The sequence below is a fragment of the Sminthopsis crassicaudata genome, chromosome 5 (genome assembly GCF_048593235.1).
Source record: "Sminthopsis crassicaudata isolate SCR6 chromosome 5, ASM4859323v1, whole genome shotgun sequence".
Classification (NCBI taxonomy): Eukaryota; Metazoa; Chordata; class Mammalia; order Dasyuromorphia; family Dasyuridae; genus Sminthopsis; species Sminthopsis crassicaudata.
The window spans coordinates 23,306,302-23,378,390 of NC_133621.1; the positions used below are offsets into that span (position 1 = coordinate 23,306,302).

The following is a 72,089-nucleotide window of genomic DNA, read 5'->3' on the forward strand; positions in this document are numbered from 1 at the left end:
GGATTTTCTTTCAACCAAATTCTAACTCAATTAAAAATGTAACATATGAAAACCAATGACAAGGGGCAGCTGCTAGGTGGTGCAATGGATAGAACACAAGCCCTGAAGTCAGGAGGACCTGAGTTCAAATTTGATCTCAGACACTTATAACACTTCCTAGCTGTGTGACCGTGGGCAAGTCACTTAGCCGGGGGGGGGGGGAACAATGGCAAAGATCAATTTCAAGAAACTTAACATGGACAAATTGTTTTATGTGTTTTACATGGAAATGGATACCACGTGTTTACGATTGACTTCAACAATTGGATAACTCGAAAGATTAGGACAAAGTTGAGTATGATTTAACTCTAAAAAGCAAATTAGGTAATTAGATAATACACATTAATAATAGTTATATAAATATGTTACACAAATAATAATTATGTAATTGTGTTATACAAATGAGGTGCAGAAGAAGAATAGACACAAGGGGCATTAGAGGGGGGGAGGAGGGCTCATAATTCTGAAAACCAACTCACATTGGGAATAGGTTAAATAGGCAACACTACAAATATACCATGAAGGGTATAGCATCCTCCAAAATCTATAAAGAAGTAAGGGGGAAAAGATGGGCAGGAAGGGGAAGCAAAGGACGGGAGAAGAAGATAAGGGAGGGATTCATGGATGGTTGGAGGGTTAAGTAATAGCAAAACAAATTAAGGAGCAGAATTGAAGCAGAAGAGCTAGCAGGGATAGGAAAAATATATTCATAAACATTACTACAAGGATCAGGAGTCAAATTTATTATAAAAAAAAAGTACAACTAGTAATCATTGATTTTAGACAAAGTTTAGCTTAAAGATTCTTTTTTCCCCTTTTTTAATTATAGCTTTTTATTGACAAAACATTGGCCCTTGCAAAACCTTCTGTTCCAATTTTCCCCTCCTTCCCTCCACCCCCTCCCCCAAATGGCAGGGAGTTCCATACATGTTAAATATGTTAAAGTATATATTAAGTCATATATACATATATATGTATATACATATATATATATGTAGTTATCTTATTGCACAAGATTTAGAAAGAAGGTAAAAATAACCTGGGAAGAAAAACAAAAATGCAAGCAAACAACAACAGAAAGAGTGCAAATGCTGTGTTGTGGTCCACACTCATTTCCCAGTGTTCTTTCACTAGGTGTAGCTGGTTCTGTTCATTACTGATCAATTGGAACTGATTTGGGTCCTGTTATTGTTGAAGAGCATTTCATTCAGCATCAGGTCATATAGGTCTCTCAAGGCCTCTCTGAAATCATCCTGTTGGTCATTTCTTACAGAACAGTAATATTCCATAACATTCATATTTCACAACTTATTCAGCCATTCTCCAGTTGATGGGCATACACTCAGTTTCCAGTTTCTGGCCACTACAAGAGGGCTGCCACAAACATTCTTGCACATAGAGGTCCCTTTCCATTCTTTAAGATCTCTTTGGGATATAAGCCCAGTAGTAACACTTGTAGATTTCGTCCATTATATATAAGATGCGTAGGGATGGAAGTGCAATCAGAACTAGGATGACTGCTGGTATAATAGTTCAAATGGTTTCAACTTCTTGAGCATCTATAGTACTGGTGTGGGTTAATTTTGTTGTAAGTATTAGGATAAGGACATAGAGGCTGGATTAAAGGAAGCTTAAAGCTATAAAGATATTAGATGTCAGCCATACGAATATTATTTTAGGTACAAGTTTATAAATGGATAAATCTGTATAGGTTTACATGTGTGTGTGTGTTTGAGTGGGTAGATATATATGCATATTACTCTAGGTATATAGATTTATATGTGTGGGTGGATCTGTGGATGGGTGTGAATGTGTATATATACATATATATGTGTGTGTGTGTGTGTGTGTGTGTGTATGTGTGTGAGCATATTTGTGTGTATTATATCTATGTAATTATATATAAACATATCTGTGATTAACTGTAGCCTGCTTGGGGGAGGAGGAGATGAAAGAAGAAAAAAGAATAAAATAAAAAAGTACACAGTAGAGGACAAAAGAAGTAAAGAACAAGATGGGCATTCATGAATATAATTTTTTCTACTATTATATATCCTTTGTTCAGCTGGTAATTTATTGTTATTTATTTTGAATCCTCCCTGATGTTTTGCTGGCACATAAAAAGTTCTGTTTTGTTTTATTTTCCTTTGCTCTATTCTTTTTTTAAAATAAAAGATATTTTTTAAAAAATAAATAAAGATATTAAAGATGCTACATACAATAAGAACAGTGAGCACACAAACAATCCTGGGACCCGCCCCCTCCCAGTACATTCAGAGTCCAGAGGAAAATGAACTCCAGCTTAGAGAACACTAGTGGCGAATAAGCCACTGGCTGCAGGACAGCCTTTTCTCCCATCTGCAAAGTGTTCAAAAAGTTCCCCTTAGCCAATTTTTGATGGGCTTCTGTTAAAGCCTATGAGTCCAGGTTATCCCTGAAGTCTGATAATTTAGACACTGGCATCCACTGATCTGGAGACACGGCTTAGGTCCCTGAGAACCTAAGTTTCACATTCTCTGGACCCTTTAAAGCCGGAAGATTCTCCCCCAGTCAAAATGAGAGGAAAGGAGAAGGCCCACTTTCTGAAGTTAATCCAAGGTCTCTCCTTGCCCCTCAGTCAGTGTCTTCTCAAAGGGTTCATTCCGTCAGAGTTCCACAGTTACTCAAAGTTTCAGAATCCTATCTCTTCTCAATTTTATTGATAGAACATTCCCAGAGCACTGGCTAAGTCCCTTAACCTATCAGATTCCTGGCACAGCCAATCTGTCTTTTAATAGATTAATTGACCAACAAATATTCTCACCTAATTAAGGAGTTGGAGTCAAAATGGAATGGGGTGGTTTTGACTCTGCCTTTTCCCTTAGAAGGTGATTGTGGGTATTCAGGAGGGCACAAAAGGAGAAGCAGTTTGATCTCTGACCCATCTGAGTGTTTTGCTTTGAGAGTCAACTCTCTCTAACTGATGGATACCAAACTAGTTAAATCAATCTCCTTGTTTTATAAATAGGGAAATTAAGCTCCAGGGAAACTAAGTAAATCAACAAGTATTTAGGAAGCCTTTTGCCTGACACTGTATCAAGTAACTCGCCCAACTCCATCCCTGTAGCAATCTTGACCCTTCTGTAGGCTTCTTAGTCAGAGAGATGTCATGGTGTTACTGAGTCAAAGCTTGAAACTAAAGCAGGGAAAGGGAAAGCCCCCAAATCCCTCACCAATCACCCCAGCACTCATCACAGTAGTGGTTCCCTGCTAACCACTTAGGACCATGTGGAAGTTTCCCTACCAAAAACTCCTGGATCCAAGAAGTGTGAATCAAGTCAAAGAAGGCTTAAAAAACTAACTTTAGAAGGGGCAGACATTCCCCCCCAAAAGACATTCATTAGCCACTCCTAAAAGGCTCTCCTCAACAATGATTCAATTTTAGTATTCAAACCGAGTAAGACAAGGAATTGTTTTGTGACCAAAGGAAAACTTCTGATACAGTAAAAAATACTATAGTACAAGAATTTTTTAATATACCTACCATTCATCAGGAATTGTGCTAAGATAAATATTATCTCATTTGATCCTGCTAAGGAGTGCTATTTTTATCCCCATTCTCCCCATGAGGAATACAGTTTTCAAAACAGGATTTGAACTCAGGTCTTCCTGATTCTAGACTCAGCATTCTATTCACTGTGCCATCTTACTGCCTTTTGTGGCATAAATGAATTCTAACGAAAAAAACTCAACAATATTTAGGTTTTGCTGGTAGCTGGCTTGTATTTATCCAGCTAGATGGTTCAGTGGATAGAGCACGGGGACTTGAATCAGGAAAACTTATTTCTCTGAGGTCAAATATGGCCTCAGAAACTGCTGGGCTGGTGACTTATCCTGTTTGCTTATTTTCCTTATCTCTAAAATGAGCTGGAGAAGGAAATGGCAAACCACTTCAGTCTCTTTGCCAAGAAAACCCCAAATGAGGTCACAGAGCCAAACATGATTGAAACCACAGTATCTTATATGTTCTTTCTTTATATTCATCTTTTATGACATTACTTTGATATCTTATTGTGTCAAGTGAATTTCTAACCCTGTTTCATCTTTTGTTCAGAGTTTCCATGGGTGTGACCAAGTTTCTTCAGTTTCTGTTCTAGGTAATTTATTCCTTTAGTAATCTTTTCCCTTAATTCTTTTATTTAGTTTTTTAACCATTTTCAGTGCCCTTTGTACCCTTTCCATATACTTTTTCTGGACCTTTGCAGGAAACATTAAAACCATGTATATTTAAAATGAGGAGGTAAAGTATTATTATGTATCAGTAGAATCTGTAACAAGAGCAGGAGTAGCCAACTTTAACTCAAACATAGCAATGGTTAAAACAGATGGGATTGAGAGACAAGCAGCAAAAGTATAATAAATCTACAGGCGTCATAGATAATGAAACAATATTAGTATCAAACACATAGGTACCAAAAGGCACATAGAATCTAAGTATTTTAAAAACAATTTTAATTGTTTGCTGGAAAATCTAGATTAGCAAATCAGGAATTGTTAGAGTGCAACATGCCCCATATTTAGAAAAATTCAATCAAAAAAATGAAAGAAGTTAAGAATATGACTATAATGAACAACAACAACAACAAAACTAGATATGATAAGGTTTTGGTGACTACTGAATGGAAATTTTAAGAACTATACCTATTTCTCAGGAATATACTGTATTTGTTTTTATAAAAGTTGACCATATACTACAAGATTAAGAACTCAAATGCAGAAAAGTGAGAAATAACCATATTCTTTACAGAATATAAAATAATACAATTGTATTTTTAAAGGGTAATGTGAACAAATGACTTGTTTAAATAGAGATTAAAATAATTTATTCCAGGGGCAGCTAAGTGGCGCAGTGGATAGAGCACCAGCCTTGAATTCAGGAGGACCTGAGTTCAAATCTGGTCTCAGACACTTAACACTTCCTAGCTGTGTGACCCTGGGCAAGTCACTTAACCCCAGCCTCAGGGAAAATAATAATAATAATAATAATTTACTCCTGAATAATGATTAGATAAAAGAATAATGGATCATAAACAAAACATTATTAAAGGAAATTATACTAATGAGAAATTATAGTTTATAAGATGCAGTTAAAGCAATTCTTTAGGGAATTTTTATATCTCTAATAACAAACAAAAGATAGAAAAGCAATCAACAATTTATACATGCAACCAAATAAAGTCAGTAACAGATCCAAAGATAATAATCCAAAGGATCCTCTTTGGATCCTTTAAATAAAATAATTATAAAGATATATCAGATTTAAATATCACTTTAAAAGCAAAAGGCACTTTTTTTCATTGTGCTTTTCCTAGAAGAAAGTGATGCAAATAACTACCATCACTCTCTAATCAAAATTATTTTGTTTACTCTGATTTGCATATATATATAATATGCATATATTATATATATATGTATATATATTATATATATATGGATATATAATATGCATATCTGTATTCATTTTAGCTACAGTACAACATAAGTTCCTTGAGGACTGGGAGTGTTTTTTGGTTTGTTTTTGTTTTTTACTTTTTCCTGAGGCAATTTGGGTTAAGTGCCTTGCCCAGGGTCACACAGCTAGGAAGTATTATACGTTTGAGATATCTGAGAGCAAATTTGAACTCAAGCCCTTCTGACTTCTGGCTGGTGGTCTATCCACTTCGCCACTTAGCTGCCCCGAGTTGTTTTGTTTTTGCATTTGTAACTCCTGTATATAGCCTGACACATGGTATGCATTCAATGAATGTTTGTTAAATTTATTTATTATATCTATTTTATTTATGTGGAATTTTAGGTTTGCCAAGGTCATCTGATAACTTTGTACTTCCTGCGTATTTTGGGAAGATATTAGGAAGGACAAATCTCTGGGCTACACTAGGTAGAGAGTTATGAATGAGGGGAAAGGAAGGGAATTGAGAAGAGAGGACACGAAAGGGAAAGTAAGACCCAAGTGAAAAACTCTCAATTGATTAAATGACTTTGTATAGGGAACTCATTGTAGTCTGTAAATAGATGTTTCACACACTAATCTTTCAGGCTCATATATTCTCTTGCAGAGGGGGGAAAATAGGTGAGTTATAGACCTCAAATTTTTTTTAATTAAATGTGTTTTATTAAGTATGGAAATGTAATTTTCAAACATTAGCATTTTCCTTTAAAAGAAGGACCCTTTCAAATTCAAATTCAGCTTCTTGCAGATGCTTGAGACAAAAATAAATAAATAAATAAATATATAATTAGTTAAATCTCAAAAAAAAAAAAAAAAGCCTGAATTAAATATGATCAACTTGTTATTGATAGAAATGGGCTAGTGTTAAGGACTGGAAAGAACACCACTTGGATTGTAGAGGCAAAGTTCAAATCCTGGCTCTGACACTACATATTGGCCAGTCAGTACCTTTTTTTACCCTTAGTTTCCCCACAGATAACAAGGAGATAAAAATCCTTGGCCTAGCTAGAAATCATGAAACACTGTGAGAAATTTGGTATACTGTAAGGATAATACTTGCTATCTCACTATGCAGACAGAAAGATGGAATTAAATTCCTTCAAGAATTCCTTGAAATTGCTACTATTGAACTAGGAGGTTGATTTTCAGACATTTTCATTGCATTTTTCCTTTTTCTTTTTTTCTTTAAAATTCTTTAAAATAAAAATTTAAATTTAAAATTAAATGTTTTAAAATTAAAAAAAGAAAGAGGGGAAGATTACTGGAATAAATTGAGGTAATATAAAACAAAAGATATCAATACAATTTGTTTTAACAATTAAATTGCAAAACTACCCCAAAAAAGAAAATCATTTGTAAAATTTTTATCTTATTCTTTTCTTCAATTAAATATACAAAGTGAATATAGAATATCTTTTCCTTCTTATTTTAGTGTTGATTTTTACACTCTCTCTAGTCTATGGTAGGACTTATATACATTTGACTCGAAAATGATTCCTATATGATATCCTATCTATTAATATAGTCACTTTTGTTTTTTTGGAATATCATTCAATGACTTCTGACTCTTTTCATGAAGTATCCATGATTTACCTATAAGCCTTCATTCAGCTTTCTCCATTTCATGATCCCAAACCATATGTTTCAACGTTTTTGGCCATCTTCCCCTGTGCCCTTTCTCACAATGAAGGCTGAAAGATGTTTTGACTTTGGAAAATCTTTTCAAGGTTTTCCTTCATAGAATTCCTCTGCCTTTTTGATCTCCACAATACTCATGGCTATATAACCTGTAGTTGTCTTCTGCTGGCTTCTTAGTGCTCAGTGAAAGTCAAGGTGACCGAGTGTCCCATGCATGCAATGAGGCTTTTTGTTACTTTTGATTTTGTCACATATTTATTTCCCTCTCCTAGGGGAATCGTGGAGCCTTCCTTTCACTTAGCTACAACCTTTTTGTCCTCTAGTTTCATTTGTTGCAGGAATTTCAAAATGAATGTGATTGTTGGGATGGGCAGATGAAAAGTAAGTTCAAAGCTTTCAAAACCTCAGAGAATCTCCATGCTCATTACTTCTAACTTTCTTCCTAAACTGCTCTTGGAGGATTGCTTTTCAACAGCCTTGGAAACTTAATTTTTCCTGGTGATTTGATTTTTTTATTAAATGGATTATTTGTTTGGAGAAAAATAAATGGCCTTTGAGTTCTTCTTTAGATCTATCTCCATAATTCAGTTTCTACTGTAGTGTTTCCATGTGTAGTAATATAACCAGGCAGCTAGGTGGCTCAGTGGATAGCACACCAAGCCTATAGTAAGGATGACAAGTTCAAATCCTTCCTCAGACACTTAATAGATGTGTGACCCTGATCTCTTTCTGTATATTTTCCCTTAACTGTAAAATGAAAATAATAATTGCACAAAACTCTCAGAGCTGTTGGATATTTATAAAAAGAACTTAGCAAAATGGCTGACAGATAGTAGATGCTTAATAAATGCTTCTTTCCTTTCTCACGTCCTCCTTTCCCTCCCCCTTGCTATTTTCTCTCCTTCATTTCTCTATGGCTGGTGAATTGAATGTCAAGTATCAATAATCCTATATGAAGGGTACTAAAAGTTAAAGAAACATTTTCAATTGGTCTAAAATGACATCTGTATCCCCACTGGGGGTCATTTTTCATTTTATTTGTTACCATGGACAGATAATTCATTTCCTCATGGTTAACTTCCTGAAGATGGGCCAGTACACCCTGTACAAAGGAAAATAAATTCAAGTTCATTGGAGGAAAGAGAAGGCAGTGTCCACTAGCGTGGTAAGGAGGGAGAGCTGAACTTTAGCAATTAGGAATTCTGAAAGATGGAAGGAGAGCATACAGCCCAAATGTGAGGCTGTTAAACAGTAGACATGGAAAACAGAAGACTGAATTTGAGCCAATGAAGACACACATATAAGATGTGTCAATGGAGAATGATGAAAAATAAGTCTAAATAGAGAGGGCGGAGCCATATCATAAAAGGACTCAAGTAAAATTGATTATGTCAAATACCAAAAGTTAAATTATTCACAACAAAAATGCTATTATGGAGGCTATGCTATGTTCGTCATATTGGAGACCCGCCTTCAGAATAGGGCCATTGGCCCAAGGAGCATATTCTGAGAATAAAGACTAAGACAAATTCCACAAACAACCAGCTCACACCACCACGGTCCCAGCACCGCCATTGGCTAGCACCGAGAAAGGAAGCACTTCCTGGAGGATTGGGGCCCCATAGTGCTTTGGGTTTATCGATGGCCTTAGAATCCACTTTAATGATAACTTGAGTTGTCCTTTATACCCTACATGCTTGGTCTTTCCATGCAAGTAGAAGCACTGAGAGAAAGAGAGACAGAGATGGACAGAGAAACACATAGAGAGAAAGACAGAGACACACACAGATACAGAGACAAAAGGGACAGAGAGAAACAGAAGGATAGAGAGAAAGAAAAAGAGGGAAGGAGGGAGAAGAACAGGGAAGCTGGGAAAGCTGAAAATTGATGCAGTGATTGGCCACAAATCATTTCAGCTGTCCCTGAAGATACAAAGTTGGCTGCCTTATTTTTCCCAGACACCATTCAAGTAGTCAGTGTTAATATTTACTGAGAATTCAGCAAAGTCATGGTGGAGCACTAGGTCTGTAACCATTCCCCGTAAGGCCATTATTTAATTCCAGTTGCAGAAACCATCCAGAACATTGCCAAATCTCCCCAAGCTGGATCTCAGTTTCCTTGAGACTCAACTCGGGCCTATCCTGATACTTCCTTCTTAGCTCACCCTACCTCAAAGGTAAGTGCTCTTCCTAACGCCTCACCCAAATTACTCAGCATTTGTGCATATGTTGTTTTCTCCAGGTAAAAGGTAAGCTCCTTGAAGACAGGCATGGCTTTATTTTCACTTTAGAATCCCCAACCCACAGTAAGCATTTGATGATTGCTTATTGACTAAGACTGATAGCCTCCCCGGTTTTTCCACTGTCTCCCACCATCACTGCAGAAGTAGAAATGAACTGTGCAAAGCCAAAGGCCAATTCGTATTTTTCTGGACCCTTGGTTGCTAGGGCCAAGGAATCCATCACCTAGTGGCCGTCCCATTGTGCTCCCCTACCATTAGCCAGGCTGGATCTTGGACAGAAGATATATTTTTGCCACCAGAAGGATGTTTGAGATCAGGAACTCTTGGGAAGGCATTAGCCTCCATCCAGAGCGTTTGGACAATCATCCCTAAGAACTCCAGCAGAAGGAGCACAATGGACAGACCAGCAGTGGGATTGGCCACTAGGTGATGGATTCCTTGACCCTGGCAGAGTCCTGACAGGAATTCTAAGATGATGAGAAGGAAGGGCACTTCAGGCATGGGTACATTCAGGCAAAACGAAGACAAATGGGATGACATTTATGAGAAAGTCCAGTTTAACTTGGGAAGGGAAGTCCCATATAATACATTTGGAGAGCCAGGCTGTGAAGGCCTTTAAGAACCAAAGATAGGAGATCATAATTGTACCCAGAGATAGTAGGAAAATTACGTGTTCAAATCTATTTTAAGAATATCAGTCTGGTACTTATGGATAATGAATTGGAGAGACAAGACAGGGAGACCCATTGGGCGCCATCTGCAATAGTCCAGGTGAGGTGAGGAGAGGGTGGCGGCCATGTGAGTAAGGAAAGGGGGATGTATCAAAATACTTTTCAGACAAAGCTTCCTAGGAGTTGTTGACTGGCAAGCTGTGGCTTTCTGGGATGACAATAGAACTTACTTTGTGCTCTCATTTATAGCGTTCCAGATACCTCTGTAGAGAGATTAAAAATGTAGTGATTTGGTCCACACCCCACACTGGCGTCTGCCACTTCTTTTAATAGGTACTTTCCCAGGCTTCTCTTGCAGCTACATTGCTTTCCCCCCAAATTCCCTAGCACGCTTTTCTCAAGCACGGCTTGAAATGTGCTAGACCAAAGCCTGTCAGCTCATGTTCTGAGGATGACACCCGCCGATCCAGCCTGTCACCCTCAGAAATATTTTGATCACCTGTCATGGGCACACTTCATCACTCAACTTGCCTCACACTTGAAAGCCACTCCACCAAGTCCCTCTCCACTTCGACTTCCTCCCGTAGAGGAAGTGAGGCATTAGTTACTGTTGATGGGAGGCAGCAGCCCTGGGGTTGGTAGGACAGGGCAGATGCCCCTGGAGAAGCAAAACTGTTCAATTCAATCCTCTTCTGGCCAAGAGGTTGCATGATTTGCCCAGGATCACACAGGTAGTGAAATCAGGAATCAAACCCTACTTATCTTCTCCAGAGACAATAAGACCTCTTCAGATTTTGCCTCTGACACCTAACTAGCTAGATGACTGTGAGCAAGTTGGCCCTCAGTTTCATTGTTTTTAAAATGAAAGAGTTAAATTAGATGATACCTTCTGATCTAAATCTAGGATCTGAGGAGCCAAATATAGTGCTCTATTCCTTAGTTACATTTTATTGGGGAGCTATATTTTATTCTTTCCCCCTTTCACTTTCTATGTGACTCTTATCTTCTGAAAAGCCATGTTAGACTTGTAAATGAAGGTCAGGGTATCCTGTCACCTGCTTCTTTCCTGCAGGGATGGCAGCTAGCACATTGGCAACAAACCACGCAGACCACCCTGCACTTGGATTTCACAATGGAAAAGTCACTGGAGCAGGAATCAGAACTGTTGGGTCCTTGTCCCCTCTGCCACTAGCTAGGGCTATAATTTTGGGATTTATGCACATTAGTTTCTTCATCTGTAAAATAAAGTCAGAGATGTTCTCTAAGCTCTTTCCAGCTCCAGCCTTCTAGGGTAGAGGATTATCATATTTTAAAAGGGAAGGAATAGTAGAGAGCGAATATCTCCTCCAATTCTGAATTTCATAACTGAGGAGAAAGCAGCATAATGAGGGTAAGGGGCTTGCTGGAGGACAAGCAATTTTTTAAATTAAAATTTGATTCATAGTTAATTTGTTAGACACACAATTATTGTGTACAGTGACAGGAATCCTCATACTTTTGTCAGAATGTTCCCATAGGACATCCTAACTTCAATTGAGAGGTTCTAGGTGAAGGGATTGATGGGAAAAACCATTGCAAATTTTCATAAGTGAAACAGAAAAGCTTGTTTAGCCATCACCCACCTTGCAGCATCCCTGCTCACCATCTCTCTTCATGATCTCTACCTCTCTTTCTGCTGGGGAAATGAAATGTCTTCTTTGATTTTCTGAACTACTCGTTCACTGAGTGTCAATGGGGAAATCAGGAAAGCTTAATAAAAAGAATAGCAGTTAATATGTATATAGTGCCTACTCTGTGCTAAGTGCTTTACAAATGTTATCTCGTTTGTTCCTTACAACCCTGAAAGACATGTGCTATTATTCTTATATCTGAGGAAGTTGAGCCAACCAGTTATTGACTTACTCAAAATGACACAGCTCATAAGTGTCGGAGGCTGGATTTGAACTCAGGATCATTTGGTTCCAGGTCTATCACTCTACTGGGCCACTCTAGCTGCAGCTGTAATGGAAGGATTTGCTTTGACTTTGTCCAAGTTGTCTATATGATTCTCTCATCTGACACTATCATCTTATTATTTAGATGATTCATTTGTCACTGACAAGAAAGATCAGTTAGATTTGTACCTCAGCCATAGTCCTGCTACATTCTCCGCGCAATAGAAAAATCTGTGGGATGAACCCAAAACATCAAAGCTAGAACATGTGTGATTAGTAAGGAACATGGGGGGCAGGTTAGTAAGCCAACACACATTGGGAATTTAATCAATGTTTTTATTGAATTTACTGAATCAGAGATGAAGGAATCTTGAGAGACAATTTATATAAGTGCAGATACATTTACATAGAGTAATTGATTTTTGGAGGAAATAGCTTAAAATGTACTTGTAAAGTAGTGGTCCCTGGGCTACCAATTAAAGCTTTCCTCCAATCAAAGATCCAGGAAACATAGGATCATAGCTGCTCCCCTTTATAAGACAGGCAAGCCAACCTAGCTGAAACAGTAGAAGAACCTTAGGGGAGAGACTAGGGGCAGCATATGCTAGATAGATTAAGCCACCACCACCACCACCTTGACCACTATCTCCTTTCAGATATCATTGGAGACCGCTCAGGACCTTGTACCCAAGAGCCTTGGGAGTAGGAATGCTTCTATCACAATACCCACAATCCTCATCCTGACAAGCATCTCTAGTGGAGTTGCAGCTGGAATCTCCTCCTGCCTGGGCTACAGCCGTAGCTGCTAAAGACCGGGAATAAAACAAGTTCCTGCTACCAAAGCCCTTGGCACTGTGAAATGGCTCAGAATTAGAAAGTGAAATTATTTTATCAGTGGAAATGACTCAAAAGAAGGCATTACCATCTAAACCAAAGCTTTGGAAACTGTGGGTTGCAATCACATATGGGGTCACAGAGCTGGATATAGGGGTTGTGAAAAACTTGGCAACAGTAAAAGACATAAAATATTCCAGTAAGATTTAATTCTTTATTTATAAATAAACAAACACATCCATCTCATTAGCATGCAAATTTGTTTTCATCCTTACTAAATAGTAAAATTGTATATATACCAAAGAATTGTTTTAAGATAAATTTATTTATGGTTTATTATCAATAAATGTTTGGTTCATATGCCTATTTTGTATATATATTCCATATACTTGAGGTTATCTAAAAATTTCTCAGGCAAAAAAGAATCATGAGTAGAAAAAGTTTAAGAAGCCCTGATCTATACCATAAACACTGTGGACCTTTCTATCAGACTTTTAGCTAAAACCTTCCATATGCTGTCTTCCCCATTAAAATATGAGTTCTTTGAGTTTAGGAATTGTCTTTTTTTATATGTGCCCCCAACACTAAACACAGAGGTTTTGCACATATTAAGTGTTTACAAGGTTTTTTTCCCCCATTCATCCATGGGCTTAAAGTAGAAAAGAAGCTTAGAAGCCATTGAGTCTAGATTCCCTGATTTTATGAATTAGGCCACCAAAGGTGAGAGAGATCATATGGCTAGTAAATGTCGGAGATGGGATGTGATCACAGGTTCTTCTGACCTCAAGTCCAGCACTCTCCACTATGCCATGCTGTGAATCAATCATAGAAAAGGTCAAGTGGGAAGCACTGGCCCAGCATGGAGTTATGATCAAATCAACCACCAAAAGCTTCATCAGAAACAAGTAAAAAACCACTTTTTTAGTTCAACATTTATAGTAATATTTTTATTTAAAGTTTTGAGTTCCAAACTTTATTCTTCCCTTCCATGCCCCCTCCCTGAGATGGTAGGCAATTATGTAAAACATCTCCATTAGTCATTTCATAAAGAAAACTCAAAGAAAAGAAAAGAGCAAAAGAAAGAAATTGAAAAATAGCATGCTTCAATCTGTAGTCAATTAATATCAGTTCTTTCTCTGGAGATGGAGAGTATGCTTCATGATCAGTCCCTTGAGATTGTCTTGGATCATTATATTACTGAGAATTGCTACATGATTCACATAGAACAATATTACTGTATATGATGTTCTAGTTCTGCTCACTTTGCTATGCCATCAGTTCATGGAAGTGTTTCAATTATTTTTCTGAAACCATCCTGCTTGTCATTTTTATAGCATAATAATATTCCATTATAGTCATATGTCACAGTTTGGTTAGCCATTTCCCAGTTGCTGGGCATCCTTTTGATTTCCAATTCTTAGTCACCAAAAAAATAGCTGCTATAAATACTTTTATATAAACAGATTTGTTTTCAAATGCAAGATGCTCTTTTTATAGCACAAAGTCTTAGAATGCTGTCCACAATCCCAGTCCTCACTTCTTAAGAAATACATTAAATATTATACTTGGAAGAAACATCTACTTCAGGTCACTCATTTTACAGATTCACAGAAAACACAAATGAGGTTTTAAAAAAAGTCCCAGAAAACTGTATCATTTCATAGAAATCTGAGATTTCTATGAAACTGTCTATTTTATCATCTCATAGAACACAATACTATTCTATTATCTGTAATATTTTGATTTTTTTTCAGACTTCTGATATCATCAGTATATGGGATCTTCTAACATGGGAATACCTCCTGACTTCTATATTATAGTTTGGTACATCCCTACAGATCATCATTGTAATCAATGATGTTAGTTATCTCTGTGTGGCACTAAATTAATACCTCAGTCTTAAGGTAAGACTTGTTTCCAGAGGAGGCCTTTATTCAGATTCATCAAAAAACAACCCTTCACCTCTGGGACAAGTGTGGGGTGACTCATAGTCTCCCTTCCCAAGTGTAGGAAGGACTCAGAAGGCGTTGTCGTAGTCCCACTTGTTTTTGACCTTGTGATGCAGAGTTATCACTAGCCAGTTTATTATTTTTTATTCTAAGATCTCTAAGACAACCTGATGCATAACAAATCCAGGAAGTCCACACAAAAGGGAACATGATATTAATGCAAGGTTTCCCTAAAAACAATAATCCCCAGAACTCTACTGATTTGAATGAAAAGGCATGATCTGGCTCATTTGTTCTCCATGTTTCCAGCACACTCGGTTCTACAGATAATAGCCAACATGATAGTAGTTCTTTTATATGTTACCTACAGGCAGTCTCAAAGTAGAACAAAAACTAGGGGAAAAAATCCCCTATTGATTATTGTTATAATTTGTTTCATATATATATGTATGTATGTATATATGTATATGTATGTATATATATATACATATATATAGTTATAATTGATTATAGTTAATATACTTTTCTGCTGTCATAGCTCACTTCTCCTAGCACCTTCATTCTGTACTTTTCCACCTTCTTTTCCTTGTTTATAACATTCCGTCCATCTGGAATTCCCTTCTATTCCACACCTGTTAAAAAGCCTTACCCATTCTTCCAGGAACATTTCAAAAGCTACTTTGTCCATGAAGTCTTCCTTTAGGACCCCAACCAGAAATCACAGCTGCCTTCCGAAATCCCTAAAATTATGCTTGCATCTCCCTTAGGACACTTATTACGGCTAACTAGTATTACAAAAGTGGCAAGCATGTGGCCCAAAGCTCAGAGCACAATCTAGAAATTAATATAATTGGGAAATATTTGACAAAATAAATAAAAATACGATAAAACATTAATAATGTTAACATGTGGTTTTCTCAGTCAATATTTGACCCATTGGGATCCTTATTATGTTGTAGTGGTCTCCATTTCTATTTGAGTTTGACACCACTATTGTGTATTCCTACTTGTGTGTATACATGTACATATATACACATGTATATATATACATATATATATATTTGTAATCTTTACTAGATTATAAACTACTTGAAAGCAGGAACTGTCTTATTCATCACTATGTCTTCAGAAATGTGTTCAACAAACATTTAAATGTAAGAATGAATGAATGATGGGATCTAAAAAATATCATGCTTTCAATCTTTATGCAGGCTAGAAGAAAACACATCTGTCCTCAGTTCCTGGTACTAGAGGGAATGAAGCCGACTCTTTGCTTTTCTCCTTCCTTCGTTACAGCCATACAACAAAAGAAAGCTACTGAGTTGCAAAGGGAGTTTGATTCCCCTTCCATTAATTGGAATTAATATGTTACTTATGTAAAATGTATGGGATTGCCTGTCATCAAGGGGAGGGAGTAGAGGGAGGGAGGGGATAATTTGGAAAAATGAATACAAGGGATAATATTATTAAAAAAATTACTCATGCATATATACTGTGAAAAAAATTATAAATAAAAAATTACCTATGCATATGTACTGTCAAAAAAAAGTTATAATTATAAAATTAATTTTAAAAATGACAAAAAAGGAATTAATATGTTACTAAGAAGAGATGAGAAAGAATTAGGAGGGATAGTTTTAAAGAAGTAGCTGACCCAGATATATTCCAATATCCCTTCCAGTTGTAACATCATGTGCCATCATAGAATGTTAGCATTTGTAACAGATCCAAGAAGGTCAAGGGACAGCCCCATACCCTTTCCATACATTACAATATATCCTTTCCTCTAAATTGTGTGGTTCTAAATGTAAATCTCTGCTTTTTGGTGGCCGGCAGTGGAGGTAGCCCTAACACAGCAGGGCCACACTTATTCTTTAGTTTGTTAGCCAAGAGCATTTTTACAAAAAATTTTAAAGAAGGAATCTACAGCATTCTCACTTCTCTTTTCATTGAAGCTTTAAAAGCTCCAAGCTGGGGCAAAGGCCGACATTCTGAGACTTCATTACTTTTACAAAATATACTGTGAAGCATTATCATAAATAATTTAAACCAAGCCCACACTTGTCAAAATAAATTAGCAGCTATAAGTTCCTCAACTGGTAGCCAGGTCTGCTCTTCTCTGGTGCCAGATGAAATATCTTTGATTTCAGGCTCTTGAGAACTTGCGTCTTTATTTATGGCCAAAGTTTTATACTAGAATGAAAGTCAAGCCATTGCCTTCTACGTTTTGCCCTATTCAGATCACTTCTAGGTGCCATCTTTGTTAAGGAAAGCTGACAAGCTGAAGGGAGCACAGGGCAGGGAGGTGAGGAGGAGCAGGGAGAGCCTTGAGTTCACATCACATGATCATCAGCTGAAGTAAATGAACATGTGCAGCCTGGGGAAAGAGCCCACCTGGGGGAACATGATCATTTCCTTCAAGCAAGTGAAAGATGGCCATGTGGAAGAGGAAACATATCTTCTCTTTTCCCCAAAGGAAAGAACCAAGAATGAATGGAAGTCACAGAGAGAGAGGTAGGCTGGATATATGGGGGAGGGGGAGAATTCTAAAAATTAGAGTTATCCAAAAGGGGAAAGTTCTCCATTCCTCAGGGTTTTCAAGCAAAGACTGAAAGCCAGATTCAGAAAACTAAAATTCTTTTCTATGCTAATGATTTGGCTGGATTGCATTTCCATGGTGGTGGAATATAAAAGTATTATTTTCTGTCATTAATTCTTCTCAAATAGGGAAGTGATATCAAGAGCCATTCTTGGTTAATGAAAATGCAAGGTGAAATGACCAAGTTTCACTCTTTACCACAGTACTAATGGCATGCCAGCATACATTAGAAACAGAAATTTAAACTCTTTACAGGCCAAAAACTTGCAGTCTAAGTAAATGCTTAGTGAATTTTTTTTTTTTTTTTTTTTTTTTTTGCTGAGGCAATTGGGGTTAAGTGACTTGCCCAGGGTCACACAGCTAGGAAGTGTTAAGTATCTGAGATGAGATTTGAATTCAGGTCCGCCTGACTTCAGAGCTGGTACTCTATCCATTGCACCACCTAGCTGCCCCATTTAGTGAAACTTTTAACCTGGAATCCATGAAGAGATTTCAGAGGGACTATGTACTTGAATGGGGAATAAAATTACATCCTTTATTTTTGCTAGTTTTTCATTTCCTTTTTGATTCTCTGTATTTTGTTTTGTACCTTTAAACTATTATTCTCAGAAGGGGTCCGTAGGCTTCATCAGATTGTCCAAGGCATCTATGACACAAACAAGATTAAAAACATCTCAGTTAGGGAGATAGAGAAGACTTTTAAACATCTTCATCTTTAGTCAGAGAAACAAAGTGGTCAGGGAAGTCCATGGACACATTTGGAGACCAGAGGCAAGAAGGGCAGACCTAATTAGACAATTAGATGGACTTCTGGAGATCAGCTGCAAGCAGAAACAATGGGAATAATGTGAATTAGATCAGTGGATCTTTAGTTATATCTTTCCCTCTATTTCCTTCTCTCTACTTTAAAGAATAATAAGAAATTGCTATCAATTAAAAGTAACTGAACCAATTGTATTTTCCTATCCTCCAAAGAGGTAGGAAGCCTACATAAGTAAAGGAAGCCTTCAAGGGTTGAGCTGGGCAAATTTCTCCGACCTGTTGCCAACCAAAGTTAGTAAAGGATGCTGCCAAAATGTGCAAAAGTAGAGAAAGGAAGAAAATAAGCATTTGTTAAACATCTCCTTTGTGCCTGGCATTGTGCTAAGTGCTTTATAGATATTATTTCTTTTGATCCTCTCTATTTATTACCCCATTTTATAGATAACAGACTAAGTGACAACACAAAGCTAATGAATGTTTGAGGTTGGATTTGAACTCAGGTTTTCTGACTCCAGATAGACCCAGCACTCTATCCACTGAGCCACATAGCTGCTTCCCATGGAGCTCCTATATATACAAACTGCAAGTTGGTCTCTATACTAGAGAAATGGAAGAATTCATCACAATTCTTCATGGAGAATAAAGGACTCCTAGGAAAAATATTAAACATGCTTCCAAGAGAAAAACTGAGAAGGTGGGGGGGATTGAGGGAAACATTGGAGAAGATATGGAGAAAGGCTGAAAAACATACAGCATTACACCATATAAGAGGTGAACAAAGGCACAGGGATAGAAGGTAGGATGTTAACATAAGAGGGTTATCTCACACCCTTCAGCCTCAATTATTGTAAGTAATCAGCTGCTTTAAATCTTGGTGCCTTTTCCAGGTGAGAATGACTTTTTGATTGAGTCACACAATTAGTCATCTATTCAAAGGCATAAATTAGATACCAACAAGTTCTTAATCAATGAGGGAGAAATGTTTTCAGTCATTGGATGAAGGCAATGGAGCTAGCCCCTCCCCCTCAAAAAATGGATTGGGATTAGTCTGGGCCTTTCAGGAAAGGTATTTAAACAGAGAAGCCCAAAAGCTTTGGGAGCTTCTAGGTTTAGGAGCTGAATTCCTGTGCTTGTACTGGAGGGCAACATGTAGGGAAGAGACTGAGCCTAGCAGGAACGTTACACATCCACTGCCAAAGGATGACCTTATCAACTTTAAAAAGATCCCATGAGCTTAAGAAGCAAAGTCCCCAAAGTAGCAGCAACTGGTAGCAATACCTCTATCAGGATTGGGAAAAGAGAAGACAAACTAGAAACAGTGAGAACAGCTTCAAGATTGTGTCTGAAAATGCTATTCTGATGCAAAAAAAATTCCTTTCAAAAGTCTGCCTGCTCCCTTCTCCCATTTTCATCAAAGATCCCTTTGATAAATACAGTAATCATCTCATAAAGGCTTTCTGAAGATGCGAAGGTAAGCCCATGTCTGTTATGGCAGGTGTCTTCTAGTTACCATTTTTTTTTTTTTTTGGTCTATCACTAAACCCAAACCCAAACCAGAACTTATGTTCCTCTGATATAACATTTCAAAACCCAAAACATCTCTAGTCTATAATTAGGCATTCAAGGAGAACTTTAGTAGAGAACATGGTAATACTGAACTGACTTCCAAAAAGATTAATAAAAATAGTAATTTAGTAATAAAAATGAATTTATTTTAATTATAATTATTTGTATTTATATATTATATGATTATATATAATACATATGTAATCATATGATATATAATTATATATAATTAATAAATAATTATGGAATAAAAGAAATATTTTCATAACAGCATAATTTAAAATGATGATGCAAAAGTCATATTTTTAAAAACACTTATTTGTTTAAATTTGAAACAATTTTAAAATAACTATGTTAGATTTTGTTTTGTTTGCTTTTTAACAAGGTAATTTTTTCCTTGTAAGGCAAAGATTTATAACCTGGAATTATCACGAACTTGGTTTTTAAGTATTTTGCTCACTGTATTTTGAAATAATTGGTTTCCTTTGCAATCCTCTCTACCTTATCATGAATTTTAAAATGTTATGTATAGGAAGAGTCCATAAGCTTCATTAGAATATCAAAGGGGCCCAATACACATTCAGAGTTAAGAATCTATGCCACAAGAAATGTCTGTATTATATGCATATTTACATTTATGTAATAATTTTTATCACTATTATATGTACACAGAATCACAAAATAATTCTTTTAGTTTTTACTTATAGTAGTGCATGAAAATATAATCTTGGATTCTTTTACTTTTTTGCAATATGTCTCTCCCAAGGGCAATAGTTGAGGAGTGAAGGAGAGAAGTTGGGTTTTTTTGTTTTTTTTTAAGTGATGCCCTTTGGTTTTGGAGTTGTTATTATCTGCTTGGAATATAATTGCCCAAGGCACTGAAAATAGAAAATACTGAGCTGCTTTCCATGTGATTTGCCAAAGGGGTGTTAAGAAATCTTTCTGGGTCTTCTATATGTGTGATTTACAAAGAGGTGCTAAATTGCTGAAGGAAATGGGGAAGGGGGGTGGGAAGAGGAGGCAAGGAATGAAAGTTTTGTGGATTTCAGATTTGGGGCAGTCTCTGACCACAACATGCCATTTAAGCTGAAAATCAAAATGTTATGTGCTCTCTTTGAGACTTTTCCAGATATGATGGGAAAATAAAAGGAAGAAGATGGGGGAGGGAAAATAAAAAATAACACTTAACCAGCTGAAAATGCGATCGGTTACATTGTATTAGAGCACAATCTCCTAACTAAGAAAATATCTTAGGAAAGAAAGCTATAGGTGAACTTCTGTTAATAACTCTTTTCCAAGTTGACTCCCCCAAGCATTCTCTATGATCATGAGCTTTGGGGTTTTCTGCCTTGGAAAATTAATATACTTGTTGATTTATTTTTTTCAAAATCAAAAAAGGGACTCACTTTTGATGAGAAGAAAATAGGATTGTCCTTTAAAATATGTTATTATGTACGTGATGTTGCAGACACGTGCAAAAAAAGCAGGGCCAGAGCATCTGGCAAATTCCAAAAAGATTTGGGCTCTTCTACCCCTTATGCTTGGAATAGGAAAAAAAAAAAAAAAAAAAAAAGACCCAGAGCACATGTGCATTACAGAGCTGGTTGCAAAGGCTTCTGGGAAAGAGTCCCACAAGGAAGAAGATATTCTAGAATTAAGGTGTTTCAAAGAATCGGCCATTAACCAAACAAAGGCAAAGGTGGCAACCACCAAGCCAAAGCCAAAGATGCATGAGCCATATTGGGAGTTTGAGAATCTGTTAGTTTGACAGCTCTGTGCATGAACAAAAGTGGAGAAAGACAGAAGGCAGACTGGGGGTGAAGATATTCACAGTTCTTAATCAAACTAGGGCTTTGCCTGTTGGTATCATGAATTAATTATGGCTGAACTAGTAAGTCATCTACTAAACAAGTTAAAAGTATTAGTCAACAAACACTGAGTACCTACTATGTGCCAGGCACTGTGTTAAGTGCTAGTCCCTTCTTTTTCTTTTATATGCATTTTAATGCCAGTCTGTTCTATGTTCCATGCCTTTTTAACCCGTTGCTTTTAAGAGAGACCTAGAAATGAGTCTGATTCTGGTTTCTCCAGAGAGAATCTTAGTGAGGAAGACCACTAGAGTTTCTCTGGTCCCCACTTCCTTCTGGAATGTTGGCTTGTATCGGCATCTTCCCATCCAGCCTATATTCTCTTTCCCAGTATTCTCTTTCGAACCTCAGCAAAGCACTAACACTTATTTCTTGTGGGATGGACAAAAGGAGGCAATACAATGGCTTCAAAATCAAACCTGGTCCTTAGGAGCCCAAAACCACAACTTTAAATTGTGGGTTATGTTTTTCTTTGTTAGCAAGTAAAACTGTTAACGCTGGCTAGGTTGGAGAGAGGATCTATCCCGGGCAAAAGCCTATTCAAGCTATAGGAGTTAATTGAAATTTCAATGTAATCATTTGTACCTTGAAAATGGATAAATGCTACAAATTAGGGTTTGATCAATTTTTATTGGGTTTTTTTTCTGGATTTATAGTGACAGATGTTGATAATGTATATTAACCAATGAAATGATTGTGCATGTGCCCACGTGGTAGGAGTGAGAGTGTAACTGGTAGTTAAACAATTAGCAGCACACAACTCTGTGCATCTGCTCTGAGCATCTGACTTTCTTCCACCTGTTTCCATCAAATCATAGTTCACCAGACTGAACAAAATGATCTTTTTCTTTTTTTTCCTTCTGGGTTGACCCACCATTTGCCACTTTGCCTTGATGTCTAATTAGTATCTATTGTTGAGATGAAGCAGTGAGAAAAGAAAGCATGTGGTTAACTCTGATCGCTTTTAGTATCACCATTAATGGTGTGACCATGCTCAAATGACTTAACTTCTCATTGCCTCAGTTTCCTCCTCTATAAAACAAAAGTAGATTAACTCTTAACTCATGGTAGTTGTGAGGAAAAAACTTTTTCATACTATTTCATAAACTTCTAAATAAGTATGAATTATAATTATCTCATTTAAAATAATTTTTCAAATTCCTCATTCTTCTATCTTCTGTTAATCAACAACAATTACACACTTATTAAACACCTACATGGTGCTAGGCATTGAGTTATGCTTTGGGAATACAAAGAAAAAGTGAAATACCATGAGCATAAATAGGAATGATCTATTTTTATATTCAAGTTTATATGGCATTTTTATGCCTAGACTAATTTCTGATAGCAATCATAGCTAACATTTTATAGTGCTTTAAGTTTTGCAAAATAATTAATTTTACCTCATTTTCTCCTCATAACTCCAGAAGGTAGAGATTTCCTTATTTTATAGATGGGCAAACTGAGGCAGGCAGGGGTAAGGAATCTGCCCAGTCACCGAAGTATGTCAGCATTTGAATTCAGCTATTTCCAGCTCCAGCTCTATCTGCCTAAGGATTATTAGTTCTCTTTATATGACTTCAGTTCAGTGAATAAGGGCTCCAAGTCTAGCTCTTTCCCTGGAACGTTAACTTATTGGCAATTGCCAATAGTCTGGCTAAGGCCATTTGCTCAGGAAATATGGGAGATGACTAAGCTCCAGCTAGTGACTGGACAAATTTCATTCATTAAAATATGTTGCATTAGTATATTTGCATTCTGTGGTTGCAATTGTTCCCACCTGCCATGGAAAGACAAATGGAAAGTATGACCTGATCATATTTTTAGTAGCAATATTGATGACATCATCGCAGTCATGGCAACATTATGATGATCTGTGGAAACAACATAGAGTTGGAAGCTAAGGATACCTAGTCTTGAGAACTGGCTCTGCCCCTAATTTCTGGAGTGACCTTTATCTCTCTGAACATCTGCTTCCTTATATGTACGATGAGGTCGGACCAGATAGCCTCTTGGTTCCCTCATACCTACCATTCTATGATTGTAAAGAAACTCTGGAAAAGTTTATAGAATAGCCCTAGTGAATGAGAACATGCATCCATGGCAACCTAGGGATTGCTCTGGTATTCATGAAATGATCAAAGCTTCCAAGGCAAACCTAAAGGAAAACAAAAACAAACTGGAAAGCATTTGAATCTTCCATCTTCCTAACAAGAAGGACTTTGTCAATACAACTCGGAGATTGTTATTGAGATAATATCTTAAAACATGTTTGTTTGTTTTTTTAATTGTTGTTTTTATTATTATCCTTGTTTGGATTGCCTATTTCTCTCTGCTTATTCCATGATTAGTTGCTTATACAATTGAGAATCAGATTTCATCTCTCTTTATTCTGTTAGTATTGAAATAAAACAATGTAGATTCATCTTCTAAAAGGAAGAAGACTTCTAGAGCCTTTGGAAGGTATCCCATGGGAAAGAAACTAGCGGGGAATCACTTGGAGCACCAGGAGGAGCTCCAAGGTAGATTGTAATATCTACAATGGGAGATCCCAGCTGAAAAAGTTCAATAAGTATATAATAATAATGATGATGATGATGACAGCTAATATTTACATAGCACCCACTATATTCCAGATACTGTGCTAAGGATTTTGTTATGAGGATCAAAGAGATGATATTTGTACTTTTGAAAGGGAGATGTTGTTATACCTCCCCATTTCATAGATGAAGAAACTAAGGCAGAATAAATGACTTACCCAGGGTGACACAGCTAGGAAAGTCTAAGACCAAATTTGAACTGAGATTAAGCACCAGGGATATTGAAAATACAAAAGCAAAAGAAAAATTTGAAATTCCCTTCCCTCAGGGAGCTTACATTATTGATGCACCAATGAACTGAAGTAAGAATTTTCCTATGGCTTTAACCTTGTTTGTTCTATTTCTCCAAACTAGAAAGGTTTAATGAAATGATTGCTGAGCTCCCACAAAAGTGAGAGAGAATTGAGACTATCTGAAGGCCAGATCTCCACTCGGGATTCTCTCTTCTTCTGTTGCTGCCTTTCATACATAACCATCAGCTAATGCAGAAAGCTGTCCTGGCCGAGCGGCAGGGCCGGCCAGTGGGATGCTCTTTAATAATGCCGCTGTGCATTCATTCATAATTAGGCCACCATTTGAAAATGATCCTCCAACGGTTTTCAAGGGTGATGGGCTGACGTATCGTCCTTGACACATGACACACAGAGAACATGCTCCAATCGATATCGCACACCTCCAGGCGGTACAGGATTACAGCCCAGCGCATCCTGGCTCACCAAGGAGCCGGAGACTGTCGCTCCTCAGCATGACGGCGCCAGTGGAGCTGAATCCACGGGACAGACAATGTGGAGCAAACCCTGATGTTTGGACCCGAGGTCTGTTTTCCCTTTTCATTGGGACAGGGGCTTTGATAATTTCTTACAGCCTGAAGATACAAAGTGTGTGTGTGTGTGTGTGTGTGTGTGTGTGTGTGTGTGTGTGAGAGAGAGAGAGAGAGAGAGAGAGAGAGAGAGATCCCTACTCTGAAAGTCTAGTTCTTTGTTTTGTTTTTTATATATCTAACTGGGGCAAAATGGATAGAAGACTTAGGACCTAGATTCAGGGCTTACTTTTGGCACAAACCGACTGGGTGACCAGGAGAAAGCTACTTAAGCGTTCAGTGCTCTGTGGGATTCTCCAAAATTGTCACAGGCAAGTGACTCACAAGCATTGGGGATAGGAGTTTCCATACCTAGAATCTGACCCCCCCCCCCCATGACCTTGGCTAATTTTGGTTTTGACTAAACAGTTGTAAGGAAGAAATATTCACTTAATCACTTCATTGTTGTTCGGTCACGTCTGACTCTTCCACCCCATTTGGGGTTTTCCCTGCCGATGCTGTCATAATTTGCCATTTCCTTCTCCGGCTCACTTTACAGATGAAGAAACTGAGACAGTTAAGTGACTTGTCCAGGGTCACAGAGTTAAGCATCTGAGGACAGATTTGAACTTACAAAGCTGTCTTCCCAACTCCAGGCCCACACTGTATTCACTGTGCCACCCAGCTACACAATCATTTATTTAGATGTTATCAATTAATCTGTTTAACAAACCACTCCCACATCCTTCCTTTTCCACTCCCCAATTAATTGGCCAAGCATTGTGTAGGTATTTAGTCTTCTGGATCTTTTAGGACTTAGAAGCTATTATCTTCCAAAAGAATCCTGAAATCATTGATTTAGATCTGGGAACCCCTCTAATCTTACAGATAAGGAACTGAGAATGGAAAGGATTAAGTGATTTGCAAAGATCACTGTGGTAGTATGTGGTAAAAGTGGAATTTGAAGCTGTCTTCTTAACTCTTAATTCAGTATTCTTTCCATTGTACCAGATCTATCCCATTTGAATCTGACTTTGTGCTAAATATTGTAGGAAGGTGGTGGTGAATGGGGGCGGTGAGCAGGCATGGGCCCCTACCTTCTGGGAACTCCCAATACCAAGTGGGCAACCTCGCCAATAGATTAATTTTTAAAAGGATACAGACATATGCAACTAATAAAGCACACACAGAGACCATCGCATTAATGTTACGTAGAAGTGTGAGATTTCAGGTATAGAAATTAAGTTGAGATTGATCTGGATAAATCCCATCCATTTATAGTTACTGAGATGAGTCAGGCTTCCTAGAGGGGAAGAATTTTAGAAAAACTGACATTAGCTCACACTTGGTAAACTTGTTTTTATGAGTCGACTCTACTGCTCCAGAGGCTGTTTATTTCTTCCCAGGAACTCTGCCTGACAGCTGTAATCGCCCGCTGCGCTCTATAGAAGCCATCCCTTGTCATATGAGCCAAACAACTTGGAGCCCCCATAGCTATGGATCCTTGAGTGAAAATGTAGAGTATTCTTGCTCCATATCTCTATCTTAAGCTTTTATTAAAAGCGCTAAAATAACAATTGTGCATCTCTAACTCGTTTAGAGATCTTCACTTTTTACATGGCTTTTCTTGTAACTGAAAATTCATGGAAGTGGGAGCTACCTCTAGTGGCAGAGAATCCAACCTATTCCTACCTGCCCATCCTTTGCAATTCCTGTTCACATCTTCCTAAAAATCCTAACCCGCGTCCCCTCAACTCACTCCGCATCTTCTATACATCCCTTCACATTGTAATAATGGAGCTGATGGATTTGATTTTGCTTCATGACCAGCTTACCTTTTCCTACCACAAATTTCTGATAGAATCTTTTATACTGCTCTTCTTCCCTAATTGTTTCTTGATAAGTCTCAGTCTTTTCACACTTGGCACATGCTTCTCCATTGCCCTTTGAGGGCGCCATAAGTTTATGGTGTTCTATGACCTCGCAATCCCGCATTGCCAGAATATTGTTGTTGAATGGATAAGACTTTGTTTCTCAAAGCTTGAGCTCATGAAAATTACTGTAGGATTTTCTATCCAACTAAATTCTTATTCACTTTCAGGCCTAATCTATTCGCCACACTCACTACCTGTTCAAGATTATATAGACAAGCATTCTGTTCATTATCCGAGTTGAGACAATACACATCCTTTATTCAGCTTGCTTTTCCATATGGAGATGCAGTCAGTTCCTTTGAGTGATCATGGATCTCCCTGAGAAGGTTTTATGTGCTCCAGGGCTTGATATAGTCCCCAAGATGTCCCCTACAAACAGGAGCCTCCTCTCTAGAAAATCCTTTTTCATTTGGATTCTGCACTGGGCAATCTCCATGACAGGGACAAACACCTTTGGCAAATAGATGTCTCCCTGTTTATGGCTCGCTTGATAGTTGTAATCAGAGAGTTGTCAAACAGTATTCTGTTATATCTTTCAAGGAATCTTTTGATGATTTTGACATATGTGAAGGAGATACCTTGTTGGAGAAGGAAAGCCTTTAAGGTAACATTTTGCCATACAAAATAAAATGCCTCTTTTTAAAACAAATCAATAACACAGTAGGCTTTCCTATTAACTGCCTTTCAAACTGAAAGATGTAGTTTGTTATATAAAATCAGGCATGAAAGTTTGTTCCCTATTTAGCCATCATGGCGGATGACTAACATACCAGTAGATTTTTCCCAAATGTTTATATCAGGGGTTCTCAAACTACGGCCTGCTGGCCACATGCTGCCCGCTAAGGACGTTTATGCGGCCTGCCAGGTTATGGCAAATGGGCTGAGGGTGGGAGACAGAGTGTGAGCTTTTGTTTTTACTATAGTCCGGCCCTCCCACAGTCTGAGGGACAGTGAACCGGCCCCCGCTTTAAAAAGTTTGAGGACCACTGGTTATAGTATTGGAGAAATCTGTGGGCTTATGGTTACTGATACTTTCCTGCTCGCTTGTTGGGGTGGAGGGAATAATAAGATCTGAGCATTTCTCCATGCCTTTGATTCTGTGCTCTCAGACATTTCATTTTCCACCACTTTCACTCCTTAGATTGGACTGCATCATGATCAGGTTCCCAGGTAACCTTATCAGCCAAGAACCTCCTCATTCTATGAGATTTACTCAGTTTTGATATTTATCTCATCAACACCTTCAGTTCCTTCTGTGGATTCTACCATACCCCTCATACCAGGTACCTTCTTCCTTGCCTCTTTCTTTTTAATTTCCTCTTTGATGTGGTCTTTTCTTCCTCCCCATTTTATTGTAAGCTCATAAGACAGGGGCAGTCTTATGTGGGTTTCATGGAGATGTAGCTGTGTCTGAAATAACGTTTGGCATTTTACATTATTTTTCCTGGTATAATCTAAGCTCTTTAAAGAGGTAGGGACTATTTCAATTTTGTCTTTCTTCCTATCCCCATGCCAGCGTGGTGTCCGGCACATAGTAAGTGATCAGTATATTCTTGTTGATTGATTTGATCTCAATTTTCCAACTCTCTAAGACTGTAAATCACAGGTAAGGTACCAGTCAGCATTGGTTGAAAGTTTTCACACTTAGCATCCCAACTCTTATGAAACAACAGCTCTTGACATAAAAATATATCTTCTCCTGCATCTGATATTAAATTTTTATGAGACAAAATTGCAGAATAAGGACAAGGTTTGGATAAACACCAGTAAATATGGTGCCATGAGGATTGCAGTTAGCCAAATGGAAAACTTGAGAGAGAAGTTCTCTCCCAGGGCAGATTTCTTACCTGTTAGAACCTGGTGTCAAGGTCAAAGATGCATCAAACCCAGAATCTGCCTTCAAGGCACTTAGAATCTGGTTCATGTTCTGAACATATATGTTCAAAACAATCCGTTGGACTGTTCTCTGGGAAGCCATGAGAAATAAGACAAGGAAAACTGGTTGGAGCTAGTTTGGATGTCATTTTGTAACTAACAGGAAGCTATTGAAGATTTGTTTTAATATGGAAATGGCATGATGTAAATGGTACTTTACGAAGCTTATTCTGTTGGCATTTCTGGAAAAGATGGATGAAAAGGGGAATACGATGATTTGGATTTGGAGGATCTGTCTCTTAGTCATTTCCTTCATCTTGGCAGTTTCTAGTAAAAATGAGGTTTTCCCTAAAAGATGAATTCCTCCTTTCTCCTCTAATCATTCCCAGAATTCAAGACATGCCCCCTAAAGCTAGGTTCCATGTTCAAACTGAGAAAGCATCACATTGCCAGCACCCAGGGAAACAAAGGGTTACCAGGGGCCGGGACCAAAAATACAAACACAAATACCAAGCTCTCAGCATGCCCCCAGAGAATGTTTAATTGTCAAATGAATAGCTCAGACCTCTCATGATAAATGTCAAGTGTTTGGTGGTCATAGGACAGCAAAGTAAAATTCAAGGAGCACATAGGAACAGGGCCTGGACTCCAGAAAGAACGCTGGACAGTGTCTCACATGCTACATGGGATCTGGAAAAAACTGGGTTGGGATTCAGGAGATCCAAGTTCAAGACCCAGATCTGTCCCTAAGGTGCTGGGTGACTTTGCCTAATTCTGGCATGTCAAGCTCTGGCTTTGTCCCTTAACCTATATCAGCCAGTTTTCTTATTTACTAAAGACCTTCCTGATACTTTCCCTACTTCCCTTAGGAGGGCTCTGTGAGCAATGAAGCCATGAACCAGGGAAGGCATCAAGGAGGAGATGACATTTGAATTGGGCTTTCAATGATAGGCAGAAATTCAAAAGGTGAAAAAAGGAAAGAAGCCAGGTTGGACTTGGGGAAGTGGGAGTATAGAGGTGGGGAATGGCAAATAATCCACTCTGGCTGGAATGTAAAGGGCTGGGAGGGAATAATATAAAGGAAAATCCAGGAACTTGCCTGATACTCAGCAACCAACAAACAGAGAGCTTTAGCCTGCACTAATAAGGACAGCCTTCAATTAATGCTAAGCTAATGCTTAAGCTTAAGGACTGGGATTCTCAGAATGCTAAAAGCAGAATGACGGCTGGAGTACAGTAAAGTTATTGTGATACCAGATATTTAGAGGAGGATCCCACAACCCAAAGGGCTGAACCGGTAGTTTTCTAACCTCATTCCAGTCAGTAAATGACAATTTGGGGCAAATGGGGTATGAGTGGAGGACAATAAGGAAATAGCCTTAGTAGAACTCGGGATGTTTAAGGGGTTTCTCAACTCAAAGAACTTAGATCACCCTTCAGGAGGACCCCAGGGGCAAATCCCCTTGGAAGAAGACTAAATCAATTAAGATCAATGAATAAACATTTATTAAGCACCTCCTAGGTGCCTAGCACTGTGCAAGTGATATTTGGGAGAGGGGGGTCTAAGTGAGGATGACTAGCACAGAAGACAAGGGCATCCTTCCCTAGGGAGGCAGATTCATTATCTTGTCCACATTTAGAACTTTGTGGAAGAGGAAACGACTCCAGAGGATTACATGGAATAAAAAAAAAAATAGATTTGGGAGGAGACTCGGAGGCCTTTAGTCCAAATCACAAATAGGAATCTTTTCTCGAATAGCATTGAAAAGTGGTCAACAAGCCTCTACTCAAAGGCCTCCAGGGAGAGGGAACCTATACTGTTCTGAGGAAGCCCGTTTATTTTCTGGACTGCTCAAATTACTGAGTTTTCCTCGAGATAAAGTCTAAAGGTGTCTCTTGTGAACTTTTACCCACTGTTCTCAGTTCTGTCCTCTGGCACCAGGGGGCAGAACAACCACCTATCTAGCTGTTGCCCTTACCCAGGGAGGCCCTTCAATCAGCTAAGAGGTGCAAAGCATTGTATAGGGCTGAGGATGCAAAGACAGATCTAACATAAATCCTGTTCTCTAAAAACTTATAGTCTAATGGTAAGAGACAGAGGATACCCAATGAATTATGACACTATACATTATATTATATACCATATAATATTTATGTTTATGTATTTGTTTATACAATATAACTAGTGTCCCTAGCTAACTATGATACTAGAGACATGGGAATTAAGGCAAAGGAGATCCAGGCTGAACCTTATGACAGGTTGCAGGTGGAAAGGTCAGGGAAGGGCTCCTGGAGGAGTAAGAGCCACATGGGACCTTTGAGAAAAGGCATTCAGTGGGTAAGAAAGTGAACAAGGGAGCTGGGGAGTGATGGAGTAAAGGGCATGGAAAAGGAGAGGAGAGGAAAGAGGAGGTAATGAGCAGACCTGGTTAGATGGAATATGGAATAGGTGAAGAGTAGAGTGAGCCGGGTCAGCCTAGGAGTAAAGGCAGCGGACATCCCACCTCTGATGTGACTGACTGTGACCCTGAGCACATCATAATCTTTCAGGGCCCCCAGACCCCTTTACCCCACTTCCAGGTTGTAGAATAATGGTTCATGTGTGTGGACTTCGCTGGCAGAAGTGAGTCCCTATGAGCCTTTGAAAAGGGCCCAGGGACCCTTTCTAATCCACACATGAAAACAAATGAGATTGGATGGCCTCGGCAGGATTGGTCAGCAATGGGAACCGGAGAAGGCACAGGGGAAGAGAGCAAATTATCAAGGAGGACTCGGGGGTTTTGAACCTGATTGACTGAGGAGAGGGTGATCTCTTCTATGGGCATGAAGTGATTAGGAGGTGAGAGTAGCAGGTCTGGGGTGGGAGAGAAATGCAGTTCTGAGTGTGTCTCACCTCCGGACCTTCGCAACAGCTGTCCCCCAGGCCTGCAATGCCTTCCTCCCTCATCTCCGTGTCTAGAAGCTCACATTCTTCAAGATTCATCTCATGTTCTGCTTCCTGTCTGGGACCTTTGTGGATTCCTTCTTCCAGTTAATATTCTTTCTATTCCTGCAAAAAAACACTGCATTTGCATAATTATGGATATATTGTATATTACCTTCTGTGAGGGACTGTTTTGTTTGCATTTTTGTATCCCAAGTGCCTCGCCTGGGATCTGCTCCATTGGCAAATACCACAGTGGGTCTGTGATCTCCCTTCTGAGAATGGTCCCTCCAGCAGAGCAGATTGCGGCTCGCCCATCCCTACAGAGCAGCAGTTCTCCTTTTTCCTCCTTTTCTCACTGTTTGGCTGCAAGGAGAGCCTCGGGGTGCCTCGCCCAATGTGCTGGGGTGCTCCTCATTTGTCTCATTCTGGGGAGCCAGTAGGTGGTCTATTTCTAAAAAGCTGTCTTCCTTTCTCCACGTGACAGTCCTTCCCTTTTTCTTTTTTCAGTGTAAATATCTCTGATAACAGGCTCGGCTCTGATTCTCCATCAGGCCTTTCTTGTCAGATACTGTAGCCTGCTCACACCTCCCAGTGGGTCTCTGAGTAAGCGTTTTCTTTTTAATTCTCCAGACTGTCAGTCCTCACAACTGTACAACAGCATCCGAGGAATATCGGCATTACAGAGATGGGCCTTTGTTTCAGGGGGACATTGGGACCATGGGAAGACTTTTGCAAAGAGCTGGAACCAGGTGGAAACTTCTCAAGTGATCACCAAGTGGGTCGGTTTGAGAAGGCTCTTCAAGTGGAGATCCCAAGGGAAATAGGGACCTGGAAAAGAGATTCACAACAAAACCATATGAAATCTCGGACTCGGAGCTAGAAAACCAAACCAAACCTCAGAGTCTGTCTTATCCTTCACAAATGTTATCTCATGAGAGCTGGACCACAATGGGAGCTCTGGAGGATTATGGCTGTACCTCCTCTCAGGGGAAAGGAGAGGAGGGAGGGAGGAGCACTTAGATGGATCATCCCTCTCTCCCCCTCCTCCCTGTTGTCAACGCTTGGAAATAACCCAGGCTACTTCCTCGGCCATCAGACAGAGCCAATGGATTCCTTAAAGAAACAGCATTTGGAGCCACTCTGGTACTTTCCCCACAGTGAGGGAGAGATGGAACTAATGGCAAAAGAAAGAAAAAGAGAGGAAGAAAAAGAGATCTGGAGGAAGCACTGCATGTGGTGGTAGATTTGTTCTCTTCCTTTAATTCTTTTTAGAAAATAAAATAAATATAAAAAGACAAGTAATTTTCTCACCTAATTTGCTTGGAGAACTGATAATTAAGTGTTGTTGGTTGCATCACCAGGACAAACCTGTGATCCTTGCTGTAGTGTCTCTGCATATTTAGAGGGTAAAAAAACATTCACTCGGGTGCTTTGCAAAAATATCATTTTGTGAGCCTTTCCCCCCAGGCAGTCCGACAGCCTCTGTTCTGGGTCTCTGGAGCTCAGAGACTTGGCTTTCTGAGAGATGGCAGAGATCTCCCTTTGACACATGAGAGGGTCTGTCTTGAAAGCAGTTAAAGGGGGTATGTCATCTCGGAGCCCAGATGGGGAGACCAATGTTTCTGGGGAACAAAATGACCTCTATTCCATGAGAACTCAATTGCCCCTGGAAACCCTAATAACCAAACCCAGGACTATGAAGTGGAATATGGACAGATAGAAGGGAAGAGGAGAGCCTTGGGGAAAGTCATTTTAATGAAAGGTTCAGGGGATTGCCAAGACCCTTTCCGACTTTAAGCTGGTTCAGAGGATGTGGTACAATAGAGAGGCTATTTTGGAGCTTGGAGGACCCTGGGTGGGACCCCAAATCGCCTAGCTTCCCTGGGCCTCTGTTTCTCATCTGTAATATTACAGAAGTAAGAGTCTTCAAGGATTGGAGTCAAAAAACCCTTCATTTACAGATGAGACAGTCTCCAAAAGAATAATTTTTAAAAATTATTAAGTATTTATACTACGCTAAGTGGTAGGGATACAGATGCAAAAGTGGAAATAGTCATTGTCCTCATGGAGCTTATGTTCCAATAGAGGAGAATTATTTTGTTTTGAAAAAAGGTCAAGATATTTGCTCATGTTCATTAAATTAGTTCACAGCTGAGCAATAAATTCTTGATTTGCTAATATTATTTGTAGCCGTTCAGAAAATCCTACCCAGATACCTCTTGTGGCTCAGAGGAGACTTGGGTTTCAAAGTCCATGCCAGTGGAATATAAGCTCTATCAGGTTCTACCATGCTAGTGAGGACTTGAATACAGTCTGTTTCCCGAGTCCCATCCTAGAAGGATGGAGAAAAGCCAGCCACTTGAGAAGGAATCCATTTCATCATGGCAACCCATTAAAATAGAGAAATAACAAACGACCCTCAGTCTCTGCTTTCATACTGAAGATGAGAGTGGGAACGGGATTCCGAAATTCACATGGTCTTTAAGCCTTCTGTAAACTTGACCTTGACTATTGGTACTCTAAATATGTCACTGTCCAATGACCAGCCAATGGACAAGTACTAGCACAAGAGCTAAAGTGAATCTATCTTGACCTTTCTCAGAAGCTGTAACTAGTGATAGAATAGAGCAAAATCTCATTGGAGAAGCAAATAAGCCTTGATTAAATTGGTTCTATCATATATCCATAGGAAATAGTGTTTTTAAATGGGACATTTATCCAAATTATACTACAGTGTTCAGGACATAATTTCAAAGTAATTGTAGCTTATGTATCTAATATCTATTAAACAGGATGAAAAATTCTAAGAACTCAATTATGACCCTCCAAATGAAGTTGACATGTAAATTGATATTTGATGACTTTAATGAGGAAATAAGGGAGAAAAGCTAGAACTATACCATAAAATATGGCTCAAATTATATAATAAAGCTTTACAGAAGCTTTAGAATTACATATGATGAATAATTTTTGATTAAAGAACTGAATGCCTTAACATATTTAACATATATTGGACCACCTACCATCTAGGGGTGGGAAAAAGGAGGGGAAAATTTGGAACAGAAGGCTTTGCAAGGGTCAATGTTGAAAAAATTACCCATGCATATGTTTTGTAAATAAAAAACTATAATAAAATAAAAATAAATTTTTCTAAGGGGAAAAAAAGGAACTGAATGCCACTTGACTTGGTGAATCCCAAATAACATTGCCAAATAAAGAACTTATTCTATTTTGATAGGAAATGATATAACTGATGAGTCATTCCAATATAAACTCCTTGTGAAAAGACTGCTCACTTATTGAGAGCAAAACTCAAAATTGGTATAAAACTGAAAAAATAAAAATGAGAAAATAAATAATATGCAACTAAAACAATGAGTTATTTAAAAAGTTATTGGTGAACACAGAATATGAAAAAAATGTAGAGAGAGGCTGTGGTAACTTCCTATGGAAGCTTAATTGATATAAAATCAATTTCCATAATTCCTCCATAATGAGGAAAATATAAAAACCTAAAAAAAAAACCTCAGTCAGAAAACATGACTTCCTTGTCTATTAGAGAAATATGGCAACCAGAGGTAATACTAGTTTAGAATAGAAATGCTTATAAAAAACATACAGTAAAATATGATGGAAGAGAATGAGTGGAATTTCACATAAAATAAAGGAAATCAATAGAGGGTAAAACTAAAGTAAAGAAAGCTTGGCCACCCTAGAGCATTTAAGGACTAAAATGAAAATTGGATAATGGAGCAGGAGGAAGAAATAGAAAAGCTCTGCAAAGATGCTTCTGACAAATTTTCTTCACCAAAACCAGTGGAGCCACCAAACCTGGACTCCAGAATTTCAGTTCTGCATGCTTCTTTAGAAGATGTAGAAGTGGAAATAAGTGAACTAAGAATGTCTCCTATTGGGAGATCATTATACACTTCAACAATGATACTGTATGAGGATGTATTCTGATGGAAGTGGATATCTTCAACATAGAGAAGAGCTAATCCAATTCCAATTGATCATTGATGGACAGAATCAGCTACACCCAGAGAAGGAACACTGGGAAATGAATATAAACTGTTAGTATTTTTTTTTTGTTTTTCTCCCCAGGTTATTTTTACCTTCTGAATCCAATCCTTCCTTTGCAACAACAACAACAGAATGCAGTTCTGCACATATATATTGTACCTAGGATATACTATAAGATATTTAATATGTATGGGAATGCCTGCCATCTAGGGGAGCAGGTAGAGGGAAGGAGGGGAAAAATTCGGAACAGAAGGGAGTACAAGGGATAATGTTGTAAAAAAAAAATTACCCATGCATATGTACTGTCAAAAAATGTTATAATTATAAAAATTAATTTAAAAATAAATTTAAAAAAATAATAAGAATGTCTCCTATTGGAAGGGGGAGGAAGAGAGAGAGAGTGGGGAGAAAGGAAGGAAGAAAACAAGCATTTCATTACATGTCTACTACATAAGCATTGTACTAACCACTTAACAACTATCTCAATTCATTCTCACATTTGTTCACTCTCATTCATTCAATTATCCCCATTTTACAACTGAGGCAAGCAGAGATTAAGTGACTTACCAACTCAGAACTGTAGTTCATCAATCCCTATCGACAGGTTTCGTTTTACTACCTCATCCAGAGGATACATAAAGTTGGAAGCAAAATCATTTCATGAAATTATATAATAAGAAAAAAAAGCAAAATGATATTTCCTCCTGTAAACCTGGGGCACACTATCACCCAAAGAAACATTCATTAGGGGAAGGAGTAGGTATTCTTAGAGAATATGAATACTCACAGAGTGAAAATATGAGCCCCTATGTGGAGACCATTCAAATGTCTCTGATGTTTCTGTCTACCATTAGAATACCCGGCGCATAGTAGGTATCTACTAAATCTGTATTGATTGATGATGGGCTATCTTCTGATGGTCTCATACCCCTGCCAGTCTCATAATCTCTGCTGGACCTGAGAGTTTGCAATTCCTCTCTGCTATAGTTTCAGGGTTCAAGTAGATAGCTGTGATCCTGGGGTCATAAGTATCAAGCAAGAAGGAGTATCAGAAGAAAACTGATACAAATTCCTTATTTTATAGAAAAAAGTCTATTAGCTCCTAGGTCCATTGGAACAAAGAATAGGCAGCCAGTTATTTGAAGACCCCTTCAGGTATTTAGTCTGGATTTGAACCTGTTTCTCTGGTACAGTTCAACATTTCTTTTTCATGCCTTTTTCTGATGAATGTCTAGCAAATCCTTGTAACAAATATTTACTACCTATTGATGTGTATCTCTTCAAAGATATTTCAAGAGTGCTATCTAATAAATTGCAAAGGACCAAGTAGATCTGAAAAGTTTTATTTTTCCTATGTCCCCATGATTTGGGAGGGGAGGGCTTCAAGGAAAATGAAAGGAAAAAAAGAAAAGAAAGAGGAAAGGCAAGAACAAAAACTCCAGAAGTTGCCATATTTGAGTAATCATCTTCTACCCCAATTCTGTATTTCAAACTCCTGCCTTGATTGCATATATGTGATTACTAAAAGGTTTCCCAGGCACTAAGGTGCCTATTCTGAGTGTACTTTTATCTATTCCTTAGAAAAAAAGGTGACATTATACATCATCAAATTCTTTTCTTCCTCTCTCCTTCCTTTTTACCCCTCCTTATTTATTCCAAAAGCATGGATGACTGCTGGGGAGCAGGAGGAAACCCTGTTGGGGGGTGATGGGGGTGGAGGTGATGACTAAAAAAACTGAAAACTTCAAAGGAATTCCTTCTGTCTGTCACTTTGGCCAGCATCAACCTGAAGGCTTCACCACAAGGTCCAGGAAAGCAAGTACTCTAACAACAGAAACATTTTCCTTCCAGGATCTTCGTCACCTCCAGATCACATTACATCCTGGAACCAAATCAAACCAAGATTTGATCCTGGAAAGCTATTTATTAAGTAACTACCTGTTAAGAGGCATAGCAAACCATTTTCCCCTGAGACAATGATTTTCTTCTACTGGCTAAGTGAGAATAAGATATTACTGTAGGAAGTGAGAGTAATATGGTAGATAGGATGCTGAATCTTGGATCAAGATGTTTGGGCTAAAAGCATGCTTCAGATACCTTTTTTTCCCTAAGGCAATTGGGGTTAAGTGACTTGTCCAGAGCCACACCGCTAGGAAGTGTTAAGTGTCTGAGATAAGATTTGAACTCGGGTCCTCCTGACTTCAGGGCTGGTGCTCTATCCACTGTGCCACCTAGCTGCCCCCAGACACTTTTATAAACTGGCCAAAAATCACTTAACTTATTTCAACAGTCACCTAATCCTTCTCCAATTCAACCTCCATGAAACTGCCAAATGAATTTTCCTAAAGTACAAATCTGTATCACTCCCCTACTTGAAAATCTTCTGTGGCCCCTATTGCTTCTAAAATAAACACACACACACACACACACACACACACACACACACACACACACACACACACACACAAATCTTCAGCCTGGCACTTTAAGCCTTCCACGGTATTACTCCCACTTTTTTCTGGTTTTATTTCATTTTATTTCTTTTCCTGCTCTCTCCATGTCAATTACACTGAACTTCTGATGTTTTCTGTAGACATTTCAGTCCTCATCATCTTCATCGTGGCTTTGCACAGGTGATCCCTCACGCCTGGAATACATTCATCTCTGCCATTTGTAGAATCCCTTGCTTTCTTTTCATTGTTATTTTCATTCATTTTTATTAATAGAAATAAATATATATATATATTTGCACATAAATACACATCAATAAAAAAAGAAAGTTTTAAAATCCTCATAACAAATACGAATAATAGTCCAGCAAAATAAATTTCTTCATTGGCCATATCAAAACAATGAATGTCTCATCCCCTGCAGTTCAGGTGAGATTTCTCCCAAGGCCTTTTCGGATCCTCCCCACACATACCATGGTATTCTCTCCCTCTTGAAGCTAAGCTTTGCACTTTGCACACTTTGCTTTGTTTCCTTGCATACATGCTACACCCTCCACCCCAAGAGAATGTAAGCTTCTGGAAAGCTGGCACTGCACTGGCTTTGCTTTTGTATTCCTTGTGCTTTGCACATAGTAGGTTCTTAATCAATAGTTGTCCATTTGAATTGCCCTTACCTTTTAGAAATCAGTCATCTCCTCCTTTTCATGACATTTCTACTGCCTACCTTACTGGATCATGTTTCATTTGTGTGGACATGAAGTCAAGAACTAAAATCTTGAGTTCAAATCTGGCCTCAAACACCTATTCTTTGTTGACCTCTGTCGGCCTCAGTTTTCTCATCTGTAAAATGGGAATAGTAGCACCTACCTCTCAGAATTGCATGAGGGTAAAATGAGATGATATTTTTAAAGTTACAATATAACTATATATGTATGTATAGTTATGTATAATTATATATGTATAGTTATATATATATATGTTATAAATATATATACTGTATAAAGTTACTATATAAACATGAGCTATTATTATGATCACATCTCCCTAGTGTGATGTTCAGCACACAGTAAGTGATTAATGATTGTTGAATGCATGAATGAAAATACTTAGCAAGTCTTAAAGGGCTGAGGAAAAGTGCGAGAAGCGGTTGTCAACACACAGTTCTCGCTTCCTGGCCTTGGGCCCAAGAATGGCCTTTTTTCTGAATGTGTGCTGAATAATCTGCCTTCTGCCTGCCTCGGCATCCACCTCTGTCCTCCTGGCCCTTGGGACAGCGAGGACCAGCTGAATTACTCGGTCCCGGCTTCTTCCCATCCGTTTGCCAGAGCACAGGCCAAGTAGCTTTCAGGCCAGGGACCATCTGTTTGTGGAGGCTCCTGCCTGAGTCCGTCGTTGGGAGAAATGCACTTCAGACCAAGCCGAAGGGATTACTGGGTGCTAGGTGGCGGGCCTGGCAGCTGCCAGAGCCAACTCTGGGGACTGTTCAGACTTTCGCTCTCCAACGTGCTTTTTCTGAAGGGCACATGATGAGGCTGCCCCTTGACTGAATCGAGAGAGAGAAGGAAGTGCCCACAGGCTGAGCCGTACTATGGGATGTCCCTCTGTGATTAGGAAGGTGAAATAATAAGAAATAATGGGGAAATATTGTTAACCAGATGGCAGGTGGATTAATGGCACATGAAGATAAAACCTTAATTTGTGTGGCTGATCACTGCTTGGATGCTGCTGCTGCTTTTGATATTACTTGATATCCATAGTGGGGAGCAGAGAAGACCCCAAGCCAGGCATTTACATACATTTTCACCAAACAGCAAGCCCCCCCATAAGAAGGGAAGTACACAATCTCTAAGGCATCAAGGTTTACAAAGCATCTTCCCTACCACAACATATATGGAGGGAAAAGATTATTATTATTATCCCCTTTTACAGAGAAGAAAATCGAGGTTCAAACTTGACCCTGACATTTTAGGACTTTGCAAATACCAGGCAGGTAATTATAATGTTAAAGATTTTAAAGAAGGAACACCAGAATATATTTATTTCAGGCCCCTTAAGTGAGGAAACTGTTGTCCCCCCAAAGAAAGCGTGACTAAGATAATACAAGTGAAATACAAGATGATAGCTTTAGAGCTTGAGGGGGACTTTTGAGTCCAATCTCCTCAATTAACAAATGGGGAAACTGAGACCCAAAGAAGGTAAGTGACTTAGTTGCCCAAGATGACATAATAGTAAATGTTAAAGGGCACATTTGAACCCAAGATTGACTACAAATACAAAACTCTATTGGACTATACTATACTGCACAGTCAGGGCACTTTTCCTTTCATACTCTGTCTTAAAAGATTTGCCATGGCAGCAGAGCTGTATTTCTTTCACAACAGCCTTGCCAGGTGGTTATAGTTTTCATATAATCCTCATTTTATAGAGCAGGGCATTGTAGTTCAGAGAAAGGAAAATGTTTGCCCAAAGTCACAGCTAATGAGGATCGGTCAGAGCCAGACTCAAAACAATGCTGTCTATTCCTGGTCCCCTGTTCATCTACTATACTATGCTCTACCATGCTGCTCCTCTTCCTGAATTCAAATCTAGCTTCAAATTCTTACTAGCTGTACACCCTGGGCAAGGCATTTCCACCCTACCTCAGTTTCTTCATCTGTAAAAAGCGCTGGAGAAGAAAATGGCAGATCACTCCAGTGTCCATGCCAAAAAAAAAAATCCCAAAGGGGGTCGCCAAGTCTCACAACTTTAAAATGGCTGAACCTCATTTGAATCCAATTGGAGCACATTGAAAAAGAGAATGTTTTATATTGGGATATTTGTTATCTAGGAGAGGGCAGGGGGTAAGGGGGGAATTGGAACACACCATGTTGCAAGGACTGATGTTGAAGAATTGCCCACACATATGTTTTGAAAAATAAAAAGCTTTAATAAAAAAAAGAAAATGAGAATGGTTGTTGGTGGCAGAAGGGAAGGCTTTCTATATGTGTGGGGGATATTTCAGGTGACTAAAAAAAGAATAAAGTTTAAAGCAAACAAGCCCAGTGAGTTAGCAGTGTCACATTGAGCCCTGTTCTGCGATTCTGGCCTCCCTTGTGTAGGAGAAGGAATTCCTGTGCAGGAAAATGTGGTTATCAATTTCAGAGGTCCTTCACAACTTGAATTATGTCATTTCAATAGGCTTCCATGGGAACATTTAGTCTAAAGAAGAAAAACTCTTTTTTTTTTTTTCATTTTTCCAAATTATCCCCTCCCTCCCTCCACTCCCTCCCCCTGATGGCAGGCAATCCCATACATTTTACATGTGTTACAATATAACCTAGATACAATATATGTGTGTAAATACCATTTTCTTGTTGCACGTTAAGTATTAGATTCCGAAGGTATAAGTAACCTGGGCAGACAGATATTAGTGCTAACAATTTACATTCACTTCCCAGTGTTCCTTCTCTGGGTGTAGTTGTTTCTGTCCATCATTGATCAACTGGAAGTGAGTTGGATCTTCTTTATGTTGAAGATTTCCACTTCCATCAGAATACATCCTCATACAGTATTGTTGTTGAAGTGTACAGTGATCTTCTGGTTCTGCTCATTTCCCTCAGCATCAGTTGATGTAAGTCTCTCCAAGCCTCTCTGTATTCCTCCTGCTGGTCATTTCTTACAGAGAAATAATATTCCATAACCTTCATATACCACAATTTACCCAACCATTCTCCAACTGATGGACATCCATTCAACTTCCAGTTTCTAGCTACAACAAAAAGAGCTGCCACAAACATTTTGGCACATATATGTCTCTTTCCGCTCTTTAGTATTTCTTTGGGGTATAAGCCCAATAGCAGCACTGCTAGGTCAAAGGGTATGCACATTTTGATAACTTTTTGGGCATAATTCCAGATTGCTCTCCAGAATGGTTGGATACGTTCACAACTCCACCAACAATGTATTAGTGTCCCAGTTTTCCCACATCCCCTCCAACATCCATCATTATTTGTTCCTGTCATCTTAGTCAATCTGACAGGTGTGTAGTGGTATCTCAGAGTTGTCTTAATTTGCATTTCTCTGATCAGTAGTGATTTGGAACACTCTTTCATGTGAGTGGATACAGTTTCAATTTCATCATCTGAGAATTGCCTGTTCATATCCTTTGACCATTTATCAATTGGAGAATGGTTCGGTTTCCTATAAATCAGGGTCAGTTCTCTATATATTTTGGAGATGAGACCTTTGTCAGAACCTTTACTTTTAAAAATATTTTCCCAATTTGTTACTTCCCAAGAAGAAAAACTCTTGAGCAGCCATAATAGCTCTCAAAATAGTACTCAAAAGGCTGGTCTATGAAAGGGGGTTTAGACAGTTTGCCTTGACCCCAGCTGATTTTTCTAGTTACAGAGAGGCAGATTTACCTGTCATGTCATGAAAAGACTTCTTAACAATCAGAAATGTTAAAAACAGACAGGGATGTCTGGGAAAGTAGTATGTTTACTATCCTCGGAGAGCAAATGGCTGCAAGTTGGCTACACTGTAGAAAGGAGTCTTACTCATTTACAAGATGGACAGTATGACTGCCAAGGTCCATTCCAACTCAGAAATCCCATGATTTTACCCGTAGGGACTTGCACAATGAAGCAGAATTGAGGTTTGTTGATGTAGGATGGAGTGGAGTCATCTCTAAACTTTTTTTCAAAATAGTCACTGGCATTATGCCTCACTGCTGGGCTAGGACTCCAGAGAGGGACCCTCAGCTGTGCAAAGTCCCATCTTCTAACATGTAACAACATAATCCATTAACCCAAAGCACATTGGGAGTCATTTGTGTGTCTGTCTTTTCCTCAGCAGTGAATTTGGCCCTGAAGGACATCACACCTTTAAGTGAAACAGTATGTTGTACTTTTAAGGAATGAAAGAAAAAGGGAAGGAAGGAAGGAAAGAAGGAAGGAAGGAAGGAAGGAAGGAAGGAAGGAAGGAAGGAAGGAAGGAAGGAAGGAAGGAAGGAAGAAAGGAAGGAAGGAAGGAAGGAAGGAAGGAAGGAAGGAAGGAAGGAAGGAAGGAAGGAAGGAAGGAAGGAAGGAAGGAAAAGAAGGAAGGAAGGAAAAGAAGGAAGGAAGGAAAAGAAGGAAGGAAAGAAAAGAAGGAAGGAAGGGAGGGAGGGAGGGCAAGGAAGAACAAGGAAGAAAAGTAAAAGTTGATTTCCCTGCAGCATTCCTATCAAAGTGCTAGGATCTCCATATTCATGCAGAGCTTGAGTTATTAAAAACCTTTCATTAGTCTGTGTTAATGACTCTAACCAGGAGTAGGGCCTTTCTGAGCCCAACTGGACCAGGAGAGTTGGAGTTCTTCCAGTCCATGCACTCCTGTGCTTATCCACTCTGACAACAATATGGTGAGATTTCCCTTCCTGTGGCATGGGGCTGTGTTCCCTCATCTGCAGCCCAGTTTTAAGAATGAACAAAATAGCAATTGAAAGGTCAGAAATGATGCAGATTCCTTTGTGAGGGAAATCTATATGAACTTTATTATTCTAAGTCCACAAGAGAATAAAGGGAGCAAACTCACTGGCTATACCATGGCAAATTGCCATTACATGCTACATCATATCTACCCTAAGTTATGCATTAGTGACCCTAGTCAAGTCACTTAAATGCTGTCTGCCTCAGTTTCCTCATATGTAAAATAATGAGCACTGTAAAATAAACAGCACTGACTTTGCAGGATTGTTGTGAGAATCACATGAGAAAAGAAATAAATGAGAAAACACACTGTAAATTTTAAAGTACTAAATGTTTTAAATGCTAGCTATTCTGATTTCACAGGAGGAAAAACTGAATTTCTGTTCAGTCAAGTGAGGCTGAAGGTGTCTCCCGGACTTCCCTCTAGTTCAAATGAATAGCAACCCCATCCAAAAAAAGAAGGGAGAGGTAAGATTAAGAAAATGGAGAATGAATTGTTTCCTTGTGTGGAATTAGAAGAGAAGGATTAAATAGCCTCCACAAGAGAATAATATTATCATATTCACAGAAATAAAACAATTGCTCTATGAAGTAGGAACGCGGGCACTGCTGCCAATAACCCTACTAGGGGCACCAGCATCTCCCAATGGCTGGCACAGAAAAGCAGGGAGAGCATGAACCTTTGTGTTTGTGTCAAGGCTGGACATTATTTATGCTTTGATGGAGCAGGGAGGCAGGAGATGCTGCCAATCACTCTAACAAGAGCACCCCCGCCAAAGCCATGTTTGTTACAAAGAGGGAAAGCAAAGGATTCCGGCAAGATTTCTTAGGATCCTAATTGTAGAGCCCTCATTAATGCCATACTTCAAACTATTATTGGCCTCCCAGAGTGTCAATGGCCAGGAGGCACCAAATTGATCACAAAAGGGAAAAAATCTATCCGGTAAAATATTCTCTGGAAAAAAATGCTCCTTTACAAACAGGTTCAAATGTACGTTATTTTCAAGGTCAATTCATTTGGAAGAACTGACACTAATATTTAGACACTACTAGAGGTCAGATTCTTACAGAATTTCCTGATGAATAGAATTGTCAACAATAGAATGAATTGCTTCAAACAGTAGTGAGTTTCCCATCACTCTACAGAGGTTGAATTATATTAGTCAGGCAAAGAATGCAAAAGGGATCTTTATGTTGCAAGAGATAGAGTTCAAAGAGCTATTTAGCAGATCAGAGATTCTTACCTGGGATGCATGTACCAACTCCTATCCTCTCTCTACCTCAGAGGTCTGTAGATCGATTTCAGAAGGTCTATAAATGTGAATGGGGAGGATAATTTTTCACTAAGTTTTAACTGAAGTTTAGCATTTTCTTCAAATAGAAATGTTTTTTAAAAACATAACCAGGTTGCCAGAGGGATGCAGAATACAAAATTAAAAGTTTATGAACTCCTCGCTTGGATGATCCTTAATGACTTTGCAATTCTAAGATTAGATTCTAAAAAGATTCTTGGCTTTTTTGTGAGTTGGATCCCTTTGGGAATCTGATGAAGCTTATAGAATATTATGGGGAATCATACTCTTCTCTGGATTATATTTTTATATGCAGAAAATAAAACTCATGATTTTAAAAGGAAATAAAATATATTAAAATAGAATTATTACGGTATTTACACACAAACATTGTATCTAGGTTATATTGTAACACATGTAAAATGTATGGCATTGCCTGTCATCAAGGGGAGGAAGTAGAGGGAGAGGATAATGTGGAAAAATGAATAGAAGGGATAATGTTATTTTTAAAAAATTACTCATGCATAGGTACTGTCAAAAATTTATAAATAAAATTTAAAAATAAATAAATAAAATAAAATTATCAAGAGAAACAAATGCATTTAAAATTGTATGTAATAGCAAAATAAAATATATTTTGTGTTTTTGTTCTTAAAAATAAAATAGAATTATTACTTTTTTTAAAAAAGACAAATTCTCTAGCAAAATTTATTTGATGGATCAGGGTAAAGATCCCTTTATTTCTAAGGTATTATTAGAAGCCATGGTCTCTGAAGTAAGTACATTCTGAGGAAAAGGAAAGGCTTCAAGAAGGTTTGGATATGTAATACACAGCTGAGAATATTCACTATTGATCATAGCTGAACTTAACAGATAATAACGTTGCTTATCCATGAGGAAGAATCCAGGTCTCTAGGACCACCATGAGCTCATGAGGTCCTTCATGGAGAACTCTTCCTACTTTCATTTAAACATGCTTTGTAGCCCAGTTTGCTGACCAGCTTCTACTGGTTGCTGCCTTTTAAGAACTTCAGTAATCACCATTCATAGAAGTAGATTTCCCAGAACCCACTCTCCCAAACCATCATCTCTGCTTGTCTTTGTTGGCCAAAATAGAGCAACGAAGTCATCAGACTTTGCTACTGGCAGAAATACATAATAAAAAGAATTTTACCTGATTGATTCAGAAATGATCATAATGTCTGTAAAAGAAAGCTTGGATCCCTGCCTTGGACTCAGGAGTTGAAAAGGAAGGATCTCATCTTAGCCTGGAGTATTCTTCCTGGCTTTAGTTAGCTGGTGTGGTAGCTATGACTAAAGAATTAACAAATTTAGACACTCCGTCCTGGCAGGCTGATGTTGATCTAGCAGAACTGAGATGCCAAAGTAGACTCTGAGACCGGCAGATTCACCAGAGCAATCAGACCAAAGATGACCCAGGACAGCAGAGATGCGGTGCTAAATAAAGGGCAAGCCCATTAATAATAATAATAATAATAATAATAATAGCAACAACAAAGTGCTTTGGAGTATCTCCCGTAATCCTCACAACAACCTTGGAAGGTAGGTATTGTTATTATTCCCATTCTACAGATGAGGATGTTGACATAGACAGAATTTAGGTGACTTGCTCAGGTTCACACAGCTGATTAATGTCTAAGGCCACATTTGAACTCAAATCTTTCTTCCTGATTCCATATCATTTTCTCTGTCCACTGCACCACCTAGCTGTCTTAATGATCAAAGAAGCCACACACCCATCAGAGTAAGCATCAGAGTGACATCATCAGAATCAGTGATCCCTCGGTGTCAAAGGTGAGATTGTTCCTCCATGTGTATCCCTATAAATGTTCATTGTCTCCACCAGTTGTGCGCACGTTTGTGGGAAAGTGAGCCCTTTGTTTTGTGAAGAGATACAAATCTTACTACTCCTGCTATTTCATTAAATGTCTTTTGTTTAAACTGTGTCTTTTCACTGAGAAGGCAAACATTATAAGAACTGGTGGGGGCTCGTGCTATTATTTTGAGTAAGTTTGGACCCACAAAATAACTTGAACCAAACCCATTCTTTTGAGAACTCTACATGACACAGGTAAGTGCTGTAAGAATTCCCTCTGTCTGAATGGCAATACAGTCTAATAGAAAGTGTTGGAATCAGAGTTAAGGTCTAATTTTGGTCCTAACACTTTCTCATTCTGTGACCATGAATGACGTCACTTCTCTGAGCTTCAGTTTCCTCATCTGTAAAATGGGGGATGGACAGCTATGTGGCACAGTGAATAGAGTTCTGGCTCTGGAGGATCTGAGTTCAAGTCCAGCCTCTGACACTTACCAGTTGTGTGACCCTGGTAAAGCCATTTTAATCCTGTTTTCCTCAGTTTCCTCATTAGTAAAATGAGCTGGAAAAGGAAATGGCAAACTATTCCAAAATTCCATATGAGGTCACAAAGAGTCGGATAAAATGAATTGACTAAACAACAAAATGGGGATAACAGTACTTATTGTACCTATTTCAAAGGATGATTGCAAAGAAAGAAAGCTTTATGTGGTATATAAATGGAAGTTGTTATAATTCATCCCCTTCCTACTGCTGCTTCTGAGAGGTATTGGAGGATTTTCACTGGATTCTTCAGAGGGACTTCCTGAAAGTCACATCCACCTGCCCTAAGAAAACACTGTAAGATATTCCTGGGTATCCAGGAAGCAATTTTTCAGTCTGAAATGAAAACTAAGCCTAGTGGTCCCAAATCTGGGACCATTTAAACTTGGAAAATAAGTCAGGCTGAAGCAACAACAGCTCCTTTAGAGCTATTTTTGCTTTCATTAAAGCCTTGTCAGGAAATATTTCTTATAGGTGTTAAATTCAGGTTTATTTTTACAACCTATTTAACTCTTCTATTTCTCTTCAGCCTGAAATATTTAAGGCAATTTGTACAAAATGTTTAAAAATAATGAAAGTTCAGTCTTATGTAGGGCTTCTTATAAAAAAAAATCTGCTTACAGTACTGGGTGAAGTTGGTAGGACAAATATCATCATCCCATTTTGTAGATCAATGAATCTTTGATTAAGCTCCTACTATGTTCCAGGGACCGAACAATGAATATTCTAGAAGCCAGAGAAGGAAGACTTTTCCATTTGGAACTTTGGTTGCATTTAAAATTTTCTAAGGTTCCCAAGAGACTCCGTTTTCTAAGAGTGCATCTGTTCTATGCCCTGATCACCCACCACCCTGGTCCATTAAATGTCATTGAACTTCACTGGAACACTCAGCTTTTTGCAGTCAGTACAGCTTTCCCAGCTTCATTCTTCCAGGATGGATAGAATATCCAGAACCTCCCCCCTTATAGGTCCAAGTTGACAGTTGCAGAGTCCTGGGTTTGAATATTGAGACACTTCTTACTGGCTGTATGACTGTGAACAAATCACTTTCTCTCAGACTCACTTTTTGCATTATATGAAGAAAAATGAAATATAAATTTAAAATATAGTAAATAACATTAATTTGTAATGATGATATAATATCTAACTGCTGTATAGCACTTTAGATTTGCAGCTACAAAGTGTTTTAACATGAACAAAGTACTCCATATATGATATCTCATTTAATCCTCACAACAACATTGTGGGGTGGATGCTATTATTGTCCCCATTTTACAGAAGAGAAAAATGAGGCTACATGAATTCCAGGGTCACGAAGCCAAGAAGTGTTTGAGCTTAGACTCTAAGCTCAACGCTCTACCAATGCACCATGTAGGTTCATAATTATCATCAATATTTTATTTCAGTGATGTGTGATGATGGAATCAGCAGGAGATGAATTCACAAAAAAAGTTCAGGAAGTCTACAAGATACAATGCTCAAGTGGGGAAAAAATTGTTTAGTTTGAGGAAGAAAATATATGAGAGATGTTTCAGCTATTCCAGCAACGGAAAAATTATAATATCTTCTGATATTCTGAGTAATTGGAGGTGAGAAGGTGGTACAGTGTGATAGAGTATTGGGTCTAGAGTTAGGAAGATTCATTTTCATGAGTTCAAATCCAGCCTCAGGGGATATTATTTTGAGATATATATATGTATATATATATGTGTGTGTGTGTGTGTGTGTGTGTGTGTGTGTGTGTGTGTATAACTAGTAGTGAACAGTGTTGATGTGATATGATCCACAGGATCATGAAGAGTTAAACACAACTGAATGACTGAATAACAACAGCAATAAATATACTGGGTGAGAAAGAATTAAGAATCAAGGACAAAACCAGGATTGCAAACTTAGATAATTGGAAGGATAATGGTCCCACCCTCAAAAGTAATAGAAAAATTCAGAAGAACTGGATTTGGGGGAAAGGGTATGGCTTCTGTTTTGAGATGCCTGTGGGCATCCAATTTTCAATATCAAATGGATAGTTGACAATGGGATATTGGAAATCAGGATAAAACTATAGCTGGATATGGGAGCCAGGTTCATAAAATTTAATTTTTAAATAATTCAGTCATTTTAATTTAAATAATTTAGTTATTAAACCAATGGGAGAATTATAGGTATATGGAATGGGAGAGATTATAGGTATATATATATATATATATATATATATATATATATATATATATATATATATATATATATATATATATATATATATATATATATATATACATATATATATATACACATACATACATACATACATATATATACATACATACATATATATACATACATACATATATATACATATGTGCGTGTATATATATATATGCACCCACATACATAAAACTCCCAAAATATCAATCGTAGGGATGAGATTTGAGTTGTCCATTAAAAGAAACTAGAAATTCTGAGAGGTAGAGGACAGGAATGAGTACATTCCAGCAAAGGGGATAGTCTATGCCAAGGCCCAAAGACAGAAGGGATAATGTATATAAACAAGACAAAGACCAGTTTTATTATAAAAGGAAGTACTAAAACTATACTGAAGGACTTTAAATGCAAATAGAAGAGTTTCCATTTGATCCTAGAAGTAATAGGGAGCCACTAGAGTGGATTGAATATGGTAGTGACACAGTCAAGATCTGTCCTTTAGGGATATCATCTTTGCAGCTACATGGAGGATGAGTTGGAGGAGGGAAAACCTGGAAGCAATTCAAATAATTAGACTACAAAGATTACAAATAAGAGAAAAAGAATAAAAATATGAGTGTAAATCTTATGCACAGAAGAGAACAGAAGAAAGTTCAGAATGAAACACAAGGCTTTGAAATCCAACCAATATACAGAATTTATTATATTATTTTATTTTTATTATATTATTGTTTTATTATCTTTATATAATTATGTTATAATTATATTATTATCATAGTAAATGGTCTAATAGAGCACGATAAAGATTCAGAGCTGGCTATACCTCTTCCGCTTTGTATATGGAAATGGGTTGAGGGCTTTCCGTTGTTCTTTAAATTCAGAATTTAAAAAGAAAGAAGTCTTTTCAAGGGAGAATGAATAAACCATCCCAGCTTAGGAAATATTATGAAGAAACATACCTTGAATGGGAATCAAGAGATGATCATGTAAGTGTAAGAGAATGACTATCTCAGTGATTCTAGATAAATATTTCATGGAAAATATGCAACTACAGGATGTAGGGGAAAGTATGCAGGACGAACATTGAGCATTGGGTTTTCAGCTGGATTTGCCCAGGATCGATTAGTCAAGTGACCTTAAGAAAACTTCATCCATCTGAATCTCTCCTTCACCTGTCACATGAGGGGCTTAGAAGTTCCTTTCAACTCTTTGGCTCACTTTAGAGCTATTTCCTTGCTGCCATTTTCACTCCATTTAGTCCATTGCACACAGTCAGATAACATTTCTAAATCGCTGCCCTTACTGAGCAGCTCCCTTAGACGTTCAATGACTTTCTGATGTCTAGAGAGCAGAGGTGAGACTTTGTGGAGTCTGGTAGAAAACACCCTCACCTCCTCAGTCTCTGAGACAAAATGTGACAAATAGGGCTAAAGGCAAAAGAAATCACAGTAAGTGTTTGAGGTTTGGAGCAGGTGTCAGAGAGGAAGGTGACTTCTTTTAGCAGCTGAAATTTTGCTGTGCCTGTGTGGGACACTTGGAAATCTCCCAAGGCCTCAGTTTCCTTATCTGTAGAATTCAGGTGTTGAAATAAGGGGCCTCTAAGTTCCCTTACAGCTCTCTCCATCCTCTTCTCTTCTTGTCATTCAACCAGGAAAGACAACCCCCCTTTTTCTTCACATGAGAGGGAAATACATCAGGTCGCAGGGGTTTCCTGGCTTCCTTCAAGTCCCAACTAAAATCCCACCTTCCATAGGAAACCTTTCCCAATCCTTTCGCTTTTCAGCATTTAACTTCTTTAAATTATTTCCTACTTATCCTATGCAGCATAAATTTGTATTTGTATTTCAGAGTGAAACACAATGCCTTGAAATCCAAGCAATATACATAATTTATTATATTCTTTTCTGTTTTCATAGTAAATGGTCTAATAGAGCACGATAAAGATTTTGTATTTGTTTGCATGTTGCCTCCCCCATTAAATTGTAAACTCTTTGAGGGCAGGGACTATTTTTGGCCTGTTTTTCTATCTCCAGTCTTAGCATAGTGCCTGGCATACAATAAGTACTTCATAAATGCTTATTGAATTGAATAGTGCCTTCCCTCCCTTAATTATTTCCTATTTATAAGGTATATAGTTTATTTGGATATATTGGATATATTGCTATTTGTATACATAGCTCTTAGTACAGTGCCTGGCACATAATAGGTGCTTAATAAATGTTTACTGACTGACAATATTTAATGAATTGACTTTTCTCAGAGCTCAATCATTAATAAATTTAATAATTTTTAATCATGTATGTAGGTGCCAACTTAAGGGACTACAAATTATGGTAGATGAATGGGAGGAACAGTACATAGAAAAAAGCTATGTGACTTACCCAGGATCCCACAAGTAATTATCAGAGGAAGCAGAACTGGAGCCTAGGGCTTCTGACTCAAAATCCAAAGATCTTTCTACCGTGGCCCATTGCTTCAATAAATCAAAGAACCAGAACTGGAAAGGACACTAGAGAGTATACGGTTCAACTTCTTGATAGATTGATAGCTTGAATTTATAGTGTTTTAAGATTTGCAAAGTACTTTGTATATATTATCTCTTAGGTTATTTCACAATAACCTGAGAGAGATATTATCTCCCTTTTTACAAATGAGGAAACTAAAATAGAGAAAAGTTAAAGTTACCCAGAATCACACAGCTAATCAATGTCTGAGGTAGAATTTGAACTCAGATCTTTCCAATTTCAATTTAGTATTTTTATCTCTATTCTACCACCTACTTGCCTTCATTTAACAAATGAAACTGAAGTCAGAGTCGATATGCCTTGCTCAAGGTCTCACAATAAGGCAGTATGGGAAAATACATTCTGTGACTTCAAAACCAAAGTTCTTGTCATTGTATCACACTGCCCTGCCCTGAAAAGAGCCCCCAGCAAGCCTTAATGGGGCGTAATAGGATAGGAAACATCTTCAAAATTAATCACAGAAACTCTTTCTTCCTATTTCTGCCATCTCGTGTGAAAGATTATTATGTTTTTCTTTGTTTCTCAGCTACTATCAAGTGTTTTTAACGTCACCTTCATTTTGTGGACTCATTAAAATATGATATAAATTAGGACCTTGCATCTTTCTACAGGAGAGTTTTAGGGTGACAGTTAGAACACTGCTGAAAGCTAGATCTCAAATGTTTTAAAAATCATGGATGGCCCAAATGAAGCTGTAGCTTGGATACTGGAGTCTGAGAGGGATGTCACTTGAATCCAGATTTCTTCCCAGGAAAGTCTTCTCCACGAACTGATAAAAAACAGACAATCTGAAACAGAGATAGATGAGTATAGAATATAAAAGCCAGTCAATGCTAAGCCTGAACACTTGCCAAATTTCATTTTTTAAAAAACACTGAGCCAATTTATAACTAGAAAGTGACAAAAACTCCACAAAGATCGGAACCTGCCAAAAACCTTGTTTTTCACAGCTATATAGTCCAAAATTGAAAGAAAAAATCTGCTGAGAGAAAAAAAGATACATAAAATTATATATATATATATATATATATATACATATTTGCATACATGCATATATATGTTTATATTTCAGGCTTAATGCCATATGGATATGTTTGTGTGTGTGTGTATATAAAAATATAAATGTGCATTTATATACATGTATATAAATATGTGTGTATACACTCACAATATGTATATGTGTGTATACATATACAATTCCCATGTAGAATGAAGGTAAGCAGAGCTGCTGAGTGAAGTGTCTACTGCTTGAAAATCTTGGGTTATTTTCACGTCAGATCTTGGTGATTCTAGTTGCTCAACATAACAGGTCAAAGGCTCCTTTTTTCTGCTGCTCCATGGACTTAGAAACTTCCCTTCCTCTCTTTCAAAGAGAACACTGGTCCAGCCATAAAAAAAACACCTTAATTTGAATCTCAGCTCTGTTATTTACTAGGTTTTTTAAATTTGAGAAAATTATTTTATCTGAAATTTATTCACCCAAGTTTCAGATTTCTAATTTACAAAATAGCAACAAGAAGAACATGCTTTGTAAGTTATGGCATACTATATAATTCCAAATTACTGCAATTTATTTCTCAACATACAAACATGTCCAATGTCTCTGAACACCAGAGCTCTTTTCCATTGATGATTATACTTCAGGACTTTAGATATTTATGTTCAAAACAAGTGGATAATGTGTAATAGAGACAGACAAAATCAAAGAAAGGCAAATAAACTTTTATTTTTTATTTTCCAGAAATCAAAAACCACTTTACTCAAATCTCTCTAGTGTATGCTTTATAAACTCACAACAGTCTTGATTTCTAAAAAAATATATAATCTCCTTGAGGACAGGAGCAATTTCGTTTTTATCCTTATATCTCTGATTCCTGGTACATAATAAGCATTTAATTGGAGTTCTGAATCAAGCTGGCTGATTGATTGCATGAGCAGGATGGAATAGTGTCCATTCGTATATTTACTGAGCTCTGGGTACAAATTCTCCTGTATTACTCATTTCTGACCTCTCTGAGCATCAATTTCCTAATTTTAAAAATAAGGACAAGAATATCTGTAGTATCTACTACATAGGATTATTGTATGTAAATCATTTTGTAAACTTTAGAACAGTATATGACTTTCCAAAATTATTACTATTAGAAAAATGGTATGTAGAAAAATGGTATTAGAAAAAATTATGTATATATGAATATATATAATACTTACCATGTGCCTGCACTGAGTTAAGATATTTTGCAAAGATTATCTCATTTGATCACAACAATCCTGGGAGGTAGATTCCGTTGTTATTCTCATTTTACAGCAGAGTAAACTAAGGCAAATACAGCTTTAAGTGACTTGTCTAAGGTCACACAGCAAGTATGTGTGTGGGGCTGGATTTCCTGTGCCATCAAATATTATTATTAACATTAACATTTATCATATTTTTCTTGTGCAGCATGATAATTGTAAAAACTTGTATAGAAGAATGGTATAAGTACCATATATTGGATTGCTTGCCGTCTAAGGGAGGGATGGGGGAAAGAGAGGAAGAAAAAAAATTGGAACACAGTGTTTTGCAGGAGTGAATTGTGCATATATTTTGAAAATAAAAAGCTTAAAAAACATCTTCAGTATTACAGTACTTGGGACAAATGGGGCATTTAGGGGAGAATAGCAGCTCTGGTGTGAGGGCTTACGAGTTCTTTTCAGGGATGCTCATCCATTTTTGGTGTCCCCCTGTATCAATTCTTATCTGTGGCTTCAAGAAGCTATAGCATGAGAAGTGGCCATACCCCAGGAAAACCATCTTGGCAGACTGAGTTAGAGGGATATGTTCCTCAAGCATGTGAAGACTTCCTCTCAGTGGAATGGGTGAGTGAGAATTTGTCCCAACAAGTCATGAGGTGACTGAGGCAAGCACATGGAGAACTTAGACTTTGCTCAGAATGCCAAGATGCATCCTGGACCACTGCCAGCCATTTTGACTTCTGGCTTGCCACTGAACTCTAATAACTAGAAGAGAAAGTAAGGTTGACCATTTTGTACATCACTTAAATCCAATTCATAAATGAGTCACTTTATCATATTCTATCACTGATTCTCTTCCTTCCAAAAAAACCCACAATAACAACAATAATTGCTAATCATTCTGGAGATGGAAAAGAAACCTTTGGGATTTAATTTTCATGAATCTGAGATGCCCTGCTAGTAGAGAAGAATAGCTTGACTAAATCTATTTGGGAAGAATTGAATACATGAGGAGTATTTTTTCTGGATCACAAAAAACACAGGAGATGCTGGACTTTTATAAGAAAAGTGACTTTTCAGACAGAAATCTCACAGCTAACAAAAGCAATAAGCCAAATCTGCTTCTGAAAATGTGTGATCCTTTCGAATCCTCTCTGGAGCTCAGAAAGTGTCAGGGATTATCCCGAAATACCTGCCCATAACTCAGCCATCTTGTGTGTATTTTCACCCCCAACAAACCGAGATTCGGAAAATCTGTCATCCGTCGTCTTCGAGGGGAATCTTGGCTTCCATCTGGGTGTAAGTGAACTTCACGAAGACATTTCCATGAAAATTCACCAAGTGAAGGGAAGGCAGAGTTCTGCACTGGTGGCAAGCCGGCAGTTCCTTCCTTCAACATTTCTCCAACGTGTTGTTTGTTTTCCTTCTCATTAATGCTTCATTTTCCATAAGGAGAGAACATATTTTCACCCAAACTGAAATATGTTCATATCAATATTTGGTTCAGACTCTGTCACAATTCTCTCCCCTGGCATCAGTGACTGCTGTTCGATAGCAAACATTCTGTATTTACAGTTTCAACAAATGCTCTAGGGTTTTAAATTCATAGTAATCCCGATGAAATGTTTTGCTTTTGTTTTTAAATCTGCATGGTAAGAGATGATACTGAAACCCTTTTAGAGTTCTTTGACAATAAAAGCTATATGCTCAGACATTTAATACAGACGAAGGATCAGGAAAGAGCCAAATCCTGCTCCTCTCATTTATCAACTGTGTGGCTCCAGGGAAATCACTCTGAGCTTCATTTCCTCTTCTGGAAAATGGGCTTAATATCTAGAGTACTTACTTTACAAGGTTGTGTTGAGAGTTCAAGGGAAGCTAATATTTATAAAGAGCTTGATAAATATTGAAACTTTATGATAAATATCACCTATTTGTTGGTGCTTCCAATAAGAAAGTATTAGGGGCAGCTTGGTGGCGCAGTGGATAGCACACCAGTCCTGAAGTCAGGAGGACCTGAGTTCAAATCTGATCTCAGACACTTAACATTTCCTAGCTGTGTGAGCCTCAACAAGTCACTTAACCCCAATTGCATCAGGAAAAAGAAAGTATTAACTATGATTTTAAGATTTTACATTTTTTAAGGTGATATCAACCAGCTGACTCAGGACCAAATTGGTGAGGATCACCCATTGCTAAAATTCATGGAGTCATTCTATTATTTCTAAACTTGCCCAGAAGAATGAGAGAGCTCAATAATCTATTTGCTACCTTGCCATCAGGATGCTTTCAAAGCCCATGAAGAATTTTTGTATTATTAAGGCCCCAGAAATATTTACAGGGTACATGAAAGGGGAAGAAGAGGAAGGCTTCAGCTGAAGTCCAAGTGTCCTAGATAGAGTGATGTTATAGAGTGCTCAATTCTTCAAATGTTAGATAAGGTTAACTTTGATATTAGCTGATATTTGATATTACTTGATAAGTCCACTTATATTTAGAACCCAGTCTTCATTTCTTTATATTTCCTGATAATACCACTGATCATTAGTCTTTACCCAATTCAAAATTGTTAGCCTGGTTTTTCAGGCCTCATACAATTTGATCCCCCAGTGCTCCCACCAGTCTGAATTACTCATCATTCCCCAAATAGGCATTGCACTCCCTGAGCCCTGCACATTTGTTTGTGTCATTTCCTCTTTTCACCCTTCAAAATCTATCTCAAATGTTATATACTCCCTAAGATACTCTCATAGCCAGAGGTGAATTGATCAAATCAATCAAATTTTGATTAGGACCTACTATATGCCAGACACTGTTAGATACTGGAAATTCAAATGCAAAAAGGAAACAATCCTAAATTACAAGAAGCCTACATTCTACTGGAGAAATAATTATATATATATAATATATATATTTGTGGGGGTCTAATTAATATTTATGTTAAATATTTAACACAATATTAGCCAAAAAGTTATAGCAATTTATTAAAAAGATTATACCAATAATAGTTCAGTATTAGAAAAACTATAAATATGATAGATCTTATTAATTCTCCAGAAATGAAAATCACATGATTATATAAATAGCCATAGAAAAAGTTTTTGAGATAATATAACACTTTTGTGATTAAGACATTTAAAATCATATACATAAGTGAATTTCTCTTTAATATGTCAGTATGTATCTAAAATTAAGAACTAATATTACTTTTAATGGAGAAATATTATAGATCTTCCCTATAAAACCAAGGGTAAAGAAATGATGTCTGATAGAAATGATGTTTCTATATATACCTAGATATCTAGATATATATATCTTTATAGATATATATATATATATATATATATATATATATATCTAGATAGGCTACCAACAAAAATATTTTTCTCTCATGGTAGCCTATCTATATGATATAAAGGCTACCAACAAAAATTATTAACATTTCTGTTATATTACCAATAAAACCCAGTAGAAAAAATAACAAAAGAGATTTCATTCAAAATCAACACAGAATGTATACAATATCTGGGTGTCTACCTATCAAAAAACTCACAAGAATAATGTGAATAAAACTACAAAATACCACTTACAAAAATCAAGAAAAAAATGTAACGTAATTAATTGTTCATTGGTCATGAAGATTTTTAAAATTGCAATACTCCCTAAGTTAACTTGCAGATTCAGTGTCATATTAATCAAAATACCAAAGGATTACTTTATAGGAATCAATAAAATATTAACAATGTTTATCTGGAGTAACAAAAAAAGAAATAATAAAAGGGGAGTTAAAGGCCTAGCAGTGCCAGATCTCAAACAATACTAGAAAAGTATCAAAAGTATATATTAGTAATTAAAAAATAGAAAATTTGATAGAGGTATTAAAACTCAGAAGCTACCACAGTTAATAGCATAGTCTTTGATAAAACACCATAACATCAACAAGGATGACATTATACAACAAAAACTGCTGGAAAAATTGGAAAATATTTTGGGAGAAGTAGACCTATTCTCCATATACATTAAGCTTCAAACAAATTCAAGATCTAGATATAAAAGAACATGGCATTTGGTGTTTTGTTTTGTTTTGACTAGAGAAACATAAAAGGAAATACCTTTAATTTTTATATTAATTTATTAATATATTGTAATTAATATAATTACTTATTAATAAATAATTATATTATATAATTAATTTTAGGGATAGACAGAATGACAGAAGAAAAAATGGGCTATTTTAATTTTCCATTTGTACCACAATAATTGCATAAAATTGAAAATCTACTGAATGAATGAAAGAAGTGATTTTGGAATTAAAAGGAAGTTGATTACCTAGATTTTTTAAAATTGCAACAAATTTCTTTTTGTATTTTTGCTTTTTCTTTTATCCACTACAAATTAGCATAATGCCTGACACAGGGTAAGCACTTTTAACAAGTGCTTGTTGATAGACTGACTGATTTCTCTGATAAAGATAGAATCTCTCAGATAAACAAGCAGTTGATAACATTTGTAAGAACAAGAGCCAATGCCTTTTAGGCATGTGGTCAAAATATTTGATTAGGTAATTCTCAAAAAAAAGAATTGTATGCTAGCAGAAATCCTGAAGGGAAGGAAAAAATACTCCAGGTAATTAATAATAAGATAAATACATATTAAATCTGTTTTGAATTATGCCTGCCAGATTGGCAGAGACAACAACAACAACAACAACAACAAAAAAAAAAAAAAAAAAAAAAAAAAAAAACCAATGGTGATTGTTAGAGAGGTTGTAATTGGAACATTTTAGAAAGCAATTGGAAATTATATGCCTGAAGCCACTAAACTGTGCTTACCTTTTGACTCAGTGATAATAGCATTAGTCCTATACCCAGAAAAATAAAAGACAGAAGGGAAGGGCCCATTTGTGCAAAAATATTTGTTGCAGCATGTTTGGAAATAAAATGCTCATTGATTGGAGGATAGCTGAATGAATCATGGTATATTAATGTAATGGATCATCTCTAATTACACTATAAGAAAAATCAAAGGGGGAGATTCAAAGAATCATTGAAAAACTTGCATGAAATGATGCAGGGGGCGGGGGGGAGTGAGCAGATTGCAGACAACTTATACATCGATTGCAACACTGTTAAAGGGCACAAATTTCTATCTCTCGTCATGTCCTCTCTGTGAATGAGGAAAAATTCAGTCTACTGGCAACATTTTAGTAGTGAAAACAAAAGAATATATGATAATAAAGAGAACATATGATAAGGATAGAAAGGATGGGATACAAAATAAATGATAAAATAATGCAGCCTAAATTACTTCACCAATTTCATTGATATCAGATTACTCACCTATTTTTTAATTTTAAATCTGTGAATCACTCAGATCTATGAATTCCGCTCTTTGCACCAACACAAGGTGAAGGTTGTGAGCCTTGTTGTGAGGTAGGGACAAGCACTCACGAGAGGGTCAGAAAAAGCAATACAAGGACAATTTCAAAGTGTCTCTTATGAACTTTGGAATCCGTTGTATGAAGGCACGGTACCACCCAGCATGGCGTGCTCTCATCAGAGCAGGTTTTGTGCTCTAGGAACGAAACAGAATTGAATTAGCTCAGAAAAAACTCAAGATAGGAAAATTTATAGAAGTCCCCCCCCAACAATGTTCATATGGACTATTTGTGTCTGACCTGTGACAGAGCATCCCAAGCTCACATTGGTCTGATCAGCCACAGTTGGACACCCTGTTACTCAGCTCTAACATAGTAATGTCACTCTGGTCCTCTTCCAGAACAAAGGACAACCCAACCCACCATTTCAGGAAGAAAAGCAAAATCCCAACACTGTTATTTTCTTGAGTTAAGTAGAGCAAATTTCAACAAGTTTCAAATAGGCTCCAAATTAGGGGAATTTGTTTCACACTGAGTCACAGTGTTGGAATTAATTTACCCACTTTAAACACAGCCTCATATTTTTAAGAGAACAAAGTTTCCAAATACTTATTTCTAGGGCTTGAGGATTGTGTCAGACGGTTAACTAGCATGGCACAATGCAAAAGCACAAACTTGGATTCAAATTTCAGCTGTTTGACCTTAGACAATTCATTCAAATTCTCTGCATCTCAGTTTCTTCATCTGCAAAATGGATAGAGTAGACCAAATGATTCATAAGGTCCCTTACAATTCCAGTATGCTAACTCCTTATCCAGCCAGTCAACAAATAGGACCTACTATGTGCCAGGCAATGTGCTAAGTATTGTGGTGAAGAGGAGGAGAAATGATCTCTTCTTACCAATTAGTGTTTCCATATTGAGAATTAACTTTAGAATAAAATTATCATTTCCTATTTCAAACGAATTTAAGGTAGTGAATAGGCCACATAACCCTCAATGTTCTTCGTCCTTCCCCTCAGAAAGGGAGCCCACATTTGCCTCATATATCCAGTAGACTGTCAAATCTCACCTCTTCTATCGCCACACTTTGCCTACATTCTTTTTTCTACACTCACACATTTGTTCAACAAAACCTTTAAGAACTCTAAGCATTAACTGACCTAGATAGAATGAATTATAACGTGTTGTAAGCAGAGAACTGGCCTGCAACCAGGATAGCCAGATTTGAATTCAACTCTTCCCTCTGGAACATGCTGATTTTGAGCAAATTCTTAATTTCTCAATACTCCAGGAACCTGAATTCCCAGGTAGAGGTAATTCCTGATCTGGAAGTTCCCTATGCCAATGAACTAATCCATAAAATGAGGATGATAAAAATATTTATACTACCTAAAAAATGGAGTTTTTATGAAGTACATTGTAAATTTTAAAGTTCTATACAAATGTAATTATCCTCATCTACATAGCAAAATGAATTAAAGACGCTAAGGAAATACGTCCATTAATTTGCTTAATTATAAGATCATGTATAAACAGCACACTACAGTGGCTGTGACCTGGCTTTGAAGTCAAGATGACTGGCATTCAAACACCTTCCAAGATGTATTGGGTATATGGCACTAGGCTACACAGTTACAGTCCCAGATTCTAGAAAACATTCAAAGTTGAAGGAGAGATGTGAAACTATATGGGGAGAGGGAGTTCCCTAGACTAATGAAATCACAGCTCTGAGCCCCACCCCTAAATATTAAATACAGAAAATGATGGATTTCAAGTGACAGAATTCAGAAAGAGCACTCAAGACTCCTCATCCTTGGCTAAGCCTATTAGTTAATCTTGAAATAAGGACTTTGGGAGGCTTTCTTCCAGATAAAAAACCCCAGGAAACAGAAAATATGGTGAAGCTTCAGAAGTATCTTATATCTGGACCACCAAAGATTCCAGGAGTTCTTTAAGAAAATTCAATGTGATCTGTTGGTTGGCTAATAGCATTTCTTTGTTTTCAATATCCAGAAGAACTGTAGTATATCTCTAGATTTAAATATATGTGTACATATGTATATAATTTAGATATGTTATGTATAGATATAGATATCTATAGAGATAGATGGATGGATAGATAGTGAGTGAGCTTTTGTTGGGAGATATTAAACAGGTATCTTCATTCCTTTTTCACACCTTTTTTAATGGCCTCCCTGTCTAAATAAGAAGCACACTTGAAACTCCACTGCGGGAGAAATGCAAAAAGGCTCTTTCATTCTGACTGGATGTTTGCACGGCCCCATGCTGAGGAAATGTCACCAGCTCCCAGTTCACTGGGATGTCTGATCCGCCCTGAGGGAAAAGATGGTTGGGCCCATGGAGGAGAGAGAGATGAGTCTTGGGACTCCACCAATATACAGAGAAGGGCAAAGCATAATAAATGAAAAAATGATTTAACCTTTTTATGCCCTGTTTTGATCAGTATCCAAGAAGGGAGAATCTAGATTGAGTGACCGGGAGATTCCATTTAAACAAACCTTTTTTAAACATCTACTGCCAATAAAGTGTTTGCAAATGGATGTCTCAGATGTTTCACAAACTCATCAGAGCTTATTATCTTTCGCAAAAAACATCCCCTATTCTGAACTTCCGTACTCCTGCCCAGAGCATCATCATCCTTCTAGTCTGTCATCCTCCACTTCGGAGGCATCCCCAACTCCACACTCTTATTCACCTCAATCTTGTCCCTCCTATTTCTATACTCTGCGTACTTTGTCTTTTCTCCGCTCACACAGCTACCACCTTAATTCAGGTCCTCATCATCTTTCATCTGAACAATAGCCTCCTATTTGGTTTCTCCCCCCTCCAGTCCAGCAACTATAAATACCAAAGTCATTTTCCTAAACTTCAATTCTGATCTCATCCCAGCTTAACAAATTTTAGTGACTCAAATATAAATTCTTCTGCTTGGCATTTAGAGCTATTCACCAGCTGGCCCCTTCCAACCTTTCCAAGTCTTCTTATACATATTCTGAACATTTGATGTTCACTTCCCAACTCCATATCTTTTAACTGACTTTTCTCTCCTCATCTCCACCATCCTTGGAGAAGGGAATCCTTGATTCCCTTCAACAGTTTGATAAAGCACCACTTGCTACATAGAGCACTCCCCAATTCTAGTTACTAGTACTATTCTTCCCATAACTACTATGTATACATTTTGTACATAGCATGTATATGCATATAAAAATACATTGTCTCCCTCATTAAAATGGGAGCTCCTAGAGACTTTCACTTTTGTTTTTTGTATCCCCACCGGTTAGTCATCACCAAGGTGATGTTCTGATGTGTGCACGAACTGGATTTCAGTGAATTAGAGCTCCCTCCTCTCCTTCAGAGTCATCAAAGTCCATTGTCAAGACAAACGTCAAGGCGCACCTGGCAATGGCCAGGATGCAGTGGGTGACTTTGGCCTTTCTAAATTAAGGGCTTTCCTAGGTCTCAGTTTGTCTGAAACAACACTCATTTAATCCTAATGGCTAAGTAAGAATTGAGACAAAGATGGCCTTTGTCAATCTGGGAAAGGAAAACCCATATAGTTTCTGGTGCAGAACAGAAACAATTGCTATTTACATTCATCCTAAGCCATCAGAACTTAAACAATGAACCATACCTACTATGTTCCAGATATGCTAGATGAGGCAGTTCAAAGATAAAAGTAAAACAACTCTGCCCTCAATAAACATGATTTTGTTGGTTAATCTGTTCCAATCTGAAAAAATATACAATCTGGATATTTATAAATCTGGATAAATATTTATGTGGATAAATATATAATGTGTGTATGTATATTATATATATACATATATATATGTGTGTGTGTGTTGTGTGTGTATGTATATATATACATATATATATGTGTGTGTATATATATACACATATACATGTATATATGTATATATATATATATATATATATATATATATACACACACACACACATATACCCACCCACATTTATCTCTAGCTTATGCCTAATTAAATAGATCTAGATTATACCTAAAATCCCTTTCAGTTCTATAGCTCTAACTTTACACCCAACTGTTCTCCAGTATTGACCATCTGCTACATCCAACTAGCCATTACTCTCCACAGAAAATTCTATGAGCCAGTTGTTCACAATCTGGAATGCCTTCCATGCCTATTCATACTCCACCTATTCTCTCAATATAACTATGTGCCCGTGGAAGGAGTATCAAAAAATTAAATATTAAAATATTTTTGAATACTTGAAATATTATAAAATATTTAAAATCATATTTGGATAGTAACTTGATCTGAAGTCTTCAATCCAATAAATGAGAAACCTTTTCCCATTTTTGAAACTATCAATTTTAAAGAAATGGTGTCTTAATACTGACATCTTTGTGCTTAATTCTTCTTGAAGATTTAATTAATTTCTAAAGGAAGAAAGCTTGATCATCTCAAGAAAGACTCCTCCCTGAAACTGGTTAGGATAATGATCAAACTAAGAATAATAATGCATTTTGATTAATCCACTTAAAACAATCATCCCTGGAGTTTGCCTCTGACCAAGTTGAAAGTGGAGGTTAAAGAGGCACAAATGGTTTTAGGGAAATGATTCTCCAGGGTTCACTAAAGGTAAATTATTTTTGTTTTCTTTAAACAAAGCAAAAATTTTAACCTGAACTTTGTGGTTCAATCATGTCCGACTCTTCGTGACTTGATTTGCAGCTTTCTTGGCAAAGACTGGAGTGGTTTGTCATTTCCTTCCCCAGCTCATTTTACAGATGCAGAAACAGGCAAACGGGAGTATATGACTTGTCTAGGATCATACAGCTAGTACGCTTCTGAGATCAGATCTGAACTCCTGACTCCAAGTCATACATTCTGTCCACTATGTCTCTATACTTGTTGAATATTTCAACCATAAAATGTTGTCTATGTTTTTGAACATCATAAATTTTAAGTAGAAATGTTTGGGTCAGAGAGATTTTCAAAGAAATGGAAAATCTGGCCCTTGGAGATTTCCCCCTAAATAGAAATGCTTAGATTTTAATGGGTACATTTATTTCTCACAGATGTGCCAAAAGAACAGAGTACCAGGGGTTTGGTTTTTTTTAAAAAACACAATTCCTAGTGACACTCCAGTCCCCAAGATCATGGCCCTGTTTATGAGGAGCGATTAGGTCATCATTCATGGCCTCATAAGCTCAATTCCATTCTATTCAACAAGCATTAGTACCTACTATATGCTGGACACTGTACTGGGAATGTAAAGGGAAAATAAGTTCTCTTTTTGGTTGGTAGTAGGGACCACAAATACCCAGATAAGAAATTACAATGTCCACAAAGTAAATCACTTCAGAAAGAAGCACAAATCACTAAGGGAATCAAGAAAGGCACCATATTGGAGTTGGCAACTGATGTGAGCCTTGAAGGAAGATTGGGAGTCCAAGAAGTGCAAGTGAGAGGTAATAAATACATTCCAGGGATGATCGTTAGTCTTTGCAAAGGCAGGATGAGAGAACAAGAAATGTTGCATGTTGGCAAAAGCAAGTTCCAGACTGAAATTCAGTGTGTGAATGAGAAAGCTGTGTAATCTGACTTGAAGGAGAGCTTGGAGCCATATAGTGAAGGGCTTCCCGTGTCAATCGGAAGAGTAGTAGAGGAGAGTGAGTGACAATTAGATGTGCTTTAGAAATGTCAATTCGGTAGTTGCAGAAGGGAAAGTCTGGAAAAAAGGGAGACCAATTACAAGGCTATTCTAAGTCTGGACTTCCACTTCACTTGCAAAAGCAGCAGATAAGAAAAGAGGCAGATAAGTGAAATGTTATGGATCAGCAAGAATCAATTGAATTGGATTGATATGGGGAAGGAGGGAAAGAATTGAAAATGTCCTTGAGATTGTTAACCTGGATAATGGGAAAGATGGTCGTGCCCTCTGCAGAAAAGAGAAAGTTTGGAGTAGGATGAATTCAGAGGGAAACAATGAATTTCTTTCAGATGTGTTAAGCCAACCCTAGCAGTGATACAGTGGAGAGGGCATTGGTCTGGGAACCAGGAAGTTACATCTCTTTGAGTTCAAATCAGGCCTCGGCCATTCTAACTGTGTGAACCTAGGCAAGTCACTTAAACTTGTTTGTCTGAGTTTTGTCATCTGTAAAATGAGCTGGAGCAGAAAATGGCAAACCATTCTAGTATCTCTGCCAAGAAAACCCCAAATGGGATCACGAAGAGTTAGACATAACTGAAATGATCAAACAACAACAACCGTACCTACTTCCTGGGGGTTGTTAGGAAGATAAAATGAGGCCATATTTGTAAACTGTTTTGCCAATCTTAAACCCTATATAAAGGCTAGCTGTGATTGTTGTTATCATTACTATTGTTCTTCTGGGATGGAACAAGTCATTCCAAGCAGAAGGGGATGTAAGCTAGAACTCCAGAGATAGTCCAGGCTGGTGGTAATAAAGGCTAGAATAGGGTAATGAGGAGGGAGAGAAAAAGATGGAAAGAACTAGTGAGATCACAGTGACTTTGCTACTCTAGTCTCTCACCATTCCTGATCATCTATGACCTCCTATTTCTCCCTCAGTCAGTGGGAAAAAGGAGAAAAGGAAGAGAAATAAAGAAAAAAGAAGAGTGAAAAACTTCTAGTAGCATTAAGTCAGAAAATTATGTTCTTAGTCATCAATCAACCAATAAATCAGGGAAAGGAAGAAGCATATATGTAGCACCATCTATGTATCAGGTAGTGTGGTAAGTGGTTTTTTTGTAAATATTACCACATTTGATCCTCAAAACAACTCTAGAAGATAGGGACAATTCTTGGCTCCCCTTTACAGTTGAGGAAACTGAGGTAAACAAGGTCAAGTGACTTGCCTAGGGCTATACAACTAGTAAATGTCTCTGGTCAGATTTAAACTCAGAACTTTCTGACAACCAGCCCAGCACTGGATCACCTGGTTGCTGTTTTTATTCAGTCGTTTCAGTCTCATCTGACTCTGTGACCCTATTTGGAATTTTCTTGGCAAAGACACTGGAGTGATTTGCCATTCTCTTCTCTAGCTCATTTTAGAGATGAGAAAACTGAGGCAAACTGGGTTAAGAGACTTGCCCAAGACCACACGGTGAGTAAGTGTCTATGGCCAGCTTTTTGACTCTATCACTGTATCACTGTATCACCAGACTGTCTCAAGTATTTATGAAGCTTCTGTTAGGAATGAAGCCCAACGCTAGGCCTGGAGGATGCAATGATGAGGCAAAAAGGAAACAGTCCCCACATTCAAGAAGCTGCACTCTATTTGAGGGGAACAATATGAGAAAAGACAAACTATACACAAAGCAAATACAAGTTAATATGGAGATTGTGGGGAAACAGTCCCCACACTCAAGAAGCTGCACTCTATTTGGGGGAGGGAACAATATGAGAAAATACAAACTATACACAAAGCAAATACAAGTTAATATGGAGATTGTGGGGCAGGGGGTGGAGGAAACATAAATGAAGGATCAATCAAGGCTTCATGTAGGACATGATTCATGTACATGGATCATGTCCTACATGAAGCCTTGACTGTGGTTCACTGACCCAATGAGCAAAGGGAGCTGGGAACTCACAACCATTAGGGGAGGGAAGACTCCTGAGCCAATTTGAAAATAAATAATATCTTCATCTACGTGGAAGATTTGTGGAGGAGATCATATTTTTCTATTTCAAACAGTGGGGGTTTTGTAGGACCTACGAAATCCTGCTGGAGAGGGACCTATCCAAGTGGAAGAGCCTGGAAACTTCATAAAAAGAAGAAAGGAGAAGTAAAACTTTCTGGTAAGAGATGGTGGGAAAAGAGAAATTGTAAGGAAGTCTGATTTCAAAAACTTAGAAAGAGGAAAATGGACAAAAGGGTTTTGAGAAGTAATTTTTTGCATGAAGGGCAGAATGCCAGGGAATGAGACCCATTTAAAGTCTGCATAATAGAGAATAAAAGATTTATATCACATTAGAAAGGGGTGTGAGCCTTATTGCAAGGAGATTGGAGGTGGATAATAGAGGAAAAATCGGAACGATGTTCAGCAGCCTTAGGAAATAGATAGGAAAACATGGAGAAGAAAGAATCTAGGATGTTTTGTGCTCGGTCTGAGCGAGGAGAAAGAAACAGAATAATACTCTGCTATATTCTATTGATTGGCACCCAGAATGCTTGGCACTTCTGTGCATTCTGCATTCACTAGTCATATATTTCCATGTTTTGTAGGGGTAAGAGGAGAAGAATATTATACGATGGTGACTGATCTTTCCAGTGGAACAAACATCATTCTGCCTCTTTACAATTCCTTAATTTGGGTTTTTTTTAAATAGCAAAAGCATTTGAGACATAAAACAATGTAAATTAAAAGAGAGAATGAGTTAGCAAAAATCATTTTCCTCTTTCATCTTAGCTGTAGATTGAGGGGAAAGCCTTCTAGGAAAAAGGTAGAAGAAGGAAGATAGAAATTATTCCTCGTTCTACATGTAAACAGAGTGAGGAAACTGTCCATTGTTTTCCCACCTCCTTTCAGTATGTCCTCAGTGCTTGACACTGAAATCATCTGTAGCTCTTTGGGCTAGATACCCTTCAATTCCAGGCCCCGGCTGCCAGACTGTGCTTAATGCTTGCTACAATATCCCATTTCTGAGAAGGAAATGAGGGAAATGATTATTTGTACCCATTTTATAAGATAAGGAGTGACTGCACCAAGATATTGTCCCTCTATTCAACATCTGTACTTGTATAGGAACCTTTGGGAAATACAATCTTAATTCTCACCCAAATGCTGTTCTGCTGAACAAACATTTCCTAAAGTAAGATTATCTCTAAACATCTGTACAAGTTTATAGAGTAATTCATACTGAAGAATAAAGGGAACAGAAAAGATGTATAAAACAGAAATATAGAGTTGTTCTCAAAGGCAATGCAGCTTAATGAATGGTGTTACATTTGGATACAAGAATCCTGCCTCTGATACTTCCTAACTATTTGACCCTGAACAAATCCCTTTGCTTCTTAGCCTCAGTTTCCTCATCTGTAAAAAGAGCTTTTTAATATCTATATTGTTGTAAACCCAAAATAAGAAAATATATCTAACCATAAAGATCTATGGAAACATCAATTGTTGCTATTATTTCTGTCATCATCGAGATAAGAACATATCCAACATCCTTATTTAGTAATATCTTTTGGACATCCAAGTGATTATGACTGAAATCCTGTTAATAGAGTTATGAAAGAAAGAAATGTTTCTGTAAAAAATCCAAAAGAATGTCCATCCATGTAGGCTGGATCTGAAATAAAAGTAAATGCTTCTCAATAAGCTGATAAATTTAGGCACCTAAATAACAAAGAAAGAAAAGAAAAGAAAGAAAAAAACTAAGAAAATAAAAATCAAGGATCAAAAGCCATCAATCACTAAATGGACAAGAAGTTGTGGAACTTTAATCTCAATGTTACTTAATGAAACTATGATATTGATGAATGGGGAAAGGGATTGATCAAGTTCAGGAAAACATAAGCCACAAATATAGGATTTTGGTCCTCCTGCCTCCATAAAAAAATTAAACAAGAACAAGAAACTTAGCCTGCAAATATGAATGATTTTCAAAGCAAAATTCTTAATTAATTGTACTCCAGACATCATAGGAGGTTCTGGACATATAAAGATATAAAAGAATACCAGCATCCTTGACATCAAGATAATTCCAACTGGTGAAATTCGTTGGGTACATGAATGAAATGAAATGAACTCCATTTAATACCTTTGGACTCCTTTTTTTTTTTAAATCTGATTTTCCCTTGATAAAAGAGGACTGTTGGACTTTCTCAGTAATTTCTCCTTGCCTTAATATGGGGCCAATTTTCTTGTCCCCAAATTTTTAGAACACATGTCATGATCAAGGCATGGACTGAGGGCTGAAAAGCAAAAAGAGTTGAGACATCAGGGAAACATTTCAGGAAACCCAGGTCTGTCTCTTGGACTTCAAGAGAGTATCATTCCCATGTCTAACCTGGCATGGATTTTGGTTTTGACATTCACAACTTTTAAAGACAGATCACAAAGTTACTTAGAATTAAATTTCCAACCAGGCCCCTGATCTCTGATCTCTTCATACCAAAAAATCCCAAACTCCCATTTAATTATTTGCTCTTGGATGGGAAGATATGATTGGATAAAAATGTTATCCAATTTTGTCAAAGAACCCATTCTTTGGTCCACTGATTAATGAGGACATCAATGTGTTGGGCTTCAGAAAAGAGAAAGAACCTAACTAGCGAGCCAGGTTGATGATATTGTCTCCTTTTCCTGGTCAGAACATCTGTACTCAGGGGAGATGCCCAATGGGCTCATCCAGTTGGTTCCTGATTGACAGCCTTCTTAAGATGTTCCAGCAATTCAGATCAACATCTCACTAACATTATCAGAGAAATAAGTTTTGTTCTCTTTTTGTTGCCAGAAGTATTCAGAAAATATGCACTTTTAGAAAGAAAAACTAAGAATTCTAACAAGTGGATTGTTAGGAGAAATGTCTTTACTGTGAGTATGGAATGGTCTTGTCACTTTTTAGCTTATCCTCTGAGGATAATAAGTAAGGAGGACAAAATGAGTGCAGCCCTCCTGGGTCTCCCCTTAAGAGTTTAAAAGCAAAATATTGATTCTGAGTTGCCCTGCTTCAACTCAGCTTTGCTCTCATGATATTTTTATTCCCTTGTAGATTTCTGAGTCCATTTGTTGTGTTTAAAAAGAAAAAAAAGCTCGCTGGCAAATCCGCGGTATGTCCATGTAACATTCCTGCACCTAAAAATACGGTCAATTGACACCTTAACGATTCCTGGGCAGCTCTAACCATTTGTGACATCTTCAGCAGCATCTCCAGGACGTTCAAAACAGATAAAGTGAATGAATTGATTTTAGCTGGATAAAAACCCTTGGCAGGATTTCTTCATGGCCATCTAGTTGGTCTCTGGGTGATTTAGAAACTCTTTGCTTATACCATAACTGTGATCCTTCTTCCCTTTTCCACTTAGCTTCTCAACTTGGTCCACAGTGGATTTGCCAGGAAAAAAATGACATTTTGTGTTTCTGGTGCCAGTTCTTGGATGCTTTATCAACTGGGTTTCAGAGATCCAGCTAGAAACTGGCAAAGATAAATGATGGAAAAGGAAACATTGGTAAGTCTGAGGGAAGGCCGATCTCACTAGACAATGTTGGTAGAGATGTGAATTTGTTCAATAAGAGTCGTGGGCATTTATGTAAACTATCAGGTGTACAAAGCACTTAACACATATTATCTCCTGTGATCCATTCAACAACTCTGTGAGGAAGGTTCTATTTTTATCCCCATTTTAAAGATGAGGAAACTGACACTGACAGAAGTTGAACTGGCTTACCTAGAGTCGCACAGCTGATAAGCGTCTGAGGCTGCATTTGAATTCAGGTTTTCCCCCTTCCTGGTCCAGAGCTTTGTCATTATGCTACATAGATGCCTGGGAAAAAATTCAGAATTATGTGAGAAAATTCACTAAGCCATCCATTCCCTTGCCCAGCACTCCCACTGTTTGACCATATACTTCAAGGAGAAAAACAGAAAATTCCCATGTCTAATAGTGTGTTGAGAGCAATACTGTTATAGTAGCAAAAAAACTGGAAACCAAGTGGGTGTCCATCCACTGAAAGATAGAAGGTTAAATTGTGCTATGTGAATGGAATGGAATAGCAGTTTACTTTATGGGAAATTCAGAGAAACATAGAAATATTGATATGAATTGATGCAGAGTGAAGAGAACAGAGCCGGGAGAACAATATACACAGTAACCACCACCATATAAAGGAAAAGAACACTAACAGTGGTGATAGCAATAGTAATAATTAAAACAATAATAATAGCAATAGGTAGCATTTATATTATTTTTACTATCCACCAGGCACTGTACTAAGTGCTTTACAAATATATGAAGTAGACACCATTATTATAGCCATTTTACAGTTGAGGACACCAACTTATACAAAAGCTAAGTGACTTGCTCATGGTCACACAACTAACTAATAAATGAATCCAAGTGCCACATGATTGTAATGACTAGTCTTGATCCAGGAGATGAAAAAATATATCTCCCTTCTTTTATTGATTTCTATTGAGCATACAATCATAATTTCAGTCGCCTACTTTTGCAACCTCAGGATCATCCTCTTCTCTTTATACTCTCCCTCTTCTGTCCCCATAATCAATTGCCACAACTCTTTGATTATACCTCTGCAGCTAATTTCCCATATATGCCCAATTCTCTCTTCTCAAATCACAACCATCCTAGTTCAGAAACTCATTACTGTTCACCTGGGCCATTATAATTTGTCTACCAGCATCAGATCTCTCCTTTCCCCATTCCATCTTCCC

At 37.6% G+C, this 72,089-nt stretch overlaps 2 long non-coding RNA genes across 3 annotated transcripts in view; one reads left to right on the forward strand and one right to left on the reverse strand.

The window, feature by feature from the left end:
- The first annotated feature begins 19,269 nt into the window (after positions 1-19,269).
- Positions 19,270-33,014, forward strand: LOC141543217 (uncharacterized). 2 transcript variants are annotated; one of them, XR_012482386.1, is made up of 3 exons: positions 19,270-19,627; positions 24,758-25,005; positions 32,355-33,014. It is a non-coding gene; the product is annotated as an uncharacterized LOC141543217 (long non-coding RNA). The 2 variants fall into 2 exon arrangements; XR_012482387.1 differs by lacking the exon at positions 32,355-33,014 and adding an exon at positions 26,396-26,505.
- Positions 33,015-59,052: 26,038 nt separating this feature from the next.
- LOC141543383 (uncharacterized) overlaps positions 59,053-72,089 on the reverse strand; it is a 42,942-nt gene continuing 29,905 nt past the window's right edge. Inside the window, exons 2-3 of the long non-coding RNA XR_012482433.1 lie at positions 71,086-71,181; positions 59,053-59,852 (exon numbers count right to left, since the gene is read on the reverse strand). This is a non-coding gene — a long non-coding RNA (uncharacterized LOC141543383). The remainder of the gene's footprint in view (positions 59,853-71,085; positions 71,182-72,089) is intronic.